This window comes from Gymnoscopelus microlampas (assembly GCF_963454915.1).
Source record: "Gymnoscopelus microlampas genome assembly, chromosome: 6".
In the NCBI taxonomy this organism is placed as follows: domain Eukaryota; kingdom Metazoa; phylum Chordata; class Actinopteri; order Myctophiformes; family Myctophidae; genus Gymnoscopelus; species Gymnoscopelus microlampas.
The window spans coordinates 32,624,432-32,696,520 of record NC_139943.1 but is presented as its reverse complement, the minus strand read 5'-3'; the positions used below and the strand labels follow the sequence as shown (position 1 = coordinate 32,696,520).

At 43.7% G+C, this 72,089-nt stretch overlaps 4 protein-coding genes across 5 annotated transcripts in view; 3 read left to right on the top strand and 1 right to left on the bottom strand.

Annotated features, from left to right (window-relative positions):
• Window positions 1–4,410, top strand: part of agbl2 (AGBL carboxypeptidase 2) — a 14,143-nt gene extending 9,733 nt beyond the window's left edge. Inside the window, exons 13-23 of one of the 2 annotated variants that reach the window (XM_084059253.1) lie at window positions 1–96; window positions 576–654; window positions 877–996; window positions 1,092–1,172; window positions 1,752–1,865; window positions 2,153–2,249; window positions 2,876–3,001; window positions 3,102–3,135; window positions 3,219–3,415; window positions 3,546–3,687; window positions 3,985–4,410. The exon at window positions 1–96 is cut by the window's left edge and continues 17 nt beyond it. In XM_084059253.1, coding sequence (XP_083915379.1) covers window positions 1–96; window positions 576–654; window positions 877–996; window positions 1,092–1,172; window positions 1,752–1,865; window positions 2,153–2,249; window positions 2,876–3,001; window positions 3,102–3,135; window positions 3,219–3,415; window positions 3,546–3,687; window positions 3,985–4,249 — 1,351 coding nt within the window. In that variant the 3' untranslated portion in view covers window positions 4,250–4,410. Of the gene's footprint in view, window positions 97–575; window positions 703–876; window positions 997–1,091; window positions 1,173–1,751; window positions 1,866–2,152; window positions 2,250–2,875; window positions 3,002–3,101; window positions 3,136–3,218; window positions 3,416–3,545; window positions 3,688–3,984 lie in introns of both variants that reach the window. The other variant, XM_084059252.1, reaches the window with a different exon arrangement.
• Window positions 4,411–4,562: 152 nt separating this feature from the next.
• On the bottom strand, window positions 4,563–6,389 carry tmem17 (transmembrane protein 17). Its single transcript, XM_084059254.1, has 5 exons — window positions 6,240–6,389; window positions 5,922–6,016; window positions 5,498–5,611; window positions 5,115–5,258; window positions 4,563–4,926 (listed from the first exon to the last, which is right to left on the bottom strand). The coding sequence occupies exons 1-5, from the start codon at window positions 6,352–6,354 to the stop codon at window positions 4,849–4,851; spliced, it is 546 nt and encodes a 181-aa protein (XP_083915380.1). The 5' UTR covers window positions 6,355–6,389; the 3' UTR covers window positions 4,563–4,848.
• Window positions 6,390–14,065: 7,676 nt separating this feature from the next.
• On the top strand, window positions 14,066–26,491 carry LOC311046958 (extracellular calcium-sensing receptor-like; the record flags this gene model as incomplete). Its single annotated transcript, XM_084059537.1, has 12 exons — window positions 14,066–14,112; window positions 14,277–14,499; window positions 14,594–14,757; window positions 20,209–20,255; window positions 20,896–21,176; window positions 21,929–22,015; window positions 22,275–22,544; window positions 22,956–23,162; window positions 23,274–23,549; window positions 25,047–25,274; window positions 25,367–25,490; window positions 25,578–26,491. 12 exons carry the CDS (start codon window positions 14,066–14,068, stop codon window positions 26,489–26,491), a joined length of 2,868 nt encoding a protein of 955 aa, XP_083915663.1.
• Window positions 26,492–35,110: 8,619 nt separating this feature from the next.
• On the top strand, window positions 35,111–37,659 carry LOC311046957 (extracellular calcium-sensing receptor-like; the record flags this gene model as incomplete). Its single annotated transcript, XM_084059536.1, has 5 exons — window positions 35,111–35,119; window positions 35,419–35,694; window positions 36,200–36,424; window positions 36,523–36,646; window positions 36,746–37,659. The coding sequence occupies 5 exons, from the start codon at window positions 35,111–35,113 to the stop codon at window positions 37,657–37,659; spliced, it is 1,548 nt and encodes a 515-aa protein (XP_083915662.1).
• Between the last annotated feature and the right edge of the window lie 34,430 nt (window positions 37,660–72,089).

The window sequence follows — 72,089 nt, the reverse complement described above, 5'->3', positions numbered from 1 at the left end:
TGAGTTGTCAGCGTTGCTGAAACAGGAGGTCAGAGAGAGGCTCGGCAAAGAGCTGGGCACTGACTGCAGCATCTCTATCTCTGATCTGGAGTCCAGGTCCTTACCTTTTTAATACTTTTTATCATGTGACACACAACATTCACCAAGACTGAAGGCTCTGGTGTGTATTTTTAGCCCCATTAGCGGCGAGGCTATGTCAGTCCATCTAACACTTTACTCCCAAAAGATACATCTATAAAATTACTGGATGGATTGCCATGGAATTTGCTGTGCACCTTCATGCACCTTCAGTAGGATATATACCCCTACTGATATTGATGACCCCATGGCCTTTCCTCTAGTGCCACCTTTCAGCCAAATTGTCCAATTGGTTGTTAAAGAGCACCACAGCCATTAGGGATTGCTGCAGGTCAAGGCTTGTTAAGCTGTCATTCACCTTGAATTGTTATTGTTTTTACTGTATGTGTATGTATGCTGCTGGTCCCTGTCTCCGAGATATATTTCTCCTAAGGGAGACGCAATAAAGTAAACCTTGACCCTTGAATGTGATTTCCCCCCTCCCCCTGTCTTTACAGCACCAGTGGTTCAAACAGTACAGATTCTGATGGACTGCCAGTACATTTACTGAACCAAGCAAACGCTATCCAAACACAGGTATGGCCTGTGGACCAGACTCACTTGGAATCAGTAAGATGTCAACATGTGAGCAGTTTCCCATTCTACACCAGATAAATATCCCTTTTGAGTTAATAAGTGGTCATTGAAATACAAAAGAATCAAGCTTCGACTTATTCTTTCTACAAATTCATTCAATATTCTTTTCAGTCATATCTGTCTCTAGTGAGTTTCCCCTCATGCTGCTGTTCTTCTCTCCAGAAAAGTCCCATTGAAAAGAAGAAACACCTGAGAACTCGTAAAGAGAGGAACCGACAGCGACAGGAGCGGATCAAGAAGAACACAGAGCCCATTGTCCTGCACAGTAGCATCAAAAACCTTGTAAGACATTCCAAAATCACCACGTGTAGTTTGAAGCATTTACTGCTTTTTTTTTGTGACCTGAAAATAAGTCATCATTGTTTTGGTCTTTGCAGGAGCCCAATCTGCTCAGCGAAGACGAAATGATTAAAATGAGGATCCAAAAGACTGCACTGAGAAATAGGAAGAGAAAGAAGGTATGACGCAGATTGAGTTACAAACATAGAATGATTAGAGCCCGACCGATGCCAGATTTCTGGGTCTTATGCCGATTCAGATTTTGGACAGTTCTAGACCACTGATTGACAATGTTTTTTATGATATTTGATCAAAAAAGTGCAACATTTTTCGAAGCAATTTGAAAAACATTGATTTGATTAAAGTTTCCATTTCAGACATTTAACTTATAAACAAACAAATACATATAAAATACACATAGTGAACTTTATTTTATTTAACCACTGTATTAAAAAAAAAGCTCAAAAATGCCAATCTACAAGCCCACAATACGTCACATTGTGAGCTTGTAGATTTGCCATTTTTGAATATTTTCTGAAAACTCTTGAAAATGTTAATGACATGCCAAAATAGAGAGGCACGGTTGAAAGTGTTCAACATTAGCTTTCAGCTGCATAATTTCTAATACCATGTGTTGTCAAAAAAGTCAAATAATGGCCAATATATCAGTCTGTCTCTAAGAATGATGGACAACCAAAGATATACACACACACAAAAGAAAATAACTCATTGGCTTTCCACTTTATTTGCCCTCCAAGGTCCCCTGTGGTGCGAAGGGGGGGGGAATGAGAAAACCTGCGGTTCCTCGTTCAGCCTCTGGCCCCAGACTCATCAGCCATGTGACCCTAAGGCAGGACCCGGAGCCTGTTAAGGTTAATGAATTATCTCTGCATCCTTTTGCATCTGGGGTCATTTCATTTGATGTAGGGTCTGTAATTAAGACATTATTGAATCAAGCGAAAGTGTTCATACAAGGTCAAATTGACCTGTGTACAGTTGTACGGCTGTAGTCATGTTATATCAAGATGGTGATATTCTGTTAGTCAGTGATTTTAAAAGCATGTGCTGTCCTTTCTTACCTTCGGTTACTTTGGGACTTAGTTGCGTGCCGGTGTGTGGAGTATCAAAAATAGTTAACTTTGCACTTTCTCTGTTTTAGAATAAATGCCTGGAAGCTATGAGGGCTTCGTACCGGCATCACAGGACCAAAGCGTATCCGCAACTCAGACTATCCCTGACCAAGCCATCCCAATCAGGTAAATGTAGGACAGAGTCTGTATAAAAACAGTGTCTAAATGTGGTCTCTACCAGAGCCCTGCAGATTTTTGAGCCTGATTCCAATCCTGATTTTACAGAGCCTTACACCACCAATTTTTTTTTTACCTTTTCTAATCTATTTTAAAAACTTGGATATGATTGAAGTTTTTCAAAAATACAAAGTTAAAGAATAGCAATAGCACTTTTGAACATTTTCAACTAATTCATAATGACATGCCCGAAATAGGGACGCCAGGTTGAAAGTGGTTAAAAATCTGCACACATCGGCAGCATATAATTGGTGACACCGATGTTGTCAGAAAAAATGTAAAATAATGGCTCACGTCTCTACAATCACTAACTTTATCATGTGTAATTTCGAGAATAAATAAAACTTGAATGAATGAATCATGTTATAATACACCTTGTCTTCCTTGTTGAGGAAGCTCAAAGAGCAAGAAGTTCACTACTGTATTGTGCAGTACATTCCTGTGACATTCCCATTCCAGGGACTGGTATAAACAATGAATGACAGATTGTCCACTACATTAGTCATAATTTAGAACTCTTGAAAATAGGGGATAGTCAGTCAAGCTCAGTTTGTCATTGCATTTGGTCTTCACAGAGGAACCAGAGGAGGAGAGAGGAAGGTGTAGGTATTCAACTCAGCTGCTGCATCTGCACGCCCTGCTTCCACCTCAAACAGGGGCCTTCTGTCCTCCCCCAGTTGTCTCTCACAAAGGCTTGAGAGGTCAGTCTTTACAGATTCTTGTTTACCTCATTGAAAATCCAATTTTCCATAGTGCCTCGTAGCTAGCTGTCTGATCGTAAAACTCATCTCCCCCTTTCAGGAAGGTTACCAGATTCGCTCAACACTGCATACAGGTAATCATCATAGCATTCCAATGAAAGATGACATGGCTTAACTCGGGTGAATCACTCAACATGTTGTATATTTCTGATCATAGGTCTCCCCCAGGCTTGCAGTACAAGGTAGTTCCAGAGATTGTTCCATCAAGGGTATTGGAACCCAACATGTCATCAACCCTCTGCCCTGCCAAGTCCAGCCCTGAGCAGCCTCATGTAGACAAAAACGCTTCTTGGGTCTCCACCTCCCAGACAAACACCATCAAGTATAAGACACAGGAAAAAGATGGAATGGAAGGTGACACTGACATTACTAACATATGACATAGATATGACAAATTAAACAACAACTTAACTGTGTACTTTTACTATGTAGCACATCTAATTGACCCTTTCATTAATTTCTTTATTTTATATTGTTTATTTAGTTGGTGTGTCACTGTTGGACAATAAGCCCATTAGTGGACAGGACCAGAGAGAGCTTATCCTCAAGAACCCACTTTACAAAAGTGAACCTGATGGAAATTCATACTCGCACAGACTGAGGAGCACAGATATCAGAGGAAAAAGGTGTGTGGGAATATTGTCTCTGACTTGGTTTGTAACCATCTTTCCTATATCCGGTCACTGATGAGTTTTCTCTCTGCCTCTTCTCTGTTGCTCAATCATGGTTCAAAGAAGCCTTGTTCAAAGACGGGAAAACAGTAAGAGGGAGGGACAAAGGGAAGGAAAATAGCCCTTTGACCACATTCCTTTTGAAAAGAGAAAGATCTCTATGACATGGACTAATTAGGCTAGCTGCTGTATGGATTTAGCTTTATGGCATTAATTAATAATCTTCTCTGCGACCTGTCTCTATAATTTCAGATTATCCAAGGAAACCTTAAAAGAGCAAGATACATTGGAAATTGACGTTTTAACCACGTTGTCTAAGACTTCAGGCCTCTTCCAGTTGGATCGTCCTCTGTCCCAGGATGACACTTTCCATAGGCTTCAAAAACTCAGTCTTGTTGAGGGCGCTAGGTTTTCTCACACAGGGAGAGGAAATCAGAAGCTGATGCCTCTGGAGGGGAGACTGGTCAGAAGACCATCAGGATCTGCCCCACTGCATGGCACATCATCTTTGTGCTGAGAACCTCACGTTTTCTTTGACTCTAATGTTCTGGCTGGTAAAATGAACCATGCTAAAGAACAGATTTATTTTGTCAGGGAATATCCACTGTGAGTGTGGAACATACTGTATATAGGCCTAATGCACAGTGCAAATGTCACAGTGTCATGGAAATATGTATTTTGCACTGATTTTGTGATTTTTAATTTCATGGACCTGAAGATGAAACTAGTTTTTGTAATGTTATGTCGATTCATTTTTGCTCAATTTTTGTTGTTGCGGAACAGATTTACAGCCAAACCGTCCTGTTTAATTTATCACACGTTTACACATCCAATGTACATTTTATTTATTCACAACAGTAGAAAAACACAAATGTTATAAAAGTTTAAGTGATATAAAAAACAAAACTGTGCAAAGTTTTCAAGCTCATTGTGGGAAATATGCATTTTGTACAGATGCCATATCTGTTATGGAAAGCTGTCAGTGTGATGAAACGGTTGAGCCTTTAATGTATCAGTGAAGTGAAGACTGGGCCATGGGCAATAAGATGGGTGTCAGGAGAACAGGAAGATTGGGCCATGGGCACCGACATGGATGTCAGCTCCAGGGATCAGAGCTCAGTCAAACTGTCTTAGATGAAATTGGCTTTCTGTTTGTCTGACCATCTCTCGCAGGGCCACAAAGCCAAAGAGGGCCTGGGGGAATGGGAGAATACAATTATAATTATCAGAATTCCCAAACAAAAAGCTATGGACAATAAATTGCAAGATCCTAACTAAAGCCTAATTTACACAAAAGAGCATTATTTTTCCACGTACAACACCTTTGTGCGATGGAGCTTAAATTAGACTTGGGGGTGTCTTTCATGTGTTATATAATTCACCTGTGCGAGTATGAACAAGGCAAGAACGATGTGCACGCCTCTCTCCAGGGGCTGGATGAGAATGGCCTCGTTGAAAAGCTGGAACAGGATCAATGGAAACTGCAGCAGAAGAGTCAGCAGCCAGAAACCTGCTAGCTCTGGGACCTTCAATCAACACAAACACATAACATTAGATACCACTATCTATAAGACACTCATGTAAGCTTTACATGCTCTGCCCCCCCCCCCCCTAGATTCTGAGTGTTATGTTGACCAGTATCACAACAGAAAGGTCAAAAGCACAGAACTTTCTGTGTGTGTGTGTGTGTGTGTGTGTGTGTGTGTGTGTGTGTGTGTGTGTCCATACTGTACGTGTGTGTCCATACTGTACATGTGTATCCAACCTTTTCTTGCAAATTCCCAGCATAACCAAGGTAGAGTCTGATGGCCTCGATCAGGGTCATTAGGACAAGAACAGTAACGAGGATGAACTTGTAGTAGTCTGGCAGGGCAGGATACTGGAGGAAATGAGCACAATTACGTTGAACAGAAACATAATAGCTGCAAAGCATGTAGGAATTGAGCACAGTGGCTGCACTTTAAATATGCACATTCTAATCCACTATGTACTGCCTGTTTATAACTAAATAGGTTTCCAGATTACTTTTGTCATGTCTCTTAAACTAATTTGACCATTTTGACGGATCACAATAACAGGTTGTTAACAAGGTTGTCTGTTTTGATACCAAAGAACAGTTTACAGAGGGCTGATTAGCCAATTAAGGGCATTACAATATCAACATACTGTAGGCCTACCACCCATCTCACCTTGAGATGCAGCATTACAACTTCACTGACCCACCACAAGGGGAAGAACCATGTGTTGAAGTACAGCGACATCTGGAGTGGTAAACTGGACACAACTGGGAACAGTAGAGATTCGAGAATCCATTTAAATAAGAAATTATAATTTATACAACATCGGAAAAGAAATTAATCACAAAAGAGATCAAACGGGTGAACCGTGCAAAATACATGCTGGTTAGCAATGGTAAACAAATAGCATCACAGTTTGTGCTGCTGTTCTCCAACACAGAAATGACTTAGCTTGTAGCTACATGACCACAGAACTGGATCTGAACTCACTGCAGCCCAGGTATTTTGCGTGGTCTTCGGGAGTTAGTTCCTTACGATTCTGATCGATAAATACATTTCGAGAGAAATCTCCTAAGCGTCTCCTGATGGGCTGCGGCAGCTCCATTGTGTCCTAAAACACAGTGCTGCAGAAACATCATCGCCAGCTAGCTGAGAGGAAAAGACAAACGCCCCACCGTTTCCTTGGTTACTGAAGAAATCTCGCGTTCAGCTGAAATCTCGCATGTCCAACATATCAAGAGCAATGGTGGAAAAAAATTACTTAGTAAGAGTATCAATACTAATACTGCAACGTAGAAGTACTCTGTTAAAAGTAAAAGTCCAGAATTAAAAATGTACTTGAGTAAAAGTACAAAAGTAGCCTACTCATTATGCAGAATGTCCCATTTCTGAAGTTTTCAAATGTACAAAATGTATACAAATCTTTTGAAAATAGCAGATCTACATTGTGAGCCAAAATGTATATAGAGCTGTAATAATAGTCAAAATCTACAAAGTAACTAGTAACTAGTTTTCAAATAATTGTAGTTGAATAAAAGTACAATATTTGCTTCTGAGATGTAGTGGAGTAGAAGTACAAGTACTGAAAATTGGAAATACTCCAGTAAACTAAAAGTACCTTGTACAGTACTTGAGTAAATGTACTTACACCACTGATCAAGATAAAGTATAACGACTGTGTACCGTAGGCAATAATTAGCTTAGTAGCCTACTAGAGCTCTGGCAGTAGACATTATCTTTATTTAGGACAGAAGTGCCGTTAGACATAGTGTTATTACCATAATCTAATATTTTAAAATATTAGATTATGATAATAATAAAACATAAAAGTGTTGTTTTAAAATTGAAAAGAGAGAGAGAGAGAGAGAGAGGCAGAGACAGAGGCAGAGAGAGAGAGAGAGAGACAGACAGAGGCACACACACACACACACACACACACACACACACACACACACACACACACACACACACACACACACACACACACACACACACACACACCTGAGAAAGCTCCTTCTGGTTACTTTCAAGCTGGGCAAGACCTGGGCTGTTGGTTTGATTGATTGATTGATTGATGTACTTTATTTAGTAAGACATGAGAACAACAGTACATGGAAGTACAAATTCACAATACAAGGTCTACTAAACTGGAAGACTCATAAAAGCACTGAGCTTGTTTCAAATGAGTTCCCCATGCACACAAATCATGATACATATAAGAGACAGACAGATATACACAACTACTATAGAATGTCATACAATCAGTTTACAGGTTACTGGTATGAAGAGTGAGAAATATGTACAAAAGGAGAAGGAGAGAGGGGGGGGTAGGGGGGTAGGTTAGGTTAGGACTTAGACAGGGGCCATTTTCCAATTGCAGCCTCCTGAAGGTGTATCTTTAGGGCTGTTTTGAAAGAGAGTAGGGTTTTACACTCCTTTACTCCTTTTGGTAGGGCGTTCCACATTTTTGATGAATAGCATGAGAACGAGTTACTTCCCTTTGTTGAGCCAAAAAAGGGTTGGACAAGGTTTGTGGAGCTTCCTCTGGTATTGTGATCATGGACATCATTAACATTTTGGAAGTATTTTGACAAATACAGGGGGATCCCAATGTTATGGTATATCTTGAAGACCAGGCCCATAGCAAGTTGCTGTACTCTGTCCGCAACCCTAAGCCATCCAATCCTATCAAAATGATCAGGGGTTAGATGGGTTTTGTAATTGAGGCCAAGAAGTAGCCTTACAAGTTTGTTTTGGGATGTTTGGAGCCTTGTTTTTAAGGCCTTGGAGGTGTTGTGATACCACGAAGTACATGCATAATCGTAATGACCTTGTATGAGGGCCACTGCAAGAGTCTTCAGAGTCTTTGGTTGTCTCACTCACCGTCTCTGTCTACAGTACATGTACTGTACATGTCTATGATATCCAATGTGTCTTCTGCTTCTTTTGCACATATGGCATACCTGCCAAGAGTCCTGTTAAGGCCAGGCCTAATAATTTTGTGTTTTTAACACTACAGTAAATAACAGTGTTTTTGTCACCGTATATTTGCACATGTGTCCGTGCGCCATTTGCACAGTGCTCTGGAGTTGGGTTGGACCTGCTTTACTATACAGTATAATGTATGTTGCTGTGCCATCAATTTGTGTGTGTGTGTGTTTTCTGGTTATTGTATTATCACACACGCACAGTATATTGGTCTAATCACTATGGTTTCTGTTAGCTACCGTTTCATTTTTTATGTTGTCCGTAGTCCGCATAAGTGATATTTGGATATTTGTATCAGGGCAAAGATAGCAAACTAAAAACACAAAAGTGTTTTTCACGCTACTGCGTCAATTTTTTTTTAAATATTTATAAATACCCTTTTTTTTGCAAGTTTAAAATATTTTTGGAAACAGAATCAAATATTTTATGGTCTTGATTCACCGGGAGCCTGGATGGCTTGGTTCCAGGCTTAAAATAATGTATATAAATATTTTCAGAAATCTCAATGCGGGAAAATGAATGGGTTGCGGGGAAATGAATAGGGTGGCATGATGATTGCATGATAATTCGACAATAAATTCAAAATGCAGCAAAGTACTAGGACATGCCTTTGGGTCAGTCATACAGTATAAGCACTGAGACATGATTAAGACAGTAAAACCAAGCTATTGAATTTGAACAGATTTATTAGCCCTCAAGACAGAACACAATGTTGTGCATTGACTAGAACATGTCCTCCTCGGAATAGAACTAGGACTTGCATTAAAAATAGGCTAAAAGGCCCTTTAATTGTAACTTACAGTTATTGTACTGCAAGTGGTAATGCATACAGAAAAAAAGAAAAAAATAGCAGATCTACAAGCTCACGTGCTGTGACACGTTGTGAGATTTTTTGCTCATGTTCCACTCTCAGAATCGGGATGCTATGGTTAAAATGGTTAATACATTAATCTAATCTGTGTAATGCACACACCAGTGTCTTGCATTGCCAGCCTAAATGTTAAGCTACAAGACAGCCTTAAGCTTTAAATACAACCTCTACGTAAATAATCTTCCCATCCTTCATTATATTGCTTCTCCCAGTGTAAGTGCCTCAACAGTTTCTGTTTCCGCTCCAGCGGCGTCTCTTCTGGGACCGGTATCTGCATCCATCTGAGCTGGAGCTGGTGCTCTCTCTCCTGCAGTTGTGTTTCTATCTGCTCCACTTGCATCTTTTTCTGCACCACCTGTTCTTCTCTCTGCTCCAACTGTGTCTCTCTCTGCTCCAGCTGCCTCTCTCTCTGCTCCAGCTGGTTCCTTTCCTCCATTACTGCTGCCATCGATTGTCTGTCCTCAGCAACCTGAAATTAGAAAGAAAGTGATTACTCCATTTGGATTAAAACACTAGAAAATGGCACTCCTCAGAGCGAGGAAGCTACAGGGTAAACAGCGTTTCTATGACATACAGTTCATATTTTATTGGGACACCTATGAGCAGAAGGGATTATTTGATTAAAATTTGGCGATGATGGGATGATGGGGGGCGTTATGGAGTATCAAAACCCTGCTTGATGTCATTGTCACGACAAGAGACAAGACCATTTGCACCGAATTTGGTGAACAAGTAAAATAATTACATCACATTTCAACAAACATTGTGGCACCCCATGAGTGGTGTGAACTCGCTTCTGGCCCTGCTTTTGCAGAGTCCCCCCATTGTGTGTTTCAAATTTGGGGCAGATCGATTTGGGCCGATTTGAAAGATTTGGGGTAGTGGCCATAGTCTGTATGCAAAGTGTAACATTTAACAGGCCATTTACCTTAATATCTCCAACCCAAATGTTAACCCCAACAAGAATCTGTTTTAGCCATGTTTGTCAAATTACACGCTATGCTAGTCAAAAATCACACCCAGTGTGAAGTGAGTGGTGCCTTTGATGAGTTCACACACACACACACACACACACACACACACACACACACACACACACACACACACACACACACACACACACACACACACACACACACACACACACACACACACACACACACACACACACACACAACTTAAACTCACTGCTTTTCTTTTCACCAAACGCTTAGCTGGTGGCTTGTTTTCAGCGCCCTGGGCCGACCGCTTTTGCCCCTGTGATGCTGATCCCCTTGGGCCTGCTGTGATTCTCTCCATTTCTTTTAGGCCTACTGTCCATTTCCACTAATTGTAGCCTAGGTATCCTCTGGTCTGGATGAGAAGCTTCTGGTGCTGCGATGTTTGCCAAAATCGACTGACTGTCCTTAATGGGGGCGTGGTTTGTACCACCCTAGTCTGGTATCGGGTGCAGCCAGAGGCTTTTTAGGCAGTTGGCGTGGAATGGGGAAGAAAAACAATGCATTCTTTCACCTGGTTAAAATGATGCTGATTGACAATTCAAAATGCTGATCACATTATGCATGGAGGGAGACACCTTTACACTATAGGCCTATTTTTACTCGAATTTCTTGCACTAGTAACATTTCTAATGACCCATAGGAATGCCACTTTATTCAATGTATTATAACACTAATATATTTTTTTAACGGGAGCTGCTGCCATCCCCATGCCCCAAGTAGGCCTGCAGTCTTTTCCAGTGACTTTGATATTTTTCTCTTGCATCTTTTATCCAAAATCTAGGTCAATTTAATTTAGCTTGCTCAGTAGCCTAATTTTCATTTATTCTGTTTATTTAATAATTTAAACAGTTTTATCCTTTATTGTATCAACCACTTGTCGGCTAGATAGGCCTAGATGGATGGATATGCCAGTAAGTATGTAACTGCTGGCATGAAGTCATTTGTTTTATTTTGTGTATTTGTCGTTTAGTGACTGACTTGTGTCTCTTGTGGGCGCTCTAAGTGTGTTCTATGTGTTGGAGGTTTTCAATTAGGTGTCACTTGTTACAGCTGCGTTTTTGTAATCAAGTTTTGTTTGGCGACACCTGTTGTGGTTGAGAGGGGGAACAGCAGTCTCATTCCACTGTGGGAGAGCAGGAGGGGAGTTTAACAGAAAGAAAGAAATTAAAGTAAAATAGAAGAAAGTAAAGTCAAGTAAATTAAAATAATGTAAAGAAGAGAAAAGCAAAGGTTCCACAGAGAAGACTGAAGTATCCAAGTCGACCCCCCCATTCGTGTGCAAGCAGGCAAAGTGGTCAGTCTTATTGTGAAAGTCACACATTTTATGTAAAATGTCAGAATGCCCAAGTTGATGTTTTGTTTTTTGTCTTTTCTGTATGTACTGCCAGTTCTACGTTGTTTTGAAGTGAATAAACACCAGTACAAGGAACTCTGAGTCTCACTTGAGTCTGATGGGAGGCACAAATATAGGCTACAATTTCCATTAGACTGTGTCGCATATACAGTAGCCTGCTACTGTACATTCTACACATTACAATTGTACAAACAAGAAATGTCAACATTTTCCCCCAGTTATTTCATGTGACTCAAAGCCTTAAAACGGTACGGTTTTCCAGTACATATTCGAGTTGTGAACTTGTGATTGTGTTTGTTACTTGCAGATGGTGCCCTCTGCTGTACACTGAACACATTACCTCTCTGCGCACAACTTGATATGAAATCATATTAATGCGACGTACAGTGTCAAATGATTGCACAATAATCACATATAAATACGAAGTCTAAAATAGGTGCAACAAAAATATTCCGTGCATACACATTTTTATGAAATATAATGATTGCATTAAATACAATTAATGGATTGTATTGTATTTTGTTTTGTTTGGTGTGTGTGCGTGTGCGTGCGCTCATTGCCTGCATTCCAGCTATGTATTAGGGAGCTGCATTCCAGGAGAGAGAAGAAACCCCACGTTTTTGTGCAAATTGTTCACATATTTTCTATAGTGACATCTAAAGCACAAGTAGCCTACGGTTGAAATAAAACACATGACCTTGAAAACGAAATAGGCCTATGTAGACATAACTCTGAAATTTCTATGGTTTTAATGTTTTTCCTTTTCTTCATAGCTGTCGATACATTATCACACTATTAAAGGGCAATACCATTTTGTGTGATATTTCTGTATTTGTGGTAGGTAGCCTATTTATGTGTTGCTGGAATTAGCCTGGAAACCAGACGAATGCCAGAGTGAATTAATTTGCTCATTGAGCTAGGCCATGCGAGGCCAGAAACCCAGTAAAATGGTCTCCGCCCATCCATAATGTGACCATTAAGTTAACAGGTGATTTTAGGCAACTGGTGACTATTAGCATTTTGATCACCTTTTGGAATGTAAAACAAACAGTCATCATCATTAGGATAGGCCTATGCATTTTAACCATGTGAAAGAAAGCACTGCACAATCATGAAACTAAATTCACACACATGAAATCCACATTTTGGAGGAACAACAGCTCCTTACAACAACAACAACCACAGTGCCCTAATACATAATCATAAATGTTTGATTTTCAGAACCATAAACAACATTGAATACTTTATCTTATATGAGGGTAAAGAAGGCCCACTCACCCAAAGTAAAGGCTGGTCAGCGTAATTTAGAGAAAAAATACCCCATTTATAGGCCAAATTTTCGTTCAGTTTGCTCAGTTCATTTCAAATCAGTTTCCCAATTGAATCTTTGTGATGGTCCGATATAACATAATATTTGTGTTTTTGCTGCCAAGTTGCCAACTAATTCTGAAGAGAAGAGAGAACAAATGCTATAATTTAAACTAACAAATATACTACACACCTACACAACAAAACGGACACTGTACATTCTTACAATTTAATCTCTTCATAACATTTGGAAGAACTGCACCGATATGCTATAAGAGCTACTGGAGTTTCCAAAGGAGAAATAGCACCCCTAACCTCGATTCAAACTGAGAATATAGAATCTTAAATGGTAGATAGAGAAACTGAGAAGGATTAAGGTATAGTATAGCAGGTATAGGAATGTGGGGAGGCACAAATATAGGCTACAATTTCCATTAGACTGTGTCGCATATACAGTAGCCTGCTACTGTACATTCTACACATTACAATTGTACAAACAAGAATTCAAATCGATTCAAAACTGAGAATATAGAATCTTAAATGGTAGATAGAGAAACTGAGAAGGATTAAGGTATAGTATAGCAGGTATAGGAATGTGGGGACCTAATATAAATGCATTATGCAATAGTACTATACGTATACAGAATCCATAGTTAATTATCTGAAGCCTTGCAAAGTCTGTCCGACTGTTTAAACTCTGTTTCCACATTGTCCACAGTCCACAGAGTCTAGAGTTTTGAGTATAGGCATGGAACCACTGGAATTTTAAACTGGGAATAGTGCGGACTGGGCTATATATTCAGTGGCCATTATTTAACCAGAGAGGCCAGATTAAGAAGAACACATTATTTATGTCCTCTATGTCCTCTCATGTCCTCTAACTGCAAGCATGCTTTTTGTTTGTGAAAGGAAAAGAAGCATTCCATGAAAGGGGCTTATTGCATTAAACTCTGACACTGCCAGTGTCATGATTAATGGCAAACATAATTCAGTTATATCCCGACTTCGGAGCAGCCAGCCGCATGTCCAGGACTTGGGTTGCATATGCCACCTTGTGCAGCTTGCCATTGATTGTGGTGTCCAGGCCATAAAGCTTCCGGTGGTGAATTTTTTAGTTGGTATATACTGCCACTTTAATGAAAGGTAAATATGTGTGCATGAAAGCTGAACATTTGCAGTGGTGGAAAAAAATACATTTGCATATAGCCATGGCTTGCTATGAACATAACACATTACAAAATGATAACATAATTAATATTGTATTATTTTCAGTGCAAGGACATGTGAGGTGGACATGGAATTTGTGGACTTCACAGATTGTGACACACTGGAGCTCCTCAGGTAAGCACCTCAAAGTGTGATAGGATTAATGGACATACTAATGTATATGTACATATTTCTTACTTCTATTCTATTACTGCTGCTACAATGTTGAACCAAAACCAAATAATTGTACTCTTTGTATATGTATATGAGATGTAACAAATGCATCTTCAATCTTTAAGGTACCACTCCACCAGATGGCCCAGTCTCCTCCTCACAAGCATTCAAAGAGTGCTGGACCAGTGGGCAGGTCTACTAGCCTACTTTGAAAGCCACGATGAGGTAGAGACGAACGCCCAAATCCGTTCTCTGGCAGATCATCTCTGTGACCCTGAGATGAAAGCATACTTCATGTTCCTGAGCGCCGCTCTCGAGCCTTTGTCTCAATTCAACACTGCCTTTCAGGTAGATACTGAGTGGCTGAGTAATGCATATTTGAAAGGATGTGATATACTTCCACGCTTTGTATTTAACAACACAACCTTGTATTTACCCACAGTCAGAGGGAGTGATGATACACAAACTGGAGAGAGAGATGACGATGATGATCGGGGGATTCCTGAGAAACCTTCTTCCTGTACCGTTCTACAGGGGTACCCCACTCAAAGAGGTGGACTACCATGGGCAGGAAAATCAGCTGTCAGATGAAACCCTCTTCATAGGGTAGGACACCACAGAGTTTCTCAGAAATGAAGACCTTGCCCCCACAACCACAAAGAGAATCTTTCAGTGAGTGCACTACTGGTTGTCACATGATATTCTTCATTCTTTATGAATAGATTATTATGAATTTGTCAGATTATTATGCAACTGTACAATGACACTCATCAATGCAGTATTACACATTGTCATATTTCAACTGTCTTTAATTGGACTGTGAGAGCATTCTATGGAAAGGTTATTGGGGAAATGCTGAACGGATTCCCTATAGACTCCCAAATGATGCGTGACCTGAGGGTGCTGGACCCAGCCTATCGACCTCACATTACTCCAGAGTCAGGTAGGATTACACTTTGTTTAGTGAGTTCCTCAAAGTAATGTGCTTCAAAAACGATGACAACAACAATAATAATAGTAATAATGAAAAGAAAAACGAAGATAAGCTAAAATAAGAATCTTTCAGCAGTATCCACAGCAGCATAACACAATAAGGGTAGAGAGAGGAAAAAAGTATATAAATGTGCCATGAGGCATATACATGTGCATAGCCATTTAGCTGCAGAAAAACAAAGCAGAAAACATATATTATAGCATCAATAGTAACAGTACCTACATTAGTATTTTTATACTAAAAGCAGTAAGTAGTCACATCCACATCACAAATGTGCACGATACCTTGTATTATGTTATATATCAGCAACAACAGTTTAATCAAGTCATTCAATACCGTTTTTGTTGTTTTTTTCAGTGGCAAGATTAGGAGCCCTGTTTCCTCAACTGGGTTTGCAGATGGATGATCTGAGGGAAGAGTTGATTCCCTATCAAGTTACTGACAACGAGGATCTACCACAGGAAGAGAGAGTTGACAGGTTCTGGGGCCTTCTCGGAAAGGAGGAGAGGTTTACAAATCTGCCATCCCTGATGAAGGCAATGCTCTGCATCCCTCAGAGCAATGTGAGATCATTCAGCATGGTGAGAGATACCCTCTCAAAAAATAGAATGAGCATGGATAACACTACTCTTTGTGCACTTCTGTCTTGCAAAATTAACCATACCAGCCCAGTAGACGAGTATATTCCCTCTGAGAAAGTGCTAAGCACTGTCAAGTCTTCCTTTTGTGATGGAGGGAACAAAGAAGGCTGAAGTCCTTGAGTCTCATTTGGACTGTGCAATGTTTGGACTGAACTGTTGATCAATGTCTTTTGATCAGTTTGTGTATGGCTGCTGTACATGCATTTTTTTGTTGTGTTTTATCCTTTTCACAGATATGTACAAACATTCGGTCATGTATATGCATTGCTATCAATACAAAAAATCTATCAATCAAAAACAAATGTAGTGGAGTAAACATTCAATATTAACTGCTGAAATGTAGTAATGAAAATGCACACATTATTAATAGTCTGGCAATGTATATGTTACAGTACATGTGAGAAACCAGTACATGTGAGAAAAACTGAGCCGGGAGCGCCCATTTTTCCGGCACAGGGGGCTGGGCCGTAGCTGGGTCCCTCGAGGGGGAAAAATGTATTATTTTCTTGTTTATCAAAAAGTACCATTGTCATAAATGGGCCTTTCCAGAGCAACTTTTACATTTACATTTCAAATAGACATCTGTATACGGGTATTAAACTTTTGACAATCTTGCACAAAAAACAAAAACTATTAAATCATAACGGCTGACTTAGCAAAGCACTGACCCATGTGTTATTTAATTAGTGTTATTGCATAGTGTTTTTTTTAATCCTCATGGCTTTTACACGGCCATGTATCTGAGACCTGGGTTAATTAAAAACAAGATGTTTGTGTGTGTTTAGCTGCCTGTCAGATGACATCACTCAGCTAAGGGGCTGTCATTTGGGAGCTGCCTTAGGCTTCACCCTTGTTTTTCCTCACACCTCAGCCAAGTTAACAGCTAACAAAAACGTGAATATCCGAGTGGTTAAGGTGCGTGCCACATAGGCTCTGAATGATGCTTGACATCAAGTCCTCGGTTTGATACCCGGACCAGGCAGACCCTTGCTGCGTGTCACTCTGGGACTTTCTCCCTGTTTCATGTCCCTGTACAGTGTACACTGTAACTATCTATAAGAATAAGAAAAGCCTGACAAAAAGGTATTTCAGGGCCAAAGTGAACACAAGGAAGGAAGCCGAACAAAAATAAGATTTACTCTTTTATACTTGTACATAAGATTTAATAACCTTGAACAATTCCATCTATGGAAGATGTAAATGGGGTTCCAGTGGAGTTAAATCAATTCCCCTGGCTGGTGTCGTAAAGCCTCCCCAGAATGTGATTGTACCCATAAGCTCAAAAGGATGAAGGGGCCCTAGAACGGCATTCACGAATAGTGGTTTTTAGCATTCGGCTTATTCGACCTATAAATATTCGAATATTCGATTAATCGATTTGATTATTACAATTTTGGCCAATGACGACTCGACTCAAGGAATGCGAGTCGACGTCAGTCTCCTCACCCGACGCATCGACTTTTAGGGGACAGCCCTAGGCACATACAGTATGAAATGATTTGACAACAATCAACCATGAATGGATTAGGAAAACTACCAACACCAGAGCTCACAGCTGCGTGTCTGGTGTAGAAAAGCCACTGAAAAAAATCTAATTCTTGAATAATCGACATTGATGTACAGTGGTTGAATAGTGGTTTGATATTCGAATATTCGATTATTCTGTTAATGCCCTAGGCCCTGGTGAGTTGTGAGGGGAGAGGACCTTACAATTCCTGGGTGGACGGCTAGACTTATTGTAGCCTATGAGTTCTGGTGAGCCGCGATGCACCATGGTACCATGGCTTTTCACACATTAGTCATGGCAAGCTGACACCTCACTTGTGAGGATCAGTAGTGGAGGGCCTGCACTGCTGCTACTGGGGGGCAGTCGCCGCCAATGCCGTCGGCCTAATGCGAAGCCATTGTCAGAGTTGCAAACAAATTTCACTTAAACAATAATGGGAAAAACACCTACAGCCACCAACATCAAACAAATATCAAGACTCCATGTGATTGTTACATTATAATTATTATCAAATGATTTTCTAAAAATCCATAATGCATTTCATGACAAACAGTGGTAAGACAAGGCAAGGCAAGTTTTGTTATAGCATGGCAGTTCAAAGTGCATAAGACATCAAGATTATTAAAGGACATTTGAATGTAATAAAAGTCAAAACGGGTCAAAACAATAACAATGCAGTTGAATAATTAAAGACATTTTAACAATAGGCAGCGTTAAATTTTAAAGAACTAAGAGTTGCAGCATACCTGACATTTTCTGGAGGTTTGTTCCAGATATTGGGTGCATAAGAACTGAATGCTGCTTCTCTACATTTAGTTCTGATTCAGAAAGCAGACATGTCCCAAATGACCTGAGAGTTCTGGATGGTTCAATAATAAGATGATATCAATAATAAAAGAATACACCCATGCAAATGTATTGAGAGAGAAGCAACGTTTCGGTCACTGACGACCTTCTTCAGGCATCTAATAGCACAATATGAGAAATGTAATTCTGGCCCTAAACCATTCAATGCTAGCCATTTAAAATGTACAACATAGGCATTTAACACATGCTCCTATCCAGAGCAACTTCCAATAAACAAGGTAATTAATAACAAATTAAATGCAGAGTCAAGTGCCACAAGAAACTAGGATAACAAGTAAACAATTAACCTAGCATTTGTCTAAACAACATGCTATCTAAATCACATTCTTAAAATGCTATCTATCACATGATCAACCTTTGGTGGAGTAAAACACATCCAAGAGAAACAAAAGACTTGAGAACGAGGGACCAAAATATGTCTGCATAGTAGCCATATCCTGGTCAGTCGTAGCATGGTAACAAGAAGAGTGGGCACCTGAATGTTAAATTGGCACATTTAAAAAAAAAAAAAGCTATACAGTATATGATTTGAGCATGCTTGAACATTTGATATTTAAGGCGTAGGCTACAAATTGCTACAAAACCCGTGGCTAGCCTATCATTATGGACATAAACAATAAGTTGAAGGGTAAATTTAGGTCTGATAATGATGTACAGTGCATGTTCAAATCATGTATACTTTACATGAATTCAGACCATTTTCCAAATTTGCTTTATTCTTTTTTTTGAAAGGTGACCACAAGTGTGCATCCCACTTTATCTGCCAGCATCATTCGAAAGAGAAGGTGGCAAAAAGGGGTACAGTGCTAGGGGGAGTCTGAAGAGGTGAGTCTTCAGATGTACAGTCGATAATTGGGAGCGATTGTGCAGTTCTGTTAATAAAACATCTACTGATGCACAAACTTGGACACATCATCAGTGCTGTTTCCTGGAGTCACTGAGTGTTTTGGGTCTTGCAACAGACACCCTCCTCCCCGACCGAGGCTGATCAGACCCTGGCCTGTGTCAAAGTGGCATGCTACTGCCCCCACTGTCTCTTGGGGGCTTAAGGGTGGCTGACTGTTGATGTTAGCAGCAGGTGTTGGCGACACTAGGAGGCTCTAGGCACTGTGGGTTGCCTCCGGGCCTGGCTCCTCCTTCGTCTGACTGCAGTGAGGAGTTTATCCCACAGTTAGGAGCTAGGAGCTAGGAGCTAGGATGGAGAAGAGTCTAGGACATGTGGATGTTGTCTAGGTTGTTTTAGGAACCCATTCTTGTGTTGGCTGATCTAAGTGAGTGGGAGGGATTGTAGGGTTGGATCAGGCCTTGACTTTTAATAGCTGTTCCTCCTTGCCTCCAAAAACAATTTCTTCAGTTTTGTCTATGCCTAATTGTAATTGTAATTTTAACCCTAACCCGAAAATGATGGCACATCCAATCGTTGATTTGTTCAATGCATTTACTCAGTGTTTGTACTGTATTGGACTGATACGGTGGTGTAAATTTGTGTGTTGTGTGCATAAGTATGGTGACAAATTTGGTTGTTTTCCATTATTAATGTGAACCAGTGGTCCTGAGCATTACATGTGGATGTTAAACAGAAGAGGCCCCGGAATGGAGCCTTGTGGAACTTTTCACACACACACGCGCACACGCACGCGCACGCACACACACACACACACACACACACACACACACACACACACACACACACACACACACACACACACACACACACACACACACACACACACACACACACACACACACACACACACACACGCACCTTTAAGTAAAACACCCAGTTTTCTAGTCTCAGTCACTCTAATAATATGTTGTAGGTCTACCATCATGGTTTTACCAACATGGCATTGTTTTGGAGATGCTTTCTTACCAGAGACTACCTTCACCTTAGTGGGTGCAATGGCAATTTTTGAATTGAAATGATCTACAAGCTCCTTGACTGATACCCAAGACAGGGTGGAATAGACAACCTGAATAGATATTTCATTGGTGTTTTAAGTGATACTGTTTTGTGATTGTGTATTTTTGAACATTTGTGTTTACAGAGATAGTAAAGAAAACACAGGAATGATCAGAGAGAGTCATGCCATCAGTGAGTGAATAGTTGCAAATGTAGCCCTGATGGGACACATTACAGGAGGATGCACACAACATTATTTCCATATGAAAAGATTGTTCATGTACAGTATGTTAAGCCCTGCCCCTACACATGTCTCTGCCATGATGGGTGTTGTGAAAGATTACGTAATGACATAAGTTGGCACAGGGGATGGCATAGCACTGTGTATAAAACTTTGCAACTGGACAAACCATTTGGGGAAGGGGTTAGACAGGGGGACAGTCATGAGGGCTTCTCTAGACGTACACCTGCTATCATATCTGTACTTGATTTTGTTCTCTTCCTTCTCTCCTTTGTCTTCCTCACCGTCCTCTTCATGTGAGTTACAGGCACAGTTTAACCTCAACAGAATTTACAAGGCTGGGGACTTTGTTCTGGGTGGTTTGTTTCCAATCCACACCTTCCCTGTCTTCCCTGAGCTGTCTTTCGTCTCCAAGCCACAGGAGTTCACTTGCTATGGGTGAGTATCACAAATACAATAGCTAGCAAGAGAACATGGAACTATTTTTATAGATACAGAAGTACTATAGGATTAGTTGATGTTGTATATTTTTTACAAAGATAAATACTCATGGTTACAGTGGCATTTTGTGTCTTAGTTTTAACATTCTAGGATTCAGATGGGCCCAGATCATGGCTTTTGCTATTACTGAGATCAACAGAAACCCCAGCCTACTACCCAATGTGACTCTGGGATATAGTCTCTATGATAACTGTGTCACACTTGGAGTAGCATTTCGTGCAGCATTGTCATTGGTCAGTGGGAGAGAGGAGCAGTTTCACCTGGACAAAAGCTGTGTTGGGTCTCCTCCAGTGCTCGGTATTGTGGGTGATGCGACCTCAACCCCATCTATTGCCATCTCTAGTATACTAGGTTTGTACAGAGTGCCCATGGTAAGTGTCCTACTTGACCCCACAATTGTATATATGCTTAATTTTTGGTAAACGACAGAGAACATGTTTACTTGCATGCAGAGCATGTGAGCAGAGCAGGCAGATTCTGAAAGGAGTATGAATCAGGTTTTCAAAAGGTCGGAGCACAATCTGTGTTAGAGGTTTCATTCTCTGCCCGAACCTGAGAGTAGGAATTCTACAGCCCCGGGAATTCTACAGTACGAGTTGGACTGGTCTCCTGGTCAGCTTCAGATATAATATATATTTTATATATATAATAGAGGTGGGTAGTAAAATATTTGGTGTGATATTCAGAATGTTACATATATTCTAACAATAATTCTGTAATGAATCCTGGTCTGATTTGTGTAATTCTACTGTAATCTGCAAAGTCTGATGGAGAGAGAGAGAGAGAGAGAGAGAGAGAGAGAGAGAGAGAGAGAGAGAGAGAGAGAGAGAGAGAGAGAGAGAGAAATAACCATGCTGATCTAAGTGCACATACTGTATAGAGATAAGATACCTTTAATTAATTATATTTTATTTATTTATTTTAGCTATTTTGTTAGCCCTCTCAGGGCAGGGTCTAACTTGCAACCAGGCTTTTTGGACCATGCTGTGATGATCTTTGTCTTAAACCTTCACCCTGCATGGAGTGGCATTTCCTCTACGCTCTGCTCACATGCTCTGCTTTCAGGGATAATTTGACAACAAATGTAATATATTACAGAACAGATGTTTTGTGCCTTTTGCAGGTTAGTTACTATGCCATGTGCTCCTGTTTGAGTGACTGGAATCAGTTCCCATCATTCTTTAGAACTATCTCAAGTTCTGCATCCCAGGTGAACTTCTACAGACAAAAGATCTGTTGGTATCAAGTAATACATGTTCCACACACTTGACAAAAACATCCCTCTATGCATTTAATTGATATTGCCTACACCTCTCTTTTGCTTGTGTGTATTAATGCTAGAGCTGAAGGTGTATCTTGACAGAGTCAAAAGAGAATGATTAGACCTTTTCCATTATGGAATCTGAGTAGGAGATTCGCTGATGTACCACTACGTAAATAATCTATCCCTCCATTCTTTATCGAATCAGGTGCGAGCTATGCTCCACATTATGTGGCGGTTTGGGTGGACCTGGGCAGGACTGCTGTTCAATGATGATGACTATGGCCGTGATGCTGCGCGAATCCTCCAGGCTGACCTGGCCGAGTCAGGTTTGGGGTGTCTGGCATATGTGGAGGTTGTGCCCTGGGATTATGACCCTGCTGAAATCCAGAGGATTGTCACTGTGATGAAGAAATCCACAGCTCGTGTGGTCTTTGAAATTGTATATGGGATCCATATGATTAAACTCATGGAGGAGGTTGGGGTCATGATACATGTTAATTTAAGAATTCATGATTATAAGGCATCTTAAATGAATTATATTGAAGTGAAGACATCCTGTCATATACACATATGTTGTAATTTAATTACAAGCATTTTTTGCTACCTTAGATGACGTAATGAATCAATCAATCTCTGCACAATAACCAAATAATCACACCATTCATACATCTCACTGCTATAACTAATTGGAATATTGTTATGGTATTGTACTGCAATATGTATATTGTGTATACAGGCCGATTCTAAAAACACCTTTTTTAATATATTTGTTTCACACACACACACACACACACACACACACACACACACACACACACACACACACACACACACACACACACACACACACACACACTCTTTTGATTTTGATCAACACAATTAACAGGTGGCAAAGCAGAATGTGACAGGTCTGCAATGGATATCCGATGTGGGCTCAATGACAGCTACGGTACTCCAGACCCCTCAATTCATGCCTTACCTCAGAGGCACCCTGGGTCTTGCCATCCGTCGTGGAGAGATACCAGGTCTCAAAGACTTCTTGTTAAAAATACATCCTGACAATGACCCTGACAACAGTCATGAAAATACCTTAGTGAGTATTTTTTTAAATGTTCTGTTCAAGCTGCAATTTCAATCTGATGCCTGTTTTTAAATATTCACAAGGTAATATATTTCTGTTTTAAATCTTTTTATGTTTTTTCAGGTGAGGCAGTTTTGGGAGCACACATTTCAATGTAAATTTGCACCCCTTCCATCAGAGTGGGTGGATGCTGGTGGAGGGGTGTGTACTGGACAAGAGGATCTAGGAAGAGAAATAACTACCCTTTTGGATGTGTCTGACCTCAGGGTAGAGTATAATGTGTACAAGGCTGTGTATGCTCTGGCCCATGCCCTGCATGACATGTTGCAGTGTGTGCCAGGAAGAGGGCCTTTCAGTGGGCACAGCTGTGCCACTTTGCAGTCAATACAACCATGGCAGGTGTAATATCAATTCATAGTTTACCTGTTCATGTTTATAATTGGATTCTAATTTAGAACAATAATGAATATGTAAACATGACATTGGTTAAAAATGTATAATAATAATAATAACATGAAAAATAAGGTATTATTAATGTTCTTATAATGATGTACAGTAATAGCAACTCATTTCCTGACCTGACAGTAAATGCTTATCAGTGTCTGGGTCTATAGAGCGTGCCAACGCGTCGTCACCACGGGGGGGGGGGGGGGGGGGGGGCGCGGCATAGTAGCGCAGACATGTTTGTTTTTTTCAGCAATGTTAAGTCAACCTGGTTTATACCCCTCAAAGATGTCCGCTGCTACCAAAAGACACTTGTTGATGCCCCCTTCAGGATTTTTGGCACGCTCTATACAGTTAAGGCTGCAGCATACTCCAACTGAATAAGAACTTTGTTCTGCTTTGAGGTCAGTAAGAACAAAATCGTAAGAACTTTGGCAGTGCCTTTCTGATGTTCTGTTTGGTAGGTCTTGCATCTCCAAGATATTCTAATGAGCCGAACACCTATAGCTGAATATCCTTGTGTGATTGGTCAGACAATCTGATTGTGATTGATTGAATCAATGAATGCGCTTTTGATTTATGTGGCTTTATTTCCACTATCTGTCAACAACGTGGCATGGAACGTTTCAAAGAAAGGTTTGATGATATATAAGGAGGTACAGTTCCCTCTCTGAAAGACCATAAACCCAGGCAAAAAAAGAAATCGGCAAAATAAGGAAAATAAATAAATTCCCCATAATCTGTTTTGAGAGATTAAACAAACCTGTCGCAAAACAATTGCAAATCTTCCATGATAAATTTGCCCCAGCACGCTGGAGGTAGGTAACCTGACCCTGCCAGAGGTGGCGGTATTGAGTAACCAGGAATAAGCTGTGAAACAATGTGTGGAGCAAGCTGTTTGGATCTGGTAGCGTCAGGTTAGGAGGTAGGTCCAGGTGGTAAAAACCACCTATGTGCACAATGCTTCAGTGGTTCGAGCTACGGAGTGAGCTGCAGTGTTGCTAGGAATACTCAGAGTGGGCGGGTCTAACGTACAGAACTCAGAAATTAGTAGTATAAAAGTATAAAATAGCCGAATGTGTTTGGGCGTCGTTTGGAGTATGGAGTTGCAGCCCTGACACAGAAGCCTTTGGGGGGATACTTATTATGTTGAGGTAGATGTACTGTACACTGGGACACAGTCTGGGACACTAAGGGCCCTATCTTGCCTTACCCCTTATTCCTAAACGTTTTTGACATTTTTTTGTATTTTGAAAAACTTTTTAAAATAGTGATAATAGCTGATCTACAAGCTCACAACGTGTCGATGTAGATCGGCTATTTTCACTATTTAAAACATTTTTCAAAATAGTAAAAAATGCCATAAAGGTTTAGGCATATGGGGTTTGGTGGTGTGCAAGATAGGGCCCCAAGTCTCTTACTCTTGGTAAATTTACTCATCACCATTTCTAGCTTGTGTATTACCTGGAAAAGATCAACTTCACCACATCATTTGGGGATCATGTAACATTTGATGAGAATGGTGATGCTTTACCAATCTATGATGTCATTAACTGGGTGTGGCTCCCTGATGGAAGCACAACGTTTAGCTATGTAGGTGTGTTCAAGAAGTCAGCCTCCGGAGATGAAGAACTCATCCTCGATGAAGACAGAATCTTCTGGAGCTTTGAATCCTCAAAGGTCATTCGAGCTTTCTAAAATATAGCTAATGGCAACCTCATGATGTGAATATTTTTTTCTTAGAAATTGCTCATTGTTACTTTCCTCTGTAGCCGACTCGGTCAGTGTGCAGTGAGAGCTGTCCCCCTGGATCCCGTGTGGCCAGAAGGAGAGGGGAACCTGTCTGCTGCTTTGACTGTCTTGCTTGCTCTGAGGGAGAGATCAGCAATGAGACAGGTAGGTTTACATTATGTAGCAATATGTACAATAGGTTATCTTTAGGATGATACTGTACTTACCTGTTAATCTTGCCATCTTTGGTAGACTCTACAGAGTGCACCAGTTGTCCAGAGGACTTCTGGTCCAGTCCCCAGCGTGACCACTGTGTCCCTAAGAGCATAGAGTTCCTCTCCTACCATGAGGCTCTGGGTATATCCTTGACAACCACCTCATTGCTAGGTACACTTATCTGTGCCATTGTCCTGGGAATCTTCATCTATCATAGAAGCACACCCATGGTACGTGCCAACAACTCAGAACTCAGCTTCCTTCTCTTGTTGTCACTCAAACTATGTTTTCTGTGTTCACTTCTGTTCATTGGCTATCCCAGGCTCTGGACTTGTCAACTGAGGCATGCAGCATTTGGGATCAGCTTTGTGCTGTGTGTCTCATGTATCCTGGTAAAGACTATGGTGGTGTTGGCTGTGTTCCACGCCTCCAAGCCTGGGGGTGCAGACCTTATGAAATGGTTTGGTACTATGCAGCAGAGAGGAACAGTTCTGGCTCTTACTGTCATCCAGGCAACAATCTGCACAGCCTGGCTTGTGTCTGCCTCACCAACTCCTCATAAAAACACACAACATCAAAGTGATAAGATAGTCTTTGAGTGTGTGGTGGGATCGACAGTTGGTTTTGCAGTATTACTAGGTTATATTGGTTTACTGGCACTACTCAGCTTCCTTCTTGCATTCATGGCAAGGAATCTTCCAGACAACTTCAATGAAGCCAAGTTAATCACTTTCAGCATGTTGATCTTCTGTGCCGTGTGGATAGCCTTCATCCCAGCATATATCAGCTCTCCAGGAAAATATGCAGATGTAGTGGAGGTTTTTGCTATTTTAGCATCTAGTTTTGGGATTTTGGTGGCACTTTTCGGACCAAAGTGCTATATAATCCTTTTGAAACCTGAGAGAAACACTAAGAAGTCCATCATGGGCCGAGGTGCCACCAAGTCATAGAAGCAGAAATTCAATTACACTAAATAATCTGTATATTTCATAACAAAAAGTGTTTATGAACATTTGATTGCTGATACCTTGTTAGTAGTAGATTCAGTTTTCTGCCAGACTAAACTATAACTAGTAATACATTCATAGATGTAAACATCTTTTATCTATCATGAATAAACATTTGTGAAAAGTTGATTAACATGTCTTTGTTTTATGATTTTAGACCTATACATATATGGAGGTAAGAAATAGCACCTCTTCACATGTGTGTCAAAGTACTATATTATAGGTAGGTAAAAGACAAATTGTTTATAGGTTTAAAATTGGCAAACATATTGACTAACTGTATTGAAGGCCTCTGTTTTCAATGAATCAAAGCTGTTTTCAATCAAAGCAGTCCTGAAAATAATATGCTCTCTGTATGAAGGTTTCACAACACTGCCGACCAGCATGTACCCATGTGGGCCATCCATGTTGATTTTGTTCTGCTATTTTTCTAAAGCATGTCTTCAACTGCTGGACCAACTCTAACCATATGCTCCTAGATCTGTTGAAACAACATGGAATGTAGCCTACATTGCTGCTCACCCATCCTATACCCTTGTTTCCCACTATGGTGGATAATTAAGTGCAAGAAAAGACCCTTGTGACCATTTACTCTATGATGCATATAGTGTAGGTAGGTTTATGCATATTCCCTAGGGAATTTGCTAATTCCCTGGGGGTTAGGGAACATCCGGTTCAAATTTCACCCGGTGTGAGTTTCGAGTCTATATTCACTTCAAACTAAAATATGGCCTTAATTGGTTGAGACCCCAAAACAGGTCATCGCAGGTTATCTCTACATTGTGAAGACCTTAACTCAACTTTAGGCTAGCGGCCTGATAAATGTGCAGGTGGTTTCATCACACACACTGAACCGGGTGATGGACCTGTGATGAAAAAGTCCAGGCACTCAAGTGTATTTTATAAGTAAAAGGCCTTCATTATATTTGGGCTAGAGACTTTAAAATACACCGCCGTCCACCTTGATGACTTGACTAAAGAGATAATATGTACCAATTTGCGTGATGTTTGGACAAAATTTGTAGGAGTAATAGAAAATGTTGTTTTGCAAAAATCTGCTTCCTGGTGCGCTATAATAGGGCAATGTTGAAAGGGTGACATTTGTTCCTCAACGTAGAGCGAATGTGCGTGCAAAGTTTCACCGCAATCACAACAATGATTTGCAGCATTTTGTTCAAAACGGACCTACAAACTTAAGATGTCAATCTTAGCCTATCAGGATGGAATATGAAAAACAGATTAGTCTTGATCACATGACTACTGTATAGAGATCATGTGTACCGATTTGCGTGAAATGTTGATAACATCTGAAGGAGTAATATCCAAAAATGTGTTTTACTTAAGTCTGCCTCCTGGTGGCGCTATAAAGGGCAGATGTGAAAGATGCAGGGCAAAGGTTTTTTCCTGGACCTCTAGGGAGTGCACATACAAAGTTTTACACATATCGCACAGTAATAGATAAAAACACGAATCGGTCTGTTATTGACACACGGACGGACGGACCGACGGAAGGACGGACGGACAGGGTGAAAAGCATACTCTCTCACCATGCCTTTCGGCCTGGCAAAGACAATTAGGCCTACTCTGTGTCTCTTTGTTTCACTACACCCTGAAGAAGGCGCAACCCGACATGTGTTGGTGGTAATGTCTCTAGCCCAAATATAATAAAGGCCTTTTACTTAAATCCACCTTGAGTGCCTGGACCTGGACTCTTTATGCATTTTTTACATATTTCTTCCTCTCTCTTGAATATTAATTTAAATATGCAGCAGTTGTGTATTTTTTTTTACTTTTTGTTATTTTTACTTTTGCCTTTGATCTCAGTACTTTCTCTGCACAATAAACAAACTCAATTGACAAATCTCACTGCTGTAAATTGTGATATTGTTATAAAGATATTGTATTGCATTTGTCTTGACAGTTTATAGAACACTGAAAATTGTAGCTGTGCTCATTTTCCTTTAAAATATATACTAATATATTTCGTTCAACACAATCAACAGGTGGTAAAGCAGAATGTTACAGGTCTGCAATGGATATCCGATGTGGGTTGGATGACAGCTCACATACTCCAGACTCCTCACTTTATGCGATAACTGAACGGTATTCTGGGTCTTGCCATCCATCGTGGAGAGATACCAGGACTCAAAGACTTCTTGTTAAAAATACATCCTGACAATGACCCTGACAGCAGCCATGCAGCAAACATCTTAGTGAGTCTTTTGTGTAATTTAGTATTTAAGCTTCAATTTAAATTTCAAACTGACAAAGGTTTTTTAAATATTCACAAGGTAGAATATTTAAGCTTAAACATCATTGTGTTTCTTCAGGTGAGGCAGTTTTGGGAGAACACGTTTGAGTGTAAATTTGCACCACTTCCATCAGAGTGGGTGGATGCTGGTGGAGGGGTGTGTACTGGACAAGAGGATCTGGGAACAGCAGAAACAGCCCTTGGATGTGTCTGACCTCAGGACAGAGCATAATGTGTACAAGGCTGTGTATGCACTGGCCCATGCCCTCCATGACATGTTGCAATGTGTGCCAGGGAGAGGGCCTTTCAGTGAACACAGCTGTGCCAGTTTACAGACAATACAGCCATGGCAGGTGTAATATCAGTTCACAGTTCACATGTTAATGTTTCTAGTGGGATTCAAATTTAGAATCATAACACATACATATATTTGTGATTTATAGTAATACTATGTTTATTATTATTTAGTAATGAATGTTTATCAGTGTTTTTAGCAATAATACAGTGTTGAAGCCTGACCCTTATGAATATTGCTGATTGGTCAAAACTATGCAGTCAATAAACACAAACATGCAGAAATCATTTCTATTTCAAAATGTACTCTGAGTCAGAAAACAGATTACAGTCACCACAAATGATTGAGTACAGTCTGTCTCTAAACACAGTTCATTGAACATGAGCTGGAGCCGAACCGGGGTGGACTCCCATGGTCCACTGTCTGTATGTTCTCTTCCTTTATACTATTCACACAGCACCTACTTCTGGGATGGGCTTTACTTCAAGCCAGCCAAAGTGTGTTTAAATCCATGATTTCATATTTGACCAATTGGAGCCTAAGAAGTTTTTGCTTACCATGGCAAAATGCTATTATTGTCCATTCTATCTCTCGTGCAACCACTTAATTAATGCATGTGTGTGTGAGCAACCGGCCCTCCCCTTTCTGATCTCTTAGCATGGTCTTATTTATATATAGCATTATTTTAACGTTTTCCGATCACACGGTTTCACAGAGATCTCATTCCTCTTAGGATCTATCTCTCTTAGATGTGCAAATGTCCCCTTTTAATGTCCAGATAGTGAATGCTTGTTGAATTCATGTTTATGTTTTGTGCTGAATAGTTATTACGAACAGTCCCTGCAAATGTAACTATTTAGTATATTGTATACAGTAGCAATATGTAATCTTTCTTACTCTTCATACTTTTGCTTATCACCATTTCTAGCTTTTGTATTACCTGGAAAAGATCAACTTCACAACATCATTTGGGGATCTTGTAACATTTGATGAGAATGGTGATGCTTTACCAATCTATGATGTCATGAACTGGTTGTGGCTCCCTGAAGGAAGCGTAAAGGTTCACAATGTAGGTGTGTTCAAGAAGTCAGCCTCTGGAGATGAAGAACTCATCCTTGATGAAGATAAAATCTTCTGGAGTTTTGAATCCACAAAGGTCACTTTTTCTAAAATAACTAATGTTGAGCTCATCCATGATGTGAATGTAATTTAGTTTAGACTGAAATTGATCATTGTTACTTTCCTCTAGCCACCTCGGTCAGTGTGCAGTGAGAGCTGTTCCCCTGGAACCCGTGTGGCCAGAAGGAAAGGGCAACCTGTCTGCTGCTTTGACTGCATTGCTTGCTCTGAGGGAGAAATCAGCAATGCGACTGGTAGGTTTACGTCATATAGCTATGTGATTTGCGCCGTGCTGGGCTCTAACCCCAGTCTCCCACTCGGCAAACCGACACACAACCTACTGTGCCAATAGAGCTGCCCGATTGGCAGAGTTGTTGTGGCCGGGTCTTGTTTGGCGCACTACAAATAGTTATCTTTAGGACGATAATGCACTTTTCTGTCCCTTAAATATTGCCCTCTTTGTTAGACTCTACAGAGTGCACCAGTTGTCCAGAGGACTTCTGGTCCACTCCCCTGCGTGACCACTGTGTCCCTAAGAGTATGGAGTTCCTCTCCTACCATGAGGCTCTGGGTATCTCCTTGACCTGCATCTCATTGCTAGGCACACTTATCTGTGCCATTGTCCTGTGAATCTTCATCTATCATAGAAGCACACCCATGGTACGTGCCAACAACTCAGAACTCAGCTTCCTTCTCTTGTTGTCACTCAAAACTATGTTTTCTGTGTTCACTTCTGTTCATTGGCCGTCCCAGGCTCTGGACATGTCAGTTAAGGCATGCAGCATTTGGGATCAGCTTTGTGCTGTGTGTCTCATGTATCCTGGTAAAGACTATGGTGGTGTTGGCTGTGTTCAAGGCCTCCACTCTTGGGGGTGCTGACATTATGAAGTGGTTTGGTGCTACTGTATGCAGCAGAGATTAACAGTTCTAGCTCTTACTTACGTCCAGGCAACAATATGCACAGCCTGGCTTGTGTCTGCCTCACCAACTCCTCATAAAAACACACAATATCAAAGTGATAAGACAGTCTATGAGTGTGTGGTGGGATCAACAATTGGTTTTGCAGTATTACTGGGTTATATTGGTTTACTGGCGCTCCTCAGCTTCATCCTTGCATTCATGGCAAGGAATCTTCCAGGCAACTTCAATGAAGCCAAGTTAATCACTTTCAGCATGTTGAGCTTCTGTGCTGTGTGGATAGCCTTCATCCCAGCATATATAAGCTCTCCAGGAAAATATGCAGATGTAGTGGAGGTTTTTGCTATTTTAGCATCTAGTTTTGGGATTTTGGTGGCACTGTTTGTACCAAAGTGTTATATAATCCTTTTGAAACCTGAGAGAAACACTAAGAAGTCCATCATGGGTAGAGATGCCACCAAGACTTAAAAGCTTGAAAGCCCAAAGAAAAAGATAATTAACCATGAAATCATGTTAGAAGAACAGAGTTGATGTATGCTTTATTGAATGTGTATGTATGTAAGAATGTTTTGTTGTTGTCATTGTAATTACAAAAAAAGAACAATAAATACATTGTTAAAAAAGAAGAGAGTTGTTTTATTAGTCGAAATACTACATGTTTTTCTTTGACACTTTTTCTGGAAATTGGGACCTAGCTACAAGGAGGTGGGAGGTTGAGTCCAGGTGGAGACAAAATAAGTAATTTCACACATCCATTCACACACTATACCGACCGTGGGACAGTTTAGACTCTCTAAATAGAAAGTGTTTTCCTCAGTTGTGTGTCGTGTCCTTTAAATTCAATCCATTCTATTAGGTTTAGTTCCTACAAATCCTCTCTCTTTAAAAAAAAAATTACCCAGCATTGGTCGTGTCTGGTCACATTGATTGATTGACTTGTCACAGTCCGTTTGTACCCTTCAGAATTCTCCATATATCTATATATTGTAATTTAATATCGTATCACATCATATTATAATACATAATATATTATATAATATATAACTATAATATATATATTCTGATATATATTCATAACATACAGTGGGTGAACAGTTGCCAATGTATCTTTCATATTATTTTGATATGAAAGGATTGTTAATGAACGTTAAGCCCTGCCCCTACTTCTGCCTGATGGGTGTTGTGAAAGATTATGTAATGACATGCCATCCCCTGTTGGCACAGGAGATGGCATAGCACTGTGTATAAAATGTAGCAACTGGACAAACAATTTGGGAATGGGGTTAGACAGAGGAGGACAGTCATGACTTCTCTAGACATACACCTGCTTTCATACCTGTACTTGACCTTGATGTTGTTCTCTTCTTTCTCTGCTTTGTCTTCCTCACCTTCCTCTTCTTGTGAGTTACAGGCAAAGTTTAATCTCAAAAGAATCTACAAGGCTGGGGACTTTATTCTGGGTGGTTTGTTTAATATGCACCTACACTGTGTCGACCCTGATCTGTCTTTCACCTCCAAGCCACAGGACCCCACTTGCGATACGTGAGTATCACAAATGCAATAGCAAACAAGAAAACAGGGAACTTTTTTGATAGGTTGATGTATATTTCTACAAAGATATTTATTCAAGGTTACAGTGCCATTTTGTCTGTTAGTTTTAACATTCCAGGGTTCAAACGGGCCCAGACCATGGCTTTTGCTATTGCTGAGATAAACAGAAACACCAGCCTACTACCCAATTTGACTCTGGGATATAGTCTCTATGATGCCTGTCATTCGCTTGGAGTTGCATTTCGTGCTGCATTGTCAATGGTCAGTGGGAGAGAGGAGCAGTTTCACCTGGACAAGAGCTGTGTTGGGTCTCCTCCAGTGCTCGGAATTGTGGGTGATGATTCCTCAACCAATTCTATTGCCATCTCTAGTGTAGTAGGTTTGTACAGAGTGCCTATGGTAAGTGTCCAACTTGAACTCCCTTTTACTGTCACCAATATATACGTATGCTTAATTTTGGTTATTCTTTCAATTACAAATCTAAATATTTACAGCTCGAAAGACATAGAACATATTTTTTGCAGGCAGAGCATGTGAGCAGAGTAGGCAGATTTTGAATGGAGCGTGAAGGAGGTTTTCAAAAGATCAAAGAACAGTGTATCTGTGTTAAAGATTTGTTACCTAATTCTGAACATATTCATTCAACTGTAATCCACAAAATATGATTCATAGCAATTATGTATTTATCATCAGTCAATAGTTGACTGATTGTAAGTTAATTTTACCTATTATATTTGATTACCATGTTGCAATGTTACATAGCTCTTGTAATGCATGTGTGTTGTGACTCTGTCACTCTCCGTGGTGCTTAAAGGACAAGTCCGGACTAAAATAACATATAGCCTTTTTTTCCTACTTACTGTATATTGATCCCAAATGACTGGCCATGGGGTCTATTTGCAGAATTGCCCCTGTCGTCCAGTTTCCCCAGCAGCATGTACCCCAGTCCACACGTGCACTCCCAAAGCTGTCACTGCCTTGTTTTTTCAATCTGTCTCAGTATCTGCTATAACTACAGTCTCCGTTTATGAAACTTTTTATTAGGAAGAAGATTGCTTTTATGATTGGTATTACAGTCATAGGCCAAATAGAATATTATCAGACATACAGTAAATGTGCAATTTCCCTGCTATAACTATGATATTACCAAACAGTGTTGTGCTTTTTGCAGGTTAGTTACCATGCCATGTGCTCCTGTCTGAGTGACTGGAATCAGTTCCCATCCTTCTTTAGAACAATCCCAAATTCTGCATCCCAGGTGAACTTCTAAAGACAAAAGATCTGTTGGAATCAAGTACTATGTCCAACACACTTGACATGAACATCGCTCTAGTGTAATCGATATTGCATATCACCTGTCATTTGCTTGTGTGTATTACTGCTGGAGCTGACAGTGTAAACAATCCCAAGTACTTATATCCCTGCATTCTTCATCCAATCAGATACGAGCTATGCTCCAGATTATGAGACGATTTAGGTGGACCTGGGTCGGACTGCTGTTTAATGATGATGCCTATGGCCACGATGCTGCCCGAATCTTCCAATCTGACCTGGCCCAGTCTGGTCTGGGTTGTCTGGCATATGTGGAGGTTGTGCCCTGGGATGATGACCCCGCTGAACTTCAGAGGATTGTCACTGTGATGAAGAAATCCACAGCTCGTGTTGTCTTTGAAATTGTATATGGGATCCATATGATTAAACTCATGGAGGAGGTTGGGGTTATGATACATTTTAGGGATTCATAATTATAAGGAATCAGAAATTGGTTATACTGAAGTGAAGATATCCATTCATATAAAAAATTGGTGACAATACATTTTTTAAGTGAGATGCAATCATTTTCTTAGGTTCATCAATTAAAATGGTCAGCAACTATGTATTTTTGTTACACTTTTTATTATGTTTAAATGCCATTGATCTCAGTACTTTGATCAATAAGCAAACAAGTAATCATGGTTTGATTATCACAAGTGATATTAACATAATGATATAATATTGCATTTGTCTTGAGATGTTAGAACACTGGGTTATAGCTGTGCTCATTTGTCTTTAAAATGTATTCATATATTTTGTTCAACAAAATAAACAGGTGGTAAAGCAGAATGTTACAGGTCTGCAATGGATATCCGATGTGGGTTGGATGACAGCTAAAACACTCCAGACTCCTCACTTCATGCCTTACCTGAGAGTCCTGGGTCTTGCCGTCCATCGTGGAGAGATACCAGGTCTCAAGGATTTCTTCTTAAAAATAAATCCTGATAATGACCCTGAGAACAGGCGTGAAAATACCTTAGTGAGTGTTTTGTTTAATTTTGTATTTAAAGTCTCTGTCCATGTCCCATGGTGTGGTTTGAATTATCAATTTGGGTAATACAAGGGTTAGGGAACACCAAAAGTGACAAAAATGTGCCAGAAACAACAAGCCAGAATGGTGTCGGTATGTGGAGTACTTTCCCTCCGTGTCCCTGCATACTTCTTCATTCATTTATTGAGGCTCTGATTGGCGTCCGTCGTGTGATGTCATACCTTACATGCCCTGTGTCAAACCTGTTTTCAGTGAGTGCCGGTCTGAAAGACCAGATTTTAGTTAGGGTTAAAACTCAATATTACTGCTTTGGAGATATGCAGAGAGCAAGGTAATACGAGGAATTTCAGGAAAGCTTCAAACAGGCATCAACCAAACAAAAACACAATGTTTAGGGAGCAATTTCAAAGTGATGCCTTGTGTTTCTTCAGGTGAGGCAGTTTTGGGAGCACACATTTCAATGTAAATTTGCACCCCTTCCGTCAGAGTGGGTGGATACTGGTGGAGGGGTGTGTACTGGACAAGAGGATCTAGGAACAGCAGAAACAGCCCTTCTGGATGTATCTGACCTCAGGACAGAGTATAATGTGTACAAGGCTGTGTATGCTCTGGCCCATGCCCTCCATGACATGTTGCAATGTGTGCCAGGAAGAGGGCCTTTCAGTGGGCACAGCTGTGCCACTTTGCAGACAATACAGCCATGGCAGGTGTAATATCAATTCACAGATTACATGTTACTGTTTCTAGTTGGATTCTAATTTACAATGATAATGCATATATAAATATGACGCATACAAAGTGTGTAAGACACTCCTAGCGGAGTGTGATTGTCTCACACCTGTGAACATGAAGGGGTGTATCATTGCTGTAAGACACTCTTGATGAAGGTCCAGAGGGACCGAAATGTCTGTCAATTTGAATAAAACTGATGCTGCTGAGCAAGAGCAGAGTGCTGTATTTTTGTTCATGAAATATTCTTTTCATGATTGCTTCACATGCACGAAAGTGTAAAATAAGTTGAAGACCCCCCCACCTCATAAAAACATAAAACATTAAATCAACTGATTCAACTCATACCACATTTGACAGGCCCAATCCTTGCAAGCATCTACTGTATATCGATGTTGAGTACCCTACCCCACCCCAGGAACAGAAGACCGGGACCGAATACAGTCTCTTGCTCTTCATAATTTTGCTTATCACTATTTCTAGCTTGTGTATTACCTGGAAAGGGTCAACTTCACCACATCAACTGGGGATCATGTAACATTTAATGAGAATGGTGACGCTCTACCAATCTATGATGTCATTAACTGGGTGTGGCTCCCTGGTGGAAGTGCAAAGGTTAATAATGTAGGTGTGTTCAAGAAGTCAGCCTCCGGAGATGAAGAACTGATCCTTGATGAAGACATCTTCTGGAGCTTTGTATCCAAAAAGGTCACCTTTTAGAATATCTAATGTTGAGCTTATCATGATGTGATTGTGAATGTAATTTGGTTTAGACTGAAATTGATCATTGTTACTTTCCTTTGTAGCCGCCTCGGTCACTGTGCAGTGAGAGCTGTTCCCCTGGAACCCGTGTGGCCAGAAGGAAAGGAGAACCTGTCTGCTGCTTCGACTGCATTGCTTGCTCTGAGGGAGAGATCAGCAATGAGACGGGTATGTTTACATTATGTAGGTGCGTACGTATGTGTATGTAGGTTATCTTAAGGAAAATACTGCACTTGTCTGTTTCATTAATCTTGCCCTCTTTGTTAGACTCTACAGAGTGCACCAGTTGTCCAGAGGACTTCTGGTCCAGTCCCCAGCGTGACCACTGTGTCCCCAAGAGCATAGAGTTCCTCTCCTACCATGAGGCTCTGGGTATATCGTTGACAACCATTTCATTGCTAGGTACATTAATCTGTGCCATTGTCCTGGGAATCTTCATCTATCATAGAAGCACACCCATGGTTCGTGCCAACAACTCAGAACTCAGCTTCCTTCTCTTGTTGTCACTCAAACTATGTTTTTTGTGTTCACTTCTGTTCATTGGCCGTCCCAGGCTCTGGACTTGTCAGCTGAGGCATGCAGCATTTGGGATCAGCTTTGTGCTGTGTGTCTCATGTATCCTGGTAAAGACTATGGTGGTGTTGGCTGTGTTCAAGGCCTCCGAGCCTGGGGGTGCAGACATTCTGAAGTGGTTTGGTGCTATGCAGCAGAGAGGAACAGTTCTGTCTCTTACTGTTGTCCAGGCAATAATCTGCACTGCCTGGCTTGTGTCTGCCTCTCCAACAACTCATAAAAACAAAAAATACCAGCGTAATAAGATTGTCTATGAGTGCGTGGTGGGATCAACAGTTGGTTTTGCTGTGTTACTAGGTTATATTGGTTTACTGGCACTGCTCAGCTTCCTGCTAGCATTCATGGCAAGGAATCTTCCAGACAACTTCAATGAAGCCAAGTTAATCACTTTCAGCATGTTGATCTTCTGTGCCGTGTGGATAGCCTTCATCCCAGCATATATCAGCTCTCCAGGAAAATATGCAGATGTAGTTGAGGTTTTTGCTATTTTAGCATCTAGTTTTGGTATTTTGGTGGCACTGTTTGGACCAAAGTGTTATATAATCCTTTTGAAACCTGAGAGAAACACAAAGAAGTCCATCATGGGTCGAGACGCCACCAAGACGTAGAAGCAGAAATTCAATGACAACACATTTTCTTATGTATTTAATTAATTCTATACGTGTATATGAATATATTTTGTTGCTGATAACATTGGTAATGGTATATTATCTGAACTGAACTAAAAGTACTAATCCAGTCAGAGATGCAAGCGTATATTAACTATCATGAATTAACATTGGTGAAATGTAATTACCCTCCATTAGAGGCTAAATTTTAGACCTATATGTAACCATGGCAGAAATAGAACAGCTTAGTAAATTCGACTACGCCACCTTGGGAATTTCACCCAAGGAATCCATTAAAGTACTAAAGTAACCACACTGAATTGCAACACAGGTTTGTATTTAGTAAAGGACGGGAGCCAAGACGTGCTTCTCAAGATCATAAAAGTGCATGCTTTTGTTTTAAACCAAACACTGTATTAAAACACTATTAAAACAATGGGCTCGACCAAAGTCACAGATCAATTATTTTTCCTCAAAATAATCTGTTTATTTATCACAATTTAAATTGTTAAAAAGGTAAAACCCGAGTACTATCACATAAAATATACTTGCACACCAGCACAGGCTGGTGAAGAAGGCCACATGTTACGATTTCAATGAGTTAAAGCTGCTTTGTATGTTTGTTTCACATGGTCAAAAGTCCTGAAAATAATATGCTCTGTATGAAGGTTTCAAAACACTGCATGACCTTCCATGGTTCAACTGCAGGTCTATAACTCTAAGCGTATCCTCCTAGATAATATGGTAAATTGTGCATTTATATCTCGCCCCTCCCATATTCCCTTGCTTCCCACTATGATGTATTTATTCAGTGCAAGAAAAACACTTTTGACCATTCACTTTATGATATATAGTCATCAACACATTCATTGGGACACTTCTTTTCAGTGGGACAGAAAGCCGATGAACAGCTTATCACAGCAACTCATTTGCAAGTTAATTTGTGACAGGGTCAAAGCAGGGGGGTGAAACCAAATTGTAACATTTTTTATTGATGATGAAAAACCTGTATTACGCACTTAAAAACATCATTCTCTTAACTATATTTCTGCACTGCATGTTTTATGGTTGACAATGTATTTCCCCCCGGTCCCCGAGCCACTTGACATTGGACTCCCCTATAGGCTGTGTGACATTGGCCTTGTGACAGCGGACGGCCAATGTCCCCAGGTCACGCTGGTGGCAGAGCGAATGAGGGTGGAGTAGGGTGTGGCCCACCTTATTCAAAAGTGAGCGCGAGCCACTTGGACAGCAGAGAGACAGGCATACAGGGCAGTGTGGAAGTGACAGCCAGAAGGGACGGTTGTGCACAGGAGGAGCAGACATACCACGGAGCAGAGGTGGGGAATACAGTGATCGCGGCACGTACCAAGCCACCAGCAGCGGACGGTGAGCAGACGGCGCAGTAGCAGCAGAGACGGGGAGGACAGACAGACGAACCAAGGAACGGAGGAGAGGTCCAGTGGCGATAACGTTGCGCGCTTCACACCCTCAAAGCCAGACGTACAGTCTGGCGGGCGAGTAAGTGTCCTTCTATGCAACGTTACCTTTATAAACCCACGGTCCTAAACCTCATATGTGAAATATACCTGAACAGATGAACTGGTTCTAGTTTCTATGATTGCAGGCAATACGCACGAAGACAAGAAGAGACAGTGATTCCTGGCCTAAACCCCCGCTCCAGTTAAACCCCATATAAGGACATTCCCACCTTTTGCATTGAACCGTGATGAGTATATGACATATAGCAATTGAATTGGCACTTGGCACTTTACTGCTTCAGTAATAGTTGGCACTTTAACGCTAAATTCATTATTTATTTGCTATAGTTTGCACAAGCCCTGTCTGTTTTTAGTGTTTGGTGATTGTCTGTATTCCTGTATTTTAGTTAGTTAGTGGGCGCATTAGGAGGTTGAGGTTTTAGAATTAGTGTTATATTTTGTTTATGCTTTTCAATATTTTATGGCTTATAGACGCCACTGTATTAGCTTAATAAAATAGATTACCTTTTTATACAAACCTGTTTCCGTCCAGCTTTCTCCAAGGGATATGTGTTGAAGTGTTGTTCTCATTTAAAAGTATTGTACTTACCTGGGTAAACTCGAACCTGTGAATAGCCTAAGAAAGAGTGTTACAGAGGACCCTACCTCTTAAATAAAAAGGTGGCGTAGTCTTGCAGTACCTAACAAACAGTATTATTCTCACAGTAATTACGCACCCCGCACTTTACCGTGCAACTGATATTTTATTGTTGTGAGTTTAATGTGTATTGTTATTTATTTATTATTGAGACAAAGTAAAGAGTGTCAGCATTCTAAAAAGAAGTGGCAAGTTACATGTGACAACCTGGCCACCGTCACATATTTGGCGTAGCGCGGCAGGACTGGGTAGAGAACAACACAAAATCCCTAAGAGAAACTGTATTGAAATTTTGCTGTTTTGCTGCTTTTTGTTTTGTTTTGTTTGGTTGAATCAAGAAAGTAATGATGATGATGCCAGTGTATCCAGGGGCACCGTGGCTACCTAAGTTTTCGGGCATAGAAGGTGAGGAGAAATACAGGGAATGGAGAGAACAGATTAAAGGATTATTGGGCACTCAGGATTTAACAGAGGAGAAAAAAGTTGCTTTTGTAGTACAGACCCTTACTGAGGAAGCTAAGCGACAAATTAGTGTAATTGACAAGGAAGATCGCAATACAGTGGCCAAAGTCTTTAAATGTTTAGACACGTTGTATAAAACATCTGTTTCTGCTTCCCAAGCTCGTGCCTTGTTCTATGGCTGTGCGCAACGCGCAGGCGAAAGTGTGCAGGCTTATATTTTGAGGCTTAGAGAGTTGTTCTGCGGGCTGCGGCGGCTCGACCCAGACACCGCTCCCTCCGATGCCATTCTGCGAGAGCAGTTACTTGTAGGACTGTCTGAAGGCCCTCTGGGTCAAGCCTTAAGAATATATGCCCGTCGAAACCCCACAGAAGACTTCGCCGCCCTAAAAAATGAGGCCTTCCTACTAGACACTGAACATAGAAGAGAAGGGACTGCTGAAATCTTGTGCCATGCTGTTAAACCTGTCTCTATCCCAACACCCTCACAGGAATCTGAATGGAGAGAGAAACTGAAACAGGAGATTATGGAAGACGTCAAATCGCAAATGCAGGGGTTTACGCAGGAGCTCATGAAAGAGATCAGACCGCTCCTTCGACCCAACACCACCGATACACGACCTCGCGGTTCGCCTCCATCTGAACGACGCCGGGAGCCGTACCAACGCAACGAGTGGGATGAGGGAGGTAGGCCGATCTGTAGGAGCTGTAGGCAGTCTGGGCACATTGCTCGCTTGTGTAAATCTGACCCCAATCATTTAAACTAGTACGCCCTGTCGCCGAGGTCCGGGAGACAGGGGTGCAGCGCGCACTCGCCAGATCAAGGGCTAATGAAGTGTTTATTGGGGACTGTCCGACTATTGGGATCACTATGGGAGGAGTCCACTTAAGGGGGTTACTGGATACTGGGTCACAAGTCACATTAATGCAGCAAAGCTTATTTGAGGAAAAATTCTCACACCTAACGTTGGGAAATGGGCCCCTTGTTTTTAAATTACGCGCCGCTAATGGTCTTGACTTACCGTACACTGGCTATGCCATATTGGACCTAGAGCTGGAGGGAATGAAGATCCCAGGGAGAGGAGTTGTAATCGTGAAAGATGAACATTGTACTCAACCGCTGATTATTGGGATGAATGTCGTGAACGCTGTATGGCATGCCCTCTTTAAATGGCCTGGGAGGCCTGTGTTTCCATGTCAGCAGGGAAGGACGCTGTGGAAGGACGCATTCGCCACCTGTAGGAGGGTGGAGGCAGTGACGAACGAAGATGGGTCCATCGGTTATGTGTGGCCGGTCGGCCGGCGGAAGATTCGAATCCCCGCGCAGAGTGAAGTGATGATCTGGGGCCGCGCTTGGAGAGGACCAAATGGAGCGGACTACGAGGCCTTGATGGAAGCCTTGCCGGATGGAAAAGATTTGGGAGTGGCCCGTGCCCTCGTCACGGTGCGCCACGGACGTGTTCCCATACGAGTGTGCAACCCACACGCATATAGTCTGGTCCTGGACCGCCACCAGAAGCTGGGGAGGCTGTACCCGGTGGAAGAAGCGGATGTCCGAGGCGGCAGGGACCTGAGCCTGTCCCTGGGGACCGACGGAGAGGTGGAAGTGGCCGTAATCAGTGTGGAAGATGATGGACCACTGAAGACCCTGCCCGAAGAGATGGAAGTGTTGACGGAGCGTGATGACCTGCCGGAGGCGCAGAAGAGAGAGTTACACGAGATGTTGTGTCGGTGGAAGAAGGTGTTCGCCATCCATGACGAGGATTTCGGACGGACGGACGTCGTGCAACACCAGATACCGACCGGAGACGCGGCACCCATACGAGAGCGACACCGGCCGTTGCCGCCCTCCATGTACCGGGAGATGAAGACCCTCCTGAATGAGATGCTGGAGAAGGGAGTCATCAAGGAGAGTTGCAGTCCGTGGGCGGCACCTATCGTACTGGTCAAGAAGAAAGATGGCAGCTGGAGGTTCTGCGTCGACTACAGGAAACTTAACGCCGTGACGCACAAGGACGCCTTCCCCCTACCCAGGATAGAAGAGACGCTCACCAGCCTGACGAAGGCGCAATGGTTCTCCACGTTAGACCTGGCCAGCGGGTATTGGCAAGTAGGAATGGATCCCCGGGACCGGGAGAAGACCGCCTTTACAACCCCGCTGGGCCTGTTCGAGTTTCAACGCATGCCGTTCGGGCTTTGTAATGCGCCCGCGACGTTCCAGAGGCTGATGCAGCAGTGTCTGAGTGGTCAGGTGACAGAATCCTTGCTGGTATATCTTGATGACATTATAGTATATTCACCTGACTTCTCCTCTCATCTACAGCACCTCGAGCTCGTCTTCCAACGCCTGTGGAGACATGGACTGAAGCTGCGGTTAGACAAATGCAAACTTCTGCGGAGGGAAGTGCAATTTCTGGGCCATGTCGTGGACAAAGAGGGAGTGCGGCCCGATCCGGAGAAAGTGGTGGCAGTGCGGGACTGGACACCACCCTCAACGGTCCGCGAGGTCCGCGCGTTTCTAGGTCTAGCGGGTTACTATAGGCGTTTCGTGTCCTCTTTTGCTGCTATAGCACGACCCTTAAACAACTTATTGATAGGAATCCCAAATGACGTAAAATCCCACCAGTGTAAAGTCGAGTGGACTTCGGAGTGCCAGCGGGCGTTTGATGCGTTAAAGAGTGCCCTCACACAAGCCCCGGTGTTAGCGTATGCGGATTATACACAGCCTTTTGTGGTTTACACTGATGCGAGTGGCCGTGGGTTGGGAGCGGTTCTAGCCCAGGTCCAAGACGGTCACGAACGTGTAATAGCTTATGCAAGCCGCAGTCTCCACCCGACCGAGCAGAATGACGCAAATTATAGCTCGTTCAAATTGGAGCTTTTGGCCCTTAAATGGGCCGTGACCGAGAAGTTTAAAGATTATCTCACTGGCGCTCGATTCACAATATTCACGGACAATAACCCTGTTGCGCATCTCCAAACGGCTAGATTGGGAGCTGTGGAACAACGGTGGGCTGCTCAACTTGCGTCGTTTACTTTCGACATCAAGTATCGACCGGGCAAAAACAACGCCAACGCTGATGCCCTATCGCGGTTCCCAGTGCAGCCTGTAGATGTGGCGGCTGTACAATCGACGCCAGCAGCCCGGGAGGATGAGTGGAGAGAGACGCAGGATCGGGATCCAGATGTGCAGGTGGTGAAGAGGTGCGTGGAACGGGGGAGAGCCCCTAATATGGTGGAGAGGAAGAATTGGACTCGGGGAGCGCGGCAACTGTTACGCCAGTGGAACAAACTGATTATACGAAATCATGTGTTATATAGGAAGGTGACCGATCCTTATACCAAAGAACAATACTCACAGATCATTTGTCCAGGTTCACGCAGAGAGGAGGTATGGAGAGGAATCCACACGGCCGCGGCGCATGCTGGGTCGGAGAGGACCTTGGCCCAGCTGCGACGCCGGTTCTATTGGCCAGGCATGGAGGGAGCGGTGCGTCAGTTACAACAGGGTTGTGTCGCCTGCAGCCTGCAGAGGAACAGGTCAGAGCCTCGGGCCCCCTTACAACCCTTTGAAGTCTCATATCCACTAGAAGTAATAGCCATTGATTTCCTCACATTAGGTAGGCCTGCTGATGCGTGGCAAAACATTCTGGTAGCTACTGACTTATTCACCCGTTATAGTTGGGCTATTGCCACCCGAGACCAGACTGCGCACACCACTGTCCGTGCGTTATGGACGCATATTATCCAGCCGTTCGGCTGTCCGGCCCGGTTCCACTCAGATCGAGGCCCCAACTTCGAGTCCGAGTTAATGCACCATTTATGTCAGACTTATGGTATTGCAAAAAGTCGCACCACTCCGTACCACCCGGCTGGGAACGGTGGAGTGGAACGATTTAATCAGACATTACTGAACATGTTGCGATCACTAGACACTGATAAACAAGGAAGATGGAATGAGCACTTACCCGAGTTAGTTCATGCTTATAACAACACGATCCATAGTGCTACGGGTTATGCCCCCGCCTACTTAATGTTTGGCCGACATTTGAGGCGCCCTATAGATGTCCAGTTAGGAGTGCAGTCAGCGCAAGAGCGCATGGGAGTGGGTGGCTGGGTACAGGACCACCAACAGAGAATGGCGACAGCTTATAGGACCGCAGGGGAGAGGATGGGAGAAACGGCCAAGAGGAGAAAGCAGGTTTATGACCGTAGGGCCGGTATTACACCCCTATTACCAGGAGAGAGAGTGTGGATTCGAAATAGGAAGAGAGATGGCCAGGGGAAATTGAGTACGTGGTGGGACCCCGAGCCTTACGCAGTGATGGAACAGGTGGGAGCTACGGGGTTGGTGTACCGAGTCAGACCCGAGAAGGGGGGGCGAGAAAAGACCATACATAGAAATGCGTTGAAAGTGTGTGTAGCCCCCAGGTCGCCCCACGAGGACCCCCCAGCTGTAGTGCAGCCCGAGCAGGTAGAAGCAACAACGCCGCAGTATTATGGGTTTCTCTCCGTCCCGAGAGCACCAGATGAGCCACGGCGCTCGGGAAGAGCAAATATAGGCCAGCCACCCCAGAGGTATGGACATGATTAGGGACAGTTGCAGGGACTGGCAACGGAAAAGTGGGGGGGGATGTGACAGGGTCAAAGCAGGGGGGTGAAACCAAATTGTAACATTTTTTATTGATGATGAAAAACCTGTATTACGCACTTAAAAACATCATTCTCTTAACTATATTTCTGCACTGCATGTTTTATGGTTGACAATGTATTTCCCCCCGGTCCCCGAGCCACTTGACATTGGACTCCCCTATAGGCTGTGTGACATTGGCCTTGTGACAGCGGACGGCCAATGTCCCCAGGTCACGCTGGTGGCAGAGCGAATGAGGGTGGAGTAGGGTGTGGCCCACCTTATTCAAAAGTGAGCGCGAGCCACTTGGACAGCAGAGAGACAGGCATACAGGGCAGTGTGGAAGTGACAGCCAGAAGGGACGGTTGTGCACAGGAGGAGCAGACATACCACGGAGCAGAGGTGGGGAATACAGTGATCGCGGCACGTACCAAGCCACCAGCAGCGGACGGTGAGCAGACGGCGCAGTAGCAGCAGAGACGGGGAGGACAGGCAGACGAACCAAGGAACGGAGGAGAGGTCCAGTGGCGATAACGTTGCGCGCTTCACACCCTCAAAGCCAGACGTACAGTCTGGCGGGCGAGTAAGTGTCCTTCTATGCAACGTTACCTTTATAAACCCACGGTCCTAAACCTCATATGTGAAATATACCTGAACAGATGAACTGGTTCTAGTTTCTATGATTGCAGGCAATACGCACGAAGACAAGAAGAGACAGTGATTCCTGGCCTAAACCCCCGCTCCAGTTAAACCCCATATAAGGACATTCCCACCTTTTGCATTGAACCGTGATGAGTATATGACATATAGCAATTGAATTGGCACTTGGCACTTTACTGCTTCAGTAATAGTTGGCACTTTAACGCTAAATTCATTATTTATTTGCTATAGTTTGCACAAGCCCTGTCTGTTTTTAGTGTTTGGTGATTGTCTGTATTCCTGTATTTTAGTTAGTTAGTGGGCGCATTAGGAGGTTGAGGTTTTAGAATTAGTGTTATATTTTGTTTATGCTTTTCAATATTTTATGGCTTATAGACGCCACTGTATTAGCTTAATAAAATAGATTACCTTTTTATACAAACCTGTTTCCGTCCAGCTTTCTCCAAGGGATATGTGTTGAAGTGTTGTTCTCATTTAAAAGTATTGTACTTACCTGGGTAAACTCGAACCTGTGAATAGCCTAAGAAAGAGTGTTACAGAGGACCCTACCTCTTAAATAAAAAGGTGGCGTAGTCTTGCAGTACCTAACAAACAGTATTATTCTCACAGTAATTACGCACCCCGCACTTTACCGTGCAACTGATATTTTATTGTTGTGAGTTTAATGTGTATTGTTATTTATTTATTATTGAGACAAAGTAAAGAGTGTCAGCATTCTAAAAAGAAGTGGCAAGTTACATGTGACAACCTGGCCACCGTCACATATTTGGCGTAGCGCGGCAGGACTGGGTAGAGAACAACACAAAATCCCTAAGAGAAACTGTATTGAAATTTTGCTGTTTTGCTGCTTTTTGTTTTGTTTTGTTTGGTTGAATCAAGAAAGTAATGATGATGATGCCAGTGTATCCAGGGGCACCGTGGCTACCTAAGTTTTCGGGCATAGAAGGTGAGGAGAAATACAGGGAATGGAGAGAACAGATTAAAGGATTATTGGGCACTCAGGATTTAACAGAGGAGAAAAAAGTTGCTTTTGTAGTACAGACCCTTACTGAGGAAGCTAAGCGACAAATTAGTGTAATTGACAAGGAAGATCGCAATACAGTGGCCAAAGTCTTTAAATGTTTAGACACGTTGTATAAAACATCTGTTTCTGCTTCCCAAGCTCGTGCCTTGTTCTATGGCTGTGCGCAACGCGCAGGCGAAAGTGTGCAGGCTTATATTTTGAGGCTTAGAGAGTTGTTCTGCGGGCTGCGGCGGCTCGACCCAGACACCGCTCCCTCCGATGCCATTCTGCGAGAGCAGTTACTTGTAGGACTGTCTGAAGGCCCTCTGGGTCAAGCCTTAAGAATATATGCCCGTCGAAACCCCACAGAAGACTTCGCCGCCCTAAAAAATGAGGCCTTCCTACTAGACACTGAACATAGAAGAGAAGGGACTGCTGAAATCTTGTGCCATGCTGTTAAACCTGTCTCTATCCCAACACCCTCACAGGAATCTGAATGGAGAGAGAAACTGAAACAGGAGATTATGGAAGACGTCAAATCGCAAATGCAGGGGTTTACGCAGGAGCTCATGAAAGAGATCAGACCGCTCCTTCGACCCAACACCACCGATACACGACCTCGCGGTTCGCCTCCATCTGAACGACGCCGGGAGCCGTACCAACGCAACGAGTGGGATGAGGGAGGTAGGCCGATCTGTAGGAGCTGTAGGCAGTCTGGGCACATTGCTCGCTTGTGTAAATCTGACCCCAATCATTTAAACTAGTACGCCCTGTCGCCGAGGTCCGGGAGACAGGGGTGCAGCGCGCACTCGCCAGATCAAGGGCTAATGAAGTGTTTATTGGGGACTGTCCGACTATTGGGATCACTATGGGAGGAGTCCACTTAAGGGGGTTACTGGATACTGGGTCACAAGTCACATTAATGCAGCAAAGCTTATTTGAGGAAAAATTCTCACACCTAACGTTGGGAAATGGGCCCCTTGTTTTTAAATTACGCGCCGCTAATGGTCTTGACTTACCGTACACTGGCTATGCCATATTGGACCTAGAGCTGGAGGGAATGAAGATCCCAGGGAGAGGAGTTGTAATCGTGAAAGATGAACATTGTACTCAACCGCTGATTATTGGGATGAATGTCGTGAACGCTGTATGGCATGCCCTCTTTAAATGGCCTGGGAGGCCTGTGTTTCCATGTCAGCAGGGAAGGACGCTGTGGAAGGACGCATTCGCCACCTGTAGGAGGGTGGAGGCAGTGACGAACGAAGATGGGTCCATCGGTTATGTGTGGCCGGTCGGCCGGCGGAAGATTCGAATCCCCGCGCAGAGTGAAGTGATGATCTGGGGCCGCGCTTGGAGAGGACCAAATGGAGCGGACTACGAGGCCTTGATGGAAGCCTTGCCGGATGGAAAAGATTTGGGAGTGGCCCGTGCCCTCGTCACGGTGCGCCACGGACGTGTTCCCATACGAGTGTGCAACCCACACGCATATAGTCTGGTCCTGGACCGCCACCAGAAGCTGGGGAGGCTGTACCCGGTGGAAGAAGCGGATGTCCGAGGCGGCAGGGACCTGAGCCTGTCCCTGGGGACCGACGGAGAGGTGGAAGTGGCCGTAATCAGTGTGGAAGATGATGGACCACTGAAGACCCTGCCCGAAGAGATGGAAGTGTTGACGGAGCGTGATGACCTGCCGGAGGCGCAGAAGAGAGAGTTACACGAGATGTTGTGTCGGTGGAAGAAGGTGTTCGCCATCCATGACGAGGATTTCGGACGGACGGACGTCGTGCAACACCAGATACCGACCGGAGACGCGGCACCCATACGAGAGCGACACCGGCCGTTGCCGCCCTCCATGTACCGGGAGATGAAGACCCTCCTGAATGAGATGCTGGAGAAGGGAGTCATCAAGGAGAGTTGCAGTCCGTGGGCGGCACCTATCGTACTGGTCAAGAAGAAAGATGGCAGCTGGAGGTTCTGCGTCGACTACAGGAAACTTAACGCCGTGACGCACAAGGACGCCTTCCCCCTACCCAGGATAGAAGAGACGCTCACCAGCCTGACGAAGGCGCAATGGTTCTCCACGTTAGACCTGGCCAGCGGGTATTGGCAAGTAGGAATGGATCCCCGGGACCGGGAGAAGACCGCCTTTACGACCCCGCTGGGCCTGTTCGAGTTTCAACGCATGCCGTTCGGGCTTTGTAATGCGCCCGCGACGTTCCAGAGGCTGATGCAGCAGTGTCTGAGTGGTCAGGTGACAGAATCCTTGCTGGTATATCTTGATGACATTATAGTATATTCACCTGACTTCTCCTCTCATCTACAGCACCTCGAGCTCGTCTTCCAACGCCTGTGGAGACATGGACTGAAGCTGCGGTTAGACAAATGCAAACTTCTGCGGAGGGAAGTGCAATTTCTGGGCCATGTCGTGGACAAAGAGGGAGTGCGGCCCGATCCGGAGAAAGTGGTGGCAGTGCGGGACTGGACACCACCCTCAACGGTCCGCGAGGTCCGCGCGTTTCTAGGTCTAGCGGGTTACTATAGGCGTTTCGTGTCCTCTTTTGCTGCTATAGCACGACCCTTAAACAACTTATTGATAGGAATCCCAAATGACGTAAAATCCCACCAGTGTAAAGTCGAGTGGACTTCGGAGTGCCAGCGGGCGTTTGATGCGTTAAAGAGTGCCCTCACACAAGCCCCGGTGTTAGCGTATGCGGATTATACACAGCCTTTTGTGGTTTACACTGATGCGAGTGGCCGTGGGTTGGGAGCGGTTCTAGCCCAGGTCCAAGACGGTCACGAACGTGTAATAGCTTATGCAAGCCGCAGTCTCCACCCGACCGAGCAGAATGACGCAAATTATAGCTCGTTCAAATTGGAGCTTTTGGCCCTTAAATGGGCCGTGACCGAGAAGTTTAAAGATTATCTCACTGGCGCTCGATTCACAATATTCACGGACAATAACCCTGTTGCGCATCTCCAAACGGCTAGATTGGGAGCTGTGGAACAACGGTGGGCTGCTCAACTTGCGTCGTTTACTTTCGACATCAAGTATCGACCGGGCAAAAACAACGCCAACGCTGATGCCCTATCGCGGTTCCCAGTGCAGCCTGTAGATGTGGCGGCTGTACAATCGACGCCAGCAGCCCGGGAGGATGAGTGGAGAGAGACGCAGGATCGGGATCCAGATGTGCAGGTGGTGAAGAGGTGCGTGGAACGGGGGAGAGCCCCTAATATGGTGGAGAGGAAGAATTGGACTCGGGGAGCGCGGCAACTGTTACGCCAGTGGAACAAACTGATTATACGAAATCATGTGTTATATAGGAAGGTGACCGATCCTTATACCAAAGAACAATACTCACAGATCATTTGTCCAGGTTCACGCAGAGAGGAGGTATGGAGAGGAATCCACACGGCCGCGGCGCATGCTGGGTCGGAGAGGACCTTGGCCCAGCTGCGACGCCGGTTCTATTGGCCAGGCATGGAGGGAGCGGTGCGTCAGTTACAACAGGGTTGTGTCGCCTGCAGCCTGCAGAGGAACAGGTCAGAGCCTCGGGCCCCCTTACAACCCTTTGAAGTCTCATATCCACTAGAAGTAATAGCCATTGATTTCCTCACATTAGGTAGGCCTGCTGATGCGTGGCAAAACATTCTGGTAGCTACTGACTTATTCACCCGTTATAGTTGGGCTATTGCCACCCGAGACCAGACTGCGCACACCACTGTCCGTGCGTTATGGACGCATATTATCCAGCCGTTCGGCTGTCCGGCCCGGTTCCACTCAGATCGAGGCCCCAACTTCGAGTCCGAGTTAATGCACCATTTATGTCAGACTTATGGTATTGCAAAAAGTCGCACCACTCCGTACCACCCGGCTGGGAACGGTGGAGTGGAACGATTTAATCAGACATTACTGAACATGTTGCGATCACTAGACACTGATAAACAAGGAAGATGGAATGAGCACTTACCCGAGTTAGTTCATGCTTATAACAACACGATCCATAGTGCTACGGGTTATGCCCCCGCCTACTTAATGTTTGGCCGACATTTGAGGCGCCCTATAGATGTCCAGTTAGGAGTGCAGTCAGCGCAAGAGCGCATGGGAGTGGGTGGCTGGGTACAGGACCACCAACAGAGAATGGCGACAGCTTATAGGACCGCAGGGGAGAGGATGGGAGAAACGGCCAAGAGGAGAAAGCAGGTTTATGACCGTAGGGCCGGTATTACACCCCTATTACCAGGAGAGAGAGTGTGGATTCGAAATAGGAAGAGAGATGGCCAGGGGAAATTGAGTACGTGGTGGGACCCCGAGCCTTACGCAGTGATGGAACAGGTGGGAGCTACGGGGTTGGTGTACCGAGTCAGACCCGAGAAGGGGGGGCGAGAAAAGACCATACATAGAAATGCGTTGAAAGTGTGTGTAGCCCCCAGGTCGCCCCACGAGGACCCCCCAGCTGTAGTGCAGCCCGAGCAGGTAGAAGCAACAACGCCGCAGTATTATGGGTTTCTCTCCGTCCCGAGAGCACCAGATGAGCCACGGCGCTCGGGAAGAGCAAATATAGGCCAGCCACCCCAGAGGTATGGACATGATTAGGGACAGTTGCAGGGACTGGCAACGGAAAAGTGGGGGGGGATGTGACAGGGTCAAAGCAGGGGGGTGAAACCAAATTGTAACATTTTTTATTGATGATGAAAAACCTGTATTACGCACTTAAAAACATCATTCTCTTAACTATATTTCTGCACTGCATGTTTTATGGTTGACAATGTATTTCCCCCCGGTCCCCGAGCCACTTGACATTGGACTCCCCTATAGGCTGTGTGACATTGGCCTTGTGACAGCGGACGGCCAATGTCCCCAGGTCACGCTGGTGGCAGAGCGAATGAGGGTGGAGTAGGGTGTGGCCCACCTTATTCAAAAGTGAGCGCGAGCCACTTGGACAGCAGAGAGACAGGCATACAGGGCAGTGTGGAAGTGACAGCCAGAAGGGACGGTTGTGCACAGGAGGAGCAGACATACCACGGAGCAGAGGTGGGGAATACAGTGATCGCGGCACGTACCAAGCCACCAGCAGCGGACGGTGAGCAGACGGCGCAGTAGCAGCAGAGACGGGGAGGACAGGCAGACGAACCAAGGAACGGAGGAGAGGTCCAGTGGCGATAACGTTGCGCGCTTCACACCCTCAAAGCCAGACGTACAGTCTGGCGGGCGAGTAAGTGTCCTTCTATGCAACGTTACCTTTATAAACCCACGGTCCTAAACCTCATATGTGAAATATACCTGAACAGATGAACTGGTTCTAGTTTCTATGATTGCAGGCAATACGCACGAAGACAAGAAGAGACAGTGATTCCTGGCCTAAACCCCCGCTCCAGTTAAACCCCATATAAGGACATTCCCACCTTTTGCATTGAACCGTGATGAGTATATGACATATAGCAATTGAATTGGCACTTGGCACTTTACTGCTTCAGTAATAGTTGGCACTTTAACGCTAAATTCATTATTTATTTGCTATAGTTTGCACAAGCCCTGTCTGTTTTTAGTGTTTGGTGATTGTCTGTATTCCTGTATTTTAGTTAGTTAGTGGGCGCATTAGGAGGTTGAGGTTTTAGAATTAGTGTTATATTTTGTTTATGCTTTTCAATATTTTATGGCTTATAGACGCCACTGTATTAGCTTAATAAAATAGATTACCTTTTTATACAAACCTGTTTCCGTCCAGCTTTCTCCAAGGGATATGTGTTGAAGTGTTGTTCTCATTTAAAAGTATTGTACTTACCTGGGTAAACTCGAACCTGTGAATAGCCTAAGAAAGAGTGTTACAGAGGACCCTACCTCTTAAATAAAAAGGTGGCGTAGTCTTGCAGTACCTAACAAACAGTATTATTCTCACAGTAATTACGCACCCCGCACTTTACCGTGCAACTGATATTTTATTGTTGTGAGTTTAATGTGTATTGTTATTTATTTATTATTGAGACAAAGTAAAGAGTGTCAGCATTCTAAAAAGAAGTGGCAAGTTACATGTGACAACCTGGCCACCGTCACATATTTGGCGTAGCGCGGCAGGACTGGGTAGAGAACAACACAAAATCCCTAAGAGAAACTGTATTGAAATTTTGCTGTTTTGCTGCTTTTTGTTTTGTTTTGTTTGGTTGAATCAAGAAAGTAATGATGATGATGCCAGTGTATCCAGGGGCACCGTGGCTACCTAAGTTTTCGGGCATAGAAGGTGAGGAGAAATACAGGGAATGGAGAGAACAGATTAAAGGATTATTGGGCACTCAGGATTTAACAGAGGAGAAAAAAGTTGCTTTTGTAGTACAGACCCTTACTGAGGAAGCTAAGCGACAAATTAGTGTAATTGACAAGGAAGATCGCAATACAGTGGCCAAAGTCTTTAAATGTTTAGACACGTTGTATAAAACATCTGTTTCTGCTTCCCAAGCTCGTGCCTTGTTCTATGGCTGTGCGCAACGCGCAGGCGAAAGTGTGCAGGCTTATATTTTGAGGCTTAGAGAGTTGTTCTGCGGGCTGCGGCGGCTCGACCCAGACACCGCTCCCTCCGATGCCATTCTGCGAGAGCAGTTACTTGTAGGACTGTCTGAAGGCCCTCTGGGTCAAGCCTTAAGAATATATGCCCGTCGAAACCCCACAGAAGACTTCGCCGCCCTAAAAAATGAGGCCTTCCTACTAGACACTGAACATAGAAGAGAAGGGACTGCTGAAATCTTGTGCCATGCTGTTAAACCTGTCTCTATCCCAACACCCTCACAGGAATCTGAATGGAGAGAGAAACTGAAACAGGAGATTATGGAAGACGTCAAATCGCAAATGCAGGGGTTTACGCAGGAGCTCATGAAAGAGATCAGACCGCTCCTTCGACCCAACACCACCGATACACGACCTCGCGGTTCGCCTCCATCTGAACGACGCCGGGAGCCGTACCAACGCAACGAGTGGGATGAGGGAGGTAGGCCGATCTGTAGGAGCTGTAGGCAGTCTGGGCACATTGCTCGCTTGTGTAAATCTGACCCCAATCATTTAAACTAGTACGCCCTGTCGCCGAGGTCCGGGAGACAGGGGTGCAGCGCGCACTCGCCAGATCAAGGGCTAATGAAGTGTTTATTGGGGACTGTCCGACTATTGGGATCACTATGGGAGGAGTCCACTTAAGGGGGTTACTGGATACTGGGTCACAAGTCACATTAATGCAGCAAAGCTTATTTGAGGAAAAATTCTCACACCTAACGTTGGGAAATGGGCCCCTTGTTTTTAAATTACGCGCCGCTAATGGTCTTGACTTACCGTACACTGGCTATGCCATATTGGACCTAGAGCTGGAGGGAATGAAGATCCCAGGGAGAGGAGTTGTAATCGTGAAAGATGAACATTGTACTCAACCGCTGATTATTGGGATGAATGTCGTGAACGCTGTATGGCATGCCCTCTTTAAATGGCCTGGGAGGCCTGTGTTTCCATGTCAGCAGGGAAGGACGCTGTGGAAGGACGCATTCGCCACCTGTAGGAGGGTGGAGGCAGTGACGAACGAAGATGGGTCCATCGGTTATGTGTGGCCGGTCGGCCGGCGGAAGATTCGAATCCCCGCGCAGAGTGAAGTGATGATCTGGGGCCGCGCTTGGAGAGGACCAAATGGAGCGGACTACGAGGCCTTGATGGAAGCCTTGCCGGATGGAAAAGATTTGGGAGTGGCCCGTGCCCTCGTCACGGTGCGCCACGGACGTGTTCCCATACGAGTGTGCAACCCACACGCATATAGTCTGGTCCTGGACCGCCACCAGAAGCTGGGGAGGCTGTACCCGGTGGAAGAAGCGGATGTCCGAGGCGGCAGGGACCTGAGCCTGTCCCTGGGGACCGACGGAGAGGTGGAAGTGGCCGTAATCAGTGTGGAAGATGATGGACCACTGAAGACCCTGCCCGAAGAGATGGAAGTGTTGACGGAGCGTGATGACCTGCCGGAGGCGCAGAAGAGAGAGTTACACGAGATGTTGTGTCGGTGGAAGAAGGTGTTCGCCATCCATGACGAGGATTTCGGACGGACGGACGTCGTGCAACACCAGATACCGACCGGAGACGCGGCACCCATACGAGAGCGACACCGGCCGTTGCCGCCCTCCATGTACCGGGAGATGAAGACCCTCCTGAATGAGATGCTGGAGAAGGGAGTCATCAAGGAGAGTTGCAGTCCGTGGGCGGCACCTATCGTACTGGTCAAGAAGAAAGATGGCAGCTGGAGGTTCTGCGTCGACTACAGGAAACTTAACGCCGTGACGCACAAGGACGCCTTCCCCCTACCCAGGATAGAAGAGACGCTCACCAGCCTGACGAAGGCGCAATGGTTCTCCACGTTAGACCTGGCCAGCGGGTATTGGCAAGTAGGAATGGATCCCCGGGACCGGGAGAAGACCGCCTTTACGACCCCGCTGGGCCTGTTCGAGTTTCAACGCATGCCGTTCGGGCTTTGTAATGCGCCCGCGACGTTCCAGAGGCTGATGCAGCAGTGTCTGAGTGGTCAGGTGACAGAATCCTTGCTGGTATATCTTGATGACATTATAGTATATTCACCTGACTTCTCCTCTCATCTACAGCACCTCGAGCTCGTCTTCCAACGCCTGTGGAGACATGGACTGAAGCTGCGGTTAGACAAATGCAAACTTCTGCGGAGGGAAGTGCAATTTCTGGGCCATGTCGTGGACAAAGAGGGAGTGCGGCCCGATCCGGAGAAAGTGGTGGCAGTGCGGGACTGGACACCACCCTCAACGGTCCGCGAGGTCCGCGCGTTTCTAGGTCTAGCGGGTTACTATAGGCGTTTCGTGTCCTCTTTTGCTGCTATAGCACGACCCTTAAACAACTTATTGATAGGAATCCCAAATGACGTAAAATCCCACCAGTGTAAAGTCGAGTGGACTTCGGAGTGCCAGCGGGCGTTTGATGCGTTAAAGAGTGCCCTCACACAAGCCCCGGTGTTAGCGTATGCGGATTATACACAGCCTTTTGTGGTTTACACTGATGCGAGTGGCCGTGGGTTGGGAGCGGTTCTAGCCCAGGTCCAAGACGGTCACGAACGTGTAATAGCTTATGCAAGCCGCAGTCTCCACCCGACCGAGCAGAATGACGCAAATTATAGCTCGTTCAAATTGGAGCTTTTGGCCCTTAAATGGGCCGTGACCGAGAAGTTTAAAGATTATCTCACTGGCGCTCGATTCACAATATTCACGGACAATAACCCTGTTGCGCATCTCCAAACGGCTAGATTGGGAGCTGTGGAACAACGGTGGGCTGCTCAACTTGCGTCGTTTACTTTCGACATCAAGTATCGACCGGGCAAAAACAACGCCAACGCTGATGCCCTATCGCGGTTCCCAGTGCAGCCTGTAGATGTGGCGGCTGTACAATCGACGCCAGCAGCCCGGGAGGATGAGTGGAGAGAGACGCAGGATCGGGATCCAGATGTGCAGGTGGTGAAGAGGTGCGTGGAACGGGGGAGAGCCCCTAATATGGTGGAGAGGAAGAATTGGACTCGGGGAGCGCGGCAACTGTTACGCCAGTGGAACAAACTGATTATACGAAATCATGTGTTATATAGGAAGGTGACCGATCCTTATACCAAAGAACAATACTCACAGATCATTTGTCCAGGTTCACGCAGAGAGGAGGTATGGAGAGGAATCCACACGGCCGCGGCGCATGCTGGGTCGGAGGGGACCTTGGCCCAGCTGCGACGCCGGTTCTATTGGCCAGGCATGGAGGGAGCGGTGCGTCAGTTACAACAGGGTTGTGTCGCCTGCAGCCTGCAGAGGAACAGGTCAGAGCCTCGGGCCCCCTTACAACCCTTTGAAGTCTCATATCCACTAGAAGTAATAGCCATTGATTTCCTCACATTAGGTAGGCCTGCTGATGCGTGGCAAAACATTCTGGTAGCTACTGACTTATTCACCCGTTATAGTTGGGCTATTGCCACCCGAGACCAGACTGCGCACACCACTGTCCGTGCGTTATGGACGCATATTATCCAGCCGTTCGGCTGTCCGGCCCGGTTCCACTCAGATCGAGGCCCCAACTTCGAGTCCGAGTTAATGCACCATTTATGTCAGACTTATGGTATTGCAAAAAGTCGCACCACTCCGTACCACCCGGCTGGGAACGGTGGAGTGGAACGATTTAATCAGACATTACTGAACATGTTGCGATCACTAGACACTGATAAACAAGGAAGATGGAATGAGCACTTACCCGAGTTAGTTCATGCTTATAACAACACGATCCATAGTGCTACGGGTTATGCCCCCGCCTACTTAATGTTTGGCCGACATTTGAGGCGCCCTATAGATGTCCAGTTAGGAGTGCAGTCAGCGCAAGAGCGCATGGGAGTGGGTGGCTGGGTACAGGACCACCAACAGAGAATGGCGACAGCTTATAGGACCGCAGGGGAGAGGATGGGAGAAACGGCCAAGAGGAGAAAGCAGGTTTATGACCGTAGGGCCGGTATTACACCCCTATTACCAGGAGAGAGAGTGTGGATTCGAAATAGGAAGAGAGATGGCCAGGGGAAATTGAGTACGTGGTGGGACCCCGAGCCTTACGCAGTGATGGAACAGGTGGGAGCTACGGGGTTGGTGTACCGAGTCAGACCCGAGAAGGGGGGGCGAGAAAAGACCATACATAGAAATGCGTTGAAAGTGTGTGTAGCCCCCAGGTCGCCCCACGAGGACCCCCCAGCTGTAGTGCAGCCCGAGCAGGTAGAAGCAACAACGCCGCAGTATTATGGGTTTCTCTCCGTCCCGAGAGCACCAGATGAGCCACGGCGCTCGGGAAGAGCAAATATAGGCCAGCCACCCCAGAGGTATGGACATGATTAGGGACAGTTGCAGGGACTGGCAACGGAAAAGTGGGGGGGGATGTGACAGGGTCAAAGCAGGGGGGTGAAACCAAATTGTAACATTTTTTATTGATGATGAAAAACCTGTATTACGCACTTAAAAACATCATTCTCTTAACTATATTTCTGCACTGCATGTTTTATGGTTGACAATGTATTTCCCCCCGGTCCCCGAGCCACTTGACATTGGACTCCCCTATAGGCTGTGTGACATTGGCCTTGTGACAGCGGACGGCCAATGTCCCCAGGTCACGCTGGTGGCAGAGCGAATGAGGGTGGAGTAGGGTGTGGCCCACCTTATTCAAAAGTGAGCGCGAGCCACTTGGACAGCAGAGAGACAGGCATACAGGGCAGTGTGGAAGTGACAGCCAGAAGGGACGGTTGTGCACAGGAGGAGCAGACATACCACGGAGCAGAGGTGGGGAATACAGTGATCGCGGCACGTACCAAGCCACCAGCAGCGGACGGTGAGCAGACGGCGCAGTAGCAGCAGAGACGGGGAGGACAGGCAGACGAACCAAGGAACGGAGGAGAGGTCCAGTGGCGATAACGTTGCGCGCTTCACACCCTCAAAGCCAGACGTACAGTCTGGCGGGCGAGTAAGTGTCCTTCTATGCAACGTTACCTTTATAAACCCACGGTCCTAAACCTCATATGTGAAATATACCTGAACAGATGAACTGGTTCTAGTTTCTATGATTGCAGGCAATACGCACGAAGACAAGAAGAGACAGTGATTCCTGGCCTAAACCCCCGCTCCAGTTAAACCCCATATAAGGACATTCCCACCTTTTGCATTGAACCGTGATGAGTATATGACATATAGCAATTGAATTGGCACTTGGCACTTTACTGCTTCAGTAATAGTTGGCACTTTAACGCTAAATTCATTATTTATTTGCTATAGTTTGCACAAGCCCTGTCTGTTTTTAGTGTTTGGTGATTGTCTGTATTCCTGTATTTTAGTTAGTTAGTGGGCGCATTAGGAGGTTGAGGTTTTAGAATTAGTGTTATATTTTGTTTATGCTTTTCAATATTTTATGGCTTATAGACGCCACTGTATTAGCTTAATAAAATAGATTACCTTTTTATACAAACCTGTTTCCGTCCAGCTTTCTCCAAGGGATATGTGTTGAAGTGTTGTTCTCATTTAAAAGTATTGTACTTACCTGGGTAAACTCGAACCTGTGAATAGCCTAAGAAAGAGTGTTACAGAGGACCCTACCTCTTAAATAAAAAGGTGGCGTAGTCTTGCAGTACCTAACAAACAGTATTATTCTCACAGTAATTACGCACCCCGCACTTTACCGTGCAACTGATATTTTATTGTTGTGAGTTTAATGTGTATTGTTATTTATTTATTATTGAGACAAAGTAAAGAGTGTCAGCATTCTAAAAAGAAGTGGCAAGTTACATGTGACAACCTGGCCACCGTCACAAATTGCTTTCTCCAATATTTAGGCCTGTTTAATTAGGTTTGTATTGATCCATCACGTTGATGTGCAGCTGCTGTGGAGGTTTTCTCCAGTTCAGTTTAAAAATAAATGATAAAATAATTGTTATATTGACTATTCAGGTCAAAGGTTTCACTCTCTCCATGCCCCCAAGACATGTAGAATTCCCTACTTCAACTAATCTAACAAAAATGTTACTTATTGGGGTCCCTCGAACATGGTGGTCCTTGACATGAACATGTTTGAGAACCAATGCTGTATATTCCTCTGAATTTCAGGGTTGACATTAGCATGTAAATATGAACATAATGTGTAAATATCAACTCATGACGGCCCTTCATTAACATATCAGTATCACAGGACTTCCTCTTCTTTACATTATGTAGCCTCCTGTTACTCCTTGTACACTTTCCTTTGCAATTTGATAGACTATGTATGCATGTGCCAAAAATTTGATTTTCTTTTCAACTGTAAGTTGAGACCGTAAGACAGTTCAGTTAAAATGAAATATCAGGGTCATGACAATAGAGGTGACAGCAGTATGTGAGAGACCCAAAGTTCCCAAGTAACCCACATGTCTTTAGAGGGCCATGATGCAACAGACCCGAAAGACAAAGACCGGTTCCAATGGGAACTGAGACGGAAAACATGAAAGAGTGGAGGATTAGGCTGTTAAAGGTGTTTTTGTTAGCTAGTTAACATGGCTGAGGTGTGAGGGGAAACAAGGGTGAAGCCCAAGGCATCTTCAGCTCCCAAATGACAGTCCCTTGGCCTTAGCTGAGCGATGTCATCAGACAGGCAGGCAGCTAAATACACACACAAACATCTTGTTTTTAATTAACCCAGGTCTCAGATACATATGAACAGGCCATGTAAAAACCATGAGATAAGATTTAAAAAGAACCCTGTGCAATAACATGAATTAAATAGAGCGTTTCAATGCTTTGCTCAATCAGCCATTCAGATTTAATTTATTTTCTTTGTCCTTTTTCGTGGGGGAGTTAGCCAGGCGTCCTATATTAAAATTGCGTAGAGGGTCAACCGACGGTGGGCGGACGGTGGCTGGGTGGACTTCACAAATGTAAAATGCGGACCTGCGAGGCGCACCCTTGGTCCGATCCACACCAAACTTGGCACCAACACTGGTCAGGGGTCTGCCATTAGAATAGCCACACCAGAGACCGTAGACCACATGTGGCACCCAGGGGCCCTGGGTGCATGCTGGGCCCCAGCATGCTAAAGGCCCCAAACTTGGTAGGTGGTCTTATGGGACGGGCTGTAATTGCTTAAGCCCCACCCCCTCTGTGTTCCTATTGGCTGGGCTTTAAACAGCCATAACTCCAGTTCCCAGCATGCTAAAGGCCCCACACTTGGTAGGTGGTCTTACGGGACGGGCTATAATTGCTTAAGCCCCACCCTCTCTGCCTTCCTATTGGAAGTGCATATATTCACTTCCGGTGTTAACAGGAAGTGGTTGTACAGACCTGAAACTCTGCCCCTCTGCAAGAGTCATTAGTTCATGGGCTGGGCAGAACGGCTGGTAGTGGAACGTATGTTGGCATCATTGTATAGAGCGTGCCAACAGGGCAGCGTTGAGCTTGATAGAAAGTACTGTCTAGAGCATGCCAACAGGGTGTGGCCCCTAAGGGATTATTTGGGTCAAAAGACTATAAAAGTAAAGCATTAAAACACAAAATACTACCCCCCCCCCCCCCCCCATTTAAAACAGACAGACTTTTATTAAATGCCAGCAGCAGCACTAAAAACTGTTTTGTGCCTGTGACAGTAAAAGGACAGCAGAGGGCGCAGTGAGGTTTAATGAGTAAGCTCCCTGCTCTTACGTGAAACAGGAAATAGTATTTAGAATCAGTCTAGTCAGGATTCAGTCAGATACAACTGAATGTAAACAACAGACACTACTGAATGTATGTTTCAACTGTGTTTCACAGGTAAGAGCTGCTATAAGGACAAGATAGTATAAAAGGATAATATGCATAAATGGGGATATGAAGGGGGCAGCGATGTGTATGAGTGTGTTGTTATGATGAGTGAGTTTACCCTGGTGTTTAGCATTTAGCACTTTGCAGGCTAACACTACAACACAGAGACAGCCACTGTGATTAAGTGAGAGCTCCGTTCCGTCAGCAGAAATTGGACTTCCGGTTTTCGAGCTAGCAGAAATAAGGGTTCCGGTTGCCTTCAAAATAAGAGCGTTAATTTTTTATGTTTTTTAAAAGACACAAATCTAATTTAAAAATACATTTATGATGTATGCCTTTTAAATGGCTCATACTAAAACACTTCTAAGTGGCAAGTTTAAAAAAGAAAGACACAATTGTATTTAAAAAATACATTTATGATGTACATTATGTCTTTTTAAATGGCTTATACTAGATCACTTCTAAGTGCCAGGTTGTTCCAGTTTGAAATTGGCTATTGCCCCCCATTAAATGTGCACTTAGCACTGTTTTGCACTTTAACTGGATATTGATTTGTGTGTTACATATATGTATTGTTTTTGTATTGTTTGTCCATTGTTGTAATAATGATGACTCTAGCCAGGTCACACTTGGAAAATGATGATGATATAATATTGTTTATTGCAGAAGCAAATAAACAATGATAAAAGAGACCACAAAATATGCTACAAATAATAATAGTAGATAGTGCAAGCGAGATAAAAAAAAAGAGAAGAATTTGGGGTTTATAAAGTTGATCTCACGTATTTAAAAACTAAAATACAATACAAATACAAAAGTAATCAGAAAAAAAATATTACAAATTTATATTATTTAACAACATATATACAACATGGAAACACAGCATAAAAAAAGATAGAGAAATATTAGTACATTTTTAGTGTGTGTGTGTGTGTGTGTGTGTGTGTGTGTGTGTGTGTGTGTACTTCTCCATAACTGAGCGCCCCTAAACTTGATAGAAAATGGATACAGACCAGTAGAGAATATTGGTGAACATTTGAGAGATAATTAGTAAAAAAAAAAGAAAGTGGCAGGCCGCCCAGTGCGGCCTGACGTAAGAAAAGTGCCAATTTCAGACAATACTGGACACTGGACAGGAGACGGCTGTTGGCGCCAGCACTTTTGACATACGCACACGTTCAGGGAGACCCCCTCTACAACGCCACACTCTCCGCTAAGCCAGACAGGTGTATTTGGAAAAATGGCGGGCCGTCCAGTGAGGTCAGGGGTCAGAAAACAGCCATTTTTAGTGCATAGACTTCACAAATTGGGCGCTGGACACGAGACAGCTATTTGTGGCAGCACTTGTGACATACGCACGCGTTCAGGGAGACCCCCTCTACAACCCCACACTCTCCGCTAAGCCAGACAGGTGTATTTGGAAAAGTGGCGGGCCGTCCAGTGAGGTCAGGGGGCAGAAAACAGCCATTTTTAGTGCATAGACTTCACAAATTGGGCGCTGGACACGAGACAGCTATTTGTGGCGGCACTTGTGACATACGCACGCGTTCAGGGAGACCCCCTCTACAACGCCACACTCTCCGCTAAGCCAGACAGGTGTATTTGGAAAAATGGCGGGCCGTCCAGTGAGGTCAGGGGTCAGAAAACAGCCATTTTTAGTGCATAGACTTCACAAATTGGGCGCTGGACACGAGACAGCTATTTGTGGCGGCACTTGTGACATACGCACGCGTTCAGGGAGACCCCCTCTACAACGCCACACTCTCCGCTAAGCCAGACAGGTGTATTTGGAAAAATGGCGGGCCGTCCAGTGAGGTCAGGGGTCAGAAAACAGCCATTTTTAGTGCATAGACTTCACAAATTGGGCGCTGGACACGAGACAGCTATTTGTGGCGGCACTTGTGACATACGCACGCGTTCAGGGAGACCCCCTCTACAACGCCACACTCTCCGCTAAGCCAGACAGGTGTATTTGGAAAAATGGCGGGCCGTCCAGTGAGGTCAGGGGTCAGAAAACAGCCATTTTTAGTGCATAGACTTCACAAATTGGGCGCTGGACACGAGACAGCTATTTGTGGCGGCACTTGTGACATACGCACGCGTTCAGGGAGACCCCCTCTACAACGCCACACTCTCCGCTAAGCCAGACAGGTGTATTTAGAAAAGTGGCGGGCCGTCCAGTGAGGTCAGGGGGCAGAAAACAGCCATTTTTAGTGCATAGACTTCACAAATTGGGCGCTGGACACGAGACAGCTATTTGTGGCGGCACTTGTGACATACGCACGCGTTCAGGGAGACCCCCTCTACAACGCCACACTCTCCACTAAGCCAGACAGGTGTATTTGGAAAAGTGGCGGGCCGTCCAGTGAGGTCAGGGGGCAGAAAACAGCCATTTTTAGTGCATAGACTTCACAAATTGGGCGCTGGACACGAGACAGCTATTTGTGGCGGCACTTGTGACATACGCACGCGTTCAGGGAGACCCCCTCTACAACGCCACACTCTCCGCTAAGCCAGACAGGTGTATTTGGAAAAATGGCGGGCCGTCCAGTGAGGTCAGGGGTCAGAAAACAGCCATTTTTAGTGCATAGACTTCACAAATTGGGCGCTGGACACGAGACAGCTATTTGTGGCGGCACTTGTGACATACGCACGCGTTCAGGGAGACCCCCTCTACAACGCCACACTCTCCGCTAAGCCAGACAGGTGTATTTGGAAAAATGGCAGGGCCGTCCAGTGAGGTCAGGGGTCAGAAAACAGCCATTTTTAGTGCATAGACTTCACAAATTGGGCGCTGGACACGAGACAGCTATTTGTGGCGGCACTTGTGACATACGCACGCGTTCAGGGAGACCCCCTCTACAACGCCACACTCTCCGCTAAGCCAGACAGGTGTATTTGGAAAAGTGGCGGGCCGTCCAGTGAGGTCAGGGGGCAGAAAACAGCCATTTTTAGTGCATAGACTTCACAAATTGGGCGCTGGACACGAGACAGCTATTTGCGGCGGCACGTGTGACATACGCACGCGTTCAGGGAGACCCCCTCTACAACGCCACACTCTCCGCTAAGCCAGACAGGTGTATTTGGAAAAGTGGCGGGCCGTCCAGTGAGCTCAGGGGGCAGAAAACAGCCATTTTTAGTGCATAGACTTCACAAATTGGGCGCTGGACACGAGACAGCTATTTGCGGCGGCACGTGTGACATACGCACGCGTTCAGGGAGACCCCCTCTACAACGCCACACTCTCCGCTAAGCCAGACATGAGACAGCTATTTGCCGTGGCACTTACTATTACTTACTTACAATTATAACAATCTGTTCTTGCTTACAATTGGCCGCTGATCATTCAGGCTACAGTCACAATTTAACACAAAAAAATTTAGATTAATATCACAGACTGAGGTTACCTGTTGTTGTTTTTATTTCGTTTTAGTCATAGTCTTTTGAATAACATTTAATTTAGTTTTAGTCATATTTTATTCACCTTAAATGTTTGTTTTAGTGTAGTTTTAGTCGACTAAATATAATACGATTTTAGTCGACTAAATCTACAGTTGATTTTGTCGTCAAAAATGTATTTTGGCAGGCCTTGATGGCGTCGTAATGCTACATTTTACACTTGGTTGCATGCTGAAATTAGCCAATCTACTGCTGTGACTTCACCTATCAAATTAAATAAAATACCTTTTAAAAAGTTCTATTGATGTCACCTCCTTATGACTCCATAATAAATCAAACCTACTCATTGGCTTTTTGGAAGAGGATGCAAGTCCCAGGAAGTGCCACAGAATATCATCAGGAAGTTTTAAAGCATCTTCTGTGTATACAGTACTGTTGCGTTGACCAGTTATTGATAGATATGTGTGGATACTCCCACAAAACAGACATGGCTATGGACAAGCCTTGCTTCTATTTCAGTTTCCCAGTTTGACATCAGTATAAAATTTCAATACCATTATAAGGCACACACCAACATCTCGTTCTGTGTCTCTCTCCGTTCCTGAGATATGACTGATGTAACATTGACTGTGACTATGATTGTGACCTTGAGCCATTTTTATAGGGCAGCCTAGAGATCATTTCTACCAAGTTCCATGAAAATCTGAAACTCTCTTCTATCAGGTAATGGATGTGGAGCCATTTCAAAATGTGTGACATTTTCAAAGAGAACTCTGGAACTAATCTGAACAAGAATCAATAGGGATTTATTTGTCACTTACTCAATACAGGTACAAGCAGTGAAATGTTTGGGGCTGTTTCTACAGAGACTGTGCTAACACAACCAATATATTTTTAGAATTATAGATAACAGAAATAAAATGAAAGTACAGATGGAATGGCATGTATGATAAACCTCTTAAAACATGTATGATAATCTGTAGCAGCAGTGGCAAATGTGCAAAAATACAAGATAGCAACGCATTGCAGGCTTGCAGGCTTATGCAAAGGCTAAAATGTAATTAGATACCATGTTATGTAGACAGATGCCAGGCCATTGTTGACCTGGCATCCTATAGTTTGAATAGTTTCAATGTAGAGATTATAGATTTTTTGGGGGGATAGGGAGCTGTTAGACTGATGATTCTTGGTTTACATACAGTATGATCCTAGATTACTATGCATTTGATGTATTACCTTGCTTACTGTAAATCGCTCTGGATTAAGAGCGTCTGCTAAATGCCTAAATGCCTAAATTGTAAATCACATTGTGAGCTTGTACAGTATATCGCCTATTTTAACTATTTTAAAATAGTCCCAGTCCCACACGTACAGTCCCAGTCGGCAAAGTGTCACCTGGTACTACCAGGTGACCAATTGACACTTATTTGCACAATGTTATTTGCACAATGCACTGACAGACACATCTAAGAACTCTCAAACCCATAGAATCACTTTACAAACAGACATTAAAAACACTTGATCAAAAACCCAACCGTTACCACCATTGCCGTATAGTTCAAAAGTATAATTTATTTAATTTTGATAGCTTTAAACATTTTGCAGATGCCTGTCTCATTTTTAAGGTTTTAAATGGGCTTGCACCTCCACCACTAAAACAGTTCATAGAGCGAAGGGAGAGTGGTGACAGATCAACAAGGGCAACTACCAGAGGAGACTGTGAGGTACCATTCAGACGGAGTGTGTTGGTAAAACAGTCTTCTCTGTTAGAGCCCCCCATCACTGGAACAGTCTTCCTACCGAAGTAAGAGAGACCAACAACTTTCTAACCTTCAAATTCAACCTTAAAAGATGGCTAAAAGCTAACCAAATTTGTAATCATGAGTAAATTTCGCCTCCATTAATCACTGATGTGTCTCCTCCTATTTTACTGTATTGTACTATGTCTACTTGTTTTGTATAGTTGACAATGTCTCTTTTTGTATGGATAACTATACCACTTTTTTAACAGCCTGCCCAGGGACTACAGATGAAAATTAGCCAACTCTGGCTCATTTACATGGACGTGAATAACTGACATGTTGATCAATGTGCATTGTCCCTGTTAAATAAATAAATATAAATAAATGTGCACTGACAAGTGATTCTGACGTATATCTGCATGCTAATCGTCTATTTTCACTATTTAAAAAACATTTTTTTTAGAGGGGGTCTGAAAATGGCTGTTTTCTGACCCCTGACCTCACTGGACGGCCCGCCACTTTTCCAAATACACCTGTCTGGCTTAGCGGAGAGTGTGGCGTTGTAGAGGGGGTCTCCCTGAACGTGTGCGTATGTCACAAGTGCCGCCACAAATACCTGTCTTGTGTCCAGCGCCCAATTTGTGAAGTCTATGCACTAAAAATGGCTGTTTTCTGACCCCTGACCTCACTGGACGGCCCGCCACTTTTCCAAATACACCTGTCTGGCTTAGCGGAGAGTGTGGCGTTGTAGAGGGGGTCTCCCTGAACGCGTGCGTATGTCACAAGTGCCGCCACAAATACCTGTCTCGTGTCCAGCGCCCAATTTGTGAAGTCTATGCACTAAAAATGGCTGTTTTCTGACCCCTGACCTCACTGGACAGCCCGCCACTTTTCCAAATACACCTGTCTGGCTTAGCGGAGAGTGTGGCGTTGTAGAGGGGGTCTCCCTGAACGCGTGCGTATGTCACAAGTGCCGCCACAAATTCCTGTCTCGTGTCCAGCGCCCAATTTGTGAAGTCTATGCACTCCAGTGAACAGCATTTATCCATTTAGATACATTTTTTATGTTATTAAAACAGTTAAACACTTTTTTTATTACAAATATACATAATATGTGTTTTCTAGCTTCGTTTAAATGCTTAATTTATAGTTTTAATGTGCAAATGAACCGTTTTTCAATGGTTTTCAATGGTTTCTTTTTACTCTAGAGGGTACTCTTATTCTGAAGAGATCGTCAACCGGAAGTCTTATTTCTGCTCCGTTATTTCTGCTGACGGAACACAGCTTTAAGTGAGGATGTGAAATGTCTATACTGTCACCAACATAATATGTGCAGTTTGCTAATACAGAGTTGGTGTGTTTTGGAGGATATAAGAATATCTGGAGTTTGAAAATATGAATGTTGATGTTCCATTTGCATTTAAAGCTATGTTTGTCCCTGTTGTGTTTCTCAGCTAATGTCTATAAGAAACGGGCAATTAGGCCGTTTGGTTTATTGAATATTATTTTTAAGTTGAATGATCATTGCACTGAGAAGGTGTTTATTGAAAATATGTTGTTCAATGTTATTTCTGTGTCCAGGGGCATTTGGACAGGGACAAGAGTAGATTGCTGTGAGCAGCCATCATAAGGGATTGCTTATGTACTGTTACTGTATTAAACGTGAAACAGGAAATAGTATTCAGATCAGTCTAGTCAGGATTCAGTCAGATACAACTGAATGTAAACAGACACTACTGAATATACCCCGCTACCCTGAAAACTAAATAAATATGTTGCACCGTATTGAGGAACCTTCTTCTTTACATATGTGTAACAAGGGCAGCGGTGAGCTTGATAGAAAGTGCTGACTAGAACGTGCCAACAGGGCAGCGTTGAGCTTGATAGCGTGAGGCTTTATTTCCTGATTGGCCTTGTGGATTGCGTGACATCTGTGCCACTGAAGCAATAGAAGCGATACACGAGCACATTAGGACTCCAGTGTTGTTCAGAGCAAGTCTTTACAGATCAAAGCAGATTTACGGTGTGAGAAATGTTCCGCTGGACGGTATATGTGAGTGAAGGACAATTCGAATCCATTTGTGGTGATGCTGCTGCTGCAGTGCAGCACAAGGTGTGCGCCTTTGAACGGCAGTTGAGACCAACTTCTGGCTGAACACACCTTCTGCACAGTTTTGACCAGGAAGGCAAAGGCTGAATGCCTTTGCCTACTAATCTAATGTGGCCTTGTTGGGGTTTGTGGGGGGTGGTTAGCCCTGGTCCAGAGCGTAATAAGTGAGTAAGGTGGGGTGCTGAGAGGCTTCCCACCTCTTAGAGTAGACCTTCAACAACACAAAACATTCTTTGTTTCGTTGAGTAACGAAGTGGTTTTGTTTATTTTTACTACAGTTGGAGCCCTGGCAGGGCAGTGGAATTCCTTGTCTATGAGCTGAGCCGAGCGCCTGGCAGGGTGTTAGAGACTCTGACCAGGTCTAGGGGGTGGTCAGACCTTGTGGTCAGTGGGTATCATCCCATTGCATTTCCAGTTAAATGTATCACACTAGTGCACTTTGAGAGCAAAATGAAGAAGTTAGACCTATGTATAACTTCATGAGGTTCTCAGGACATCATTTATTTAACATATTGAAAAGTTTATATTTCCTGCTATTATTTGCTGATTGACAAATTGTCATACCTCGATATTAGCTAATATCTAAATAGCGATACAAAAGTATGGGTTTACTTGTTTTATATTTTAAGTTTAGCAACAGTGAAAACTAAGCATTCTTCAGAAATCAACTACAAGTCAGTTTTACTTTGAATTATATTCGAATTTTGTCTTTACTCGACAATGTTATCGTATTTTGAAGTCCACCAACCGGAAGTCAAACGTTTACGGTACTTTAACCTGACTTGACAAGTGTGCTAAGCTTTGCTCAGAAAATCACTCAGCGAGTGCGCCCGCTGGAGGGCTCTAGATGTGGCCATTCCCCTGGTGGAATGAGCCACCACACCAACTGGCACAGGCCTACCAGCCAGACTTATGTTTTATGCTATGGCGTTTGTTTGTTGTCCTGTACTCTGTGTATGTTTTAAACCACTACTCCGGCTGTAAAACTATTTGCCCTTTTGGGACACTAATAAAGACCTTGACCTTGACCTTGATATGCCGACTGGATTGTGCCCACAATCCAATGGGACAGCCTCTGCTTGTATAGCCTCATGGCTTTTGGGAAAGGACTGACTGACTCTGCGGTCCTCTGTGAGCGGAAGAATAATCTGGATCTGCTGCTGGCCAACCGCCCCACTATCTCCTTCTCGAGGGGATGGAAGTGGTTAGCCAGCATAGCCTCCTTTTTTCCCTCGTTCGCGCCTCCACCATCACCTCCACACCGTCCACTTTGGCATCAATGATGGAGCCAGCCTTCTTGCTTGTTCAGTCTCTTAGTGTTCCCTCCCTGCCTACACTCTCTTCTTCACCCCATTACTTTTGATAGTTGACCCCATGTATTTAAACTCCTTCATCTTTGTCACCTCTACTCCTTGCATCCTCACTGTTCCACTGAACGCGGAAAGTCGCTCTGGATAAGAGCATCTGCTAACTAAACATTATTTTGACAATATTGCTATGTATGTCAAGCCCTTCCTACTTCTGTCTCTGCACTGATGGGTGTTGTGAAAGATTACATAATGATAAGTTGGCACAGGGGATGGCATAGCATAGTATAAAACTTAGCAACTGGACAAACAATTTGGGAATGGGGTTAGAGTTAGACAGAGGAGGACAGTCATGAGGGCTTCTCTAGACATACACCTGCTTTCGTACCTGTACTTGACCTTGATATTGTTCTCTTCCTTCTCCCCTTTGTCTTCCTCATCTTCTACTTCTTGTGAGTTACAGGCACAATTTAATCTCAACAGAATTTACAAGGCTGGGGACTTTATTCTGGGTGGGTTGTTTAATATCCACTCCTCCTCTGTCTTCCCTGAGCTGTCTTTCACCTCTAAGCCACATGAGTTCACTTGCTATGGGTGAGTATATCACAAATACAATATCAAACAACAGGAAACTTGTTTTTGATAGATTGTACCGTAGGATTAGTAAATGTTGTATATTTATACAAAGATAAATCAAGGTTAAAGTGAGATTATATCTGTTAGATTTCACATTCAAGGGTTCAGATGGGCCCAGACCATGGCTTTTGCTATTACTGAGATCAACAGAAACCCCAGCCTACTACCCAATGTGACTCTGGGATATAGTCTCTATGATGCCTGCTACACACTTGGAGTGTCATTTCGTGCAGCATTGTCATTGGTCAGTGGGAGAGAGGAGCAGTCTTACCTGGATGAGAGCTGTGTTGGGTCTCCTCCAGTGCTCGGTATCGTGGGTGATGATTCTTCAACAAATTCAATTGCCATCTCTAGAATATTAGGTTTGTACAAAGTGCCTATGGTAAGTTTCCTACTTGAACTATCTTTTACCATCACCGCTTAATTTCGTTTATTTGTATTATGAGCTCAGCTCTGGACACCACATAGGGGTAGTCTAGGGTCTAGAGAGTCTACAATGTCAATTGTGTAATACATTAATATAATATACCTTTAATATATAAAATATATGATATATAAAATTAATATATAAAATAATGCGGAAATATCATTCAGTGGTGGAGCAGAGCGTAACCTCATGAGCATGGAGTGGGATTTTCACTGCTCTGCTCACATGCTGTGCTTGGGGAGTTTGTCAAAAATAATGGAGTATTAGAACATATGTTTTGTGCGTTTTGCAGGTAAGTTACCATGCAATCTGCTCCTGTCTGAGTGACTGGAATCAGTTCCCATCCTTCTTTAGAACAATCCCAAGTGTTGCATCCCAGGTGAGAGGAAGAGAATAACATTTGTTTTTTTTTGGTCAATACTCAGCAAGGTACAAGCAGCAAAATGCAAGTGTGTGAGGTCTGCAGAATACTGTGCAATATCAACATAACAATAACAACGATAAAACGATAAAGAAATTCTATAGCAGCAGAAGCAAAATCGGTGTAAACAGTATAACACATCTATACATCAGCTGCACAGTAGGGTGCAGACGTGTCTCGGACCACAGTCTTCCTCCTTCTTTAATTTTCTTATTCTATTTGTAGCTCTTGTTCTCTCTTGTTATCCTCTTTTTAACCCGTTATGTAGTCTTTTGGTGTAGCATAACATTCACGGTCATGACCACGACAATGAACTTGAACTTGTATGTGGCTGAGAGAACGCACACGAAGCAATTAAACATTGCATAATAATGTTGTATTGTTATATTGTATTGTTGTGTGAGGACAGTTTTTGCGTAACATGTCCACCAACTTCTCACTGTACCTGATTGAGCGACAAATAAACCATCTTAACACTTGATTCTATACCATTCTCTTTCCAATTAGGTGCGAGCTATGCTTCAAATTATGAGACGATTTGGGTGGACCTGGGTAGGTCTGCTGTATAATGATGATACCTATGGCCGTGATGCTGCCCAAATCTTCCAGTCTGACCTGGCCCAGTCTGGTTTGGGTTGCCTGGCGTATGTGGAGGTTGTGCCCTGGGACAGTGACGCAACTGAACTTAAAAGGATTGTCACTGTGATGAAGAAATCCACAGCCCGCATTGTCATTGAATTTTTATATGGGAACAATGTGGTTCATCTGATGGAAGAGGTTGGGGTCATGATACAAAAAAAAAATACTTTTTGTTTCCAAAGGCCTATATGGATTAGCCTTACAATACATCATCTGCTAAGTCCACATTCTGCCTCCATGTTGCTCAGGTCATCATCTTGCTGTCCCTAACCTATGGAATATTCTCCCATCCCACATTCAGTCCTACCCAAACATACAGTATACACGTACAATTAAAAATCTACTCTAAATACCCAGATTTTTTCTCTTGCTTTTAGCTCAGCATGAGGTTGAACCATGGTTTATGATGTCTTTATTCTTAATGTATACATATAGCATTTTAACGTATTTTGTTTCATTATTTTACTACTTCATTATTTTACTACTTTTGAATTTAACATTTTTGTTTTTACTTTGCTTTGGATAATTTTACTGTGATATGTGTGTTTTAAATTAGCTTTTGT

Bases quoted from the DNA above. Each gene is read 5' to 3' on its own strand.
- tmem17 (XM_084059254.1), bottom strand. From the start codon at position 6,354: ATGGAGCTGCCGCAGCCCATCAGGAGACGCTTAGGAGATTTCTCTCGA. The intron at 5,612-5,921 runs GTGAGATGGGTG...CATTTCCTCCAG, and splicing joins TTGTAATGCTGCATCTCAAG to TATCCTGCCCTGCCAGACTA. The intron at 4,927-5,114 runs GTGAATTATATA...CCATTCCCCCAG, and splicing joins CCTTGTTCATACTCGCACAG to GCCCTCTTTGGCTTTGTGGC.